A 72,089-nucleotide genomic window follows, 5' to 3' on the forward strand; every position below is an offset into this window, starting at 1 on the left:
TGAACAGGTGCTTAACCAACTGCTGCGGGACTACCGAGGAACGCCCCATAGCACCACAGGGAAGACCCCTGCCGAACTCATGTTTGGCCGCAACCCTCAAACCCGACTTCCCCAAGCAGAGACAAGTGCACCACATCCAGCGATGGATGCGGAAGTCCGAGAGCGGGATGAAGCGGCAAAGGACAGAATGAAAGAATATGCCGACGCCCGCCGAAGAGCCCAGACATCCCAAATAAACATAGGGGATGTGGTGGCCGTTCGACAACCCTCGACCCACAAGCACACGCCTGCCTTTCGGGAAGAGCCCCTTCTCGTTACGCAGAAGAAGGGGTCAATGATCACTGCACAAGGCTCCACGGGAGCTATAACCCGGAACTCGTCCCATTTCAAGGAACTCCCACCGCCCGGAACAAGACGCCTGAGTGGAAGGGTACAGGCTCCACCGGAGGAAGAATACAGTGATCAACAAGGAGAGGATTCGTGGGATGCCGACGAATCGGATCAAGATCCAGATACCGAGACGACCGTGAGTAGATCGTCACCCCGGGCCGAGCTGGCCCGACCACAGCGAGCTCGGACTAGACCTCGCCGGTGGATCGAGGAAATGGAATAGTGACTTGCCAGATCATCGCCTGTTGCGATGAGTGTGGTATGGTTTAAAAAGGGGGGAGATGTCATGTTGACGTATCCTGGACGACGGGGGCGGGAGGGACCCGGGGCGGGAAAAGAGGGGAAGTGACGTGGGAGGGGCGGGGGCAAGTTAGTTACAGTTGAGGCACGAATAAAGAAGGAAGTTGAATAGAGTCTCTCCGTGTCAGCCTTGTTATTGCCGCGACCTGCATGCACGCTTATCCCTAGGCCGGGGACAGGACAATGTGATATCCAAATCTTTCCCCTTCCAAACCTTAGACCCTTCCTTTATCATGAGATGTGATATCCAACTCCTTCCCATTCCAATCCTGAGACCCTTCCGATATCATGAGATTTGTTATCTCAATGCTTCTAATATCAAAATTGAGACCCTCCCTATAGCATGAGATGGGATATCCAACTCCTTCCCATTCCAATCCTGAGACCCTTCCGATAGCAGAGATGTGATATCTCAATGCTTATACCAAATCTGAGACCCTTCCTATAGCATGAGATGTGATATCCAACTCCTTCCCATTCCAATCCTGAGACCCTTCCTATAGCATGAGATGTGATGTCTCAATGCTTCTAATACCAAACCTGAGATCCTTCCTATAACATGAGATGTGATATCCAACTCCTTCCCATTCCAATCCTGAGACCCTTCCTATAGCATGAGATGTGCTATCTCAATGCTTATACCAAACCTGATACCCTTCCTAAAGCTTGAGATGTGATATCCAACTCCTTCCCATTCCAATCCTGAGACCCTTCCTATAGCATGAGATGTGATATCTCAAGGCCTCTAATACCAAACCTGAGATCCTTCCTCTAACATGAAATGTGATATCCAACTCCTTCCCCTTCCAAACCTGAGAGCCTTCCTATAGCATGAGATATGATATCCAAGTCCTTCCCATTCCAATCCTGAGACCCTTCCTATAACATGAAATGTGATATCCAACTCCTTCCCATTCCAACCTGAGACCCTTCCTATAGCATGAGATGTGCTATCTCAATGCTTATACCAAATCTGAGACCCTTCCTATAGCATGAGATGTGATATCCAACTCCTTCCCATTCCAATCCTGAGACCCTTCCTATAGCATGAGATGTGATGTCTCAATGCTTCTAATACCAAACCTGAGATCCTTCCTATAACATGAGATGTGATATCCAACTCCTTCCCATTCCAATCCTGAGACCCTTATGATAGCATGAGATGTGATATCTCAATGCCTCTAATACCAAACCTGAGATACTTCCGATAGCATGAGATGTGATATCTCAATGCTTCTAATACCAAACCTGAGATCCTTCCTATAACATGAGATGTGATTTCCAAATCCTCCCCCTTCCAAACCTGAGACCCTCCCTTTAGCATGAGATGTGATATCCAACTCCTTCCCATTCCAATCCTGAGACCCTTCTGATAGCATGAGATGTGATATCTCAATGCCTCTAATTCCAAACCTGAGATCCTACCTCTAACATGAAATGTGATATCCATCTCCTTCCCTTTCCAAACCTGAGACCCTGCCTATAGCATGAGATGTGATATCCAAGTCCTTCCCATTCCAATCCTGAGACCCTTCCTATAGCATGTGATGTGATATCTCAATGCGTATACCAAACCTGAGACCCTTCCTATGGCATGAGATGTCATATACAACTCCTTCCCATTCCAATCCTGAGACCCTTCCTATAGCATGAGATGTGATATCTCAATGCTTATACCAAACCTGAGACCCTTCCTATAGCATGAGATGTGATATCCAACTTCTTCCCATTCCAATCCTGAGACCCTTCCTATAACATGAGATGTGATGTCTCAATGCTTCTAATACCAAACCTGAGATCTTTCCTATAACATGAGAGGTGATATCCAACTCCTTCCCATTCCAATCCTGAGACCCTTCCTATAGCATGAGATGTGATATCTCAAGGCCTCTAATACCAAACCTGAGATCCTTCCTCTAACATGAAATGTGATATCCAACTCTTTCCCCTTCCAAACCTGAGAGCCTTCCTATAGCATGAGATATGATATCCAAATCCTTCCCATTCCAATCCTGAGACCCTTCCTATAACATGAAATGTGATATCCTACTCCTTCCCATTCCATCCTGGGACCCTTCCTATATCATGAGATGGGATATCTCAATGCTTCTAATACCAAACCCGAGACCCTTCCTATAACATGAGATGGAAATATCCAACTCCTTCCCATTCCAATCCTGAGACCCTTCCGATAGCAGAGATGTGATATCTCAATGCTTATACCAAACCTGAGATCCTTCCTATAACATGAGATGTGATATCCAACTCCTTCCCATTCCAATCCTGAGACACTTCCTATAGCATGAGATGTGATATCTCACTGCTTATACCAAACCTGAGACCCTTCCTATAGAATGAGATGTGATATCCAACTCCTTCCCATTCCAATCCTGAGACCATTCCTATAGCATGAGATGTGATATCTCAATGCTTCTAATATCAAACTTGAGACCCTCCCTATAGCATGAGATGTGATACCCAAGTCCTTCCCATTCCAATCCTGAGACACTTCCTATAGCATGAGATGTGATATCTCAATGCTTCTAATACCAAACCTGAGACTCTTCCTATAACATGAGATGGGATATCCAACTCCTTCCCATTCCAATCCTGAGACCCTTCCAATAGCAGAGATGTGATATCTCGATGCTTATACCAAATCTGAGACCCTTCCTATAGCATGAGATGTGATATCCAACTCCTTCCCATTCCAATCCTAAGGCCCTTCCTATATCATGAGATGTGATGTCTCAATGCTTCTAATACCAAACCTGAGATCCTTCCTATAACATGAGATGTGATATCCAACTCCTTCCCATTCCAATCCTGAGACCCTTCCTATAGCATGAGATGTGATGTCTCAATGCTTCTAATACCAAACCTGAGAACCTTCCTACAGCATGCGATGTGATATCTCAATGCTTCTAATACCAAACCTGAGACAAGTCCTATAATATGAGATTGGATATCCAACTCCTTCCCCTTCCAAACCTGAGACCCTTCCTATAGCATGAGATGTGATATCCAACTTCTTCCCATTCCAATCCTGAGACCCTTCCTATAACATGAGATGTGATGTCTCAATGCTTCTAATACCAAACCTGAGATCTTTCCTATAACATGAGATGTAATATCCAACTCCTTCCCATTCCAATCCTGAGACCCTTCCTATAGCATGAGATGTGCTATCTCAATGCTTATACCAAACCTGAGACCCTTCCTAAAGCTTGAGATGTGATATCCAACTCCTTCCCATTCCAATCCTGAGACCCTTCCTATAGCATGATATGTGATATCTCAATGCCTCTAATACCAAACCTGAGATCCTTCCTATAACATGAAATGTGATATCGAACTCCTTCCCTTTCCAAACCTGAGAGCCTACCTATAGAATGAGATGTGATATCCAAGTCCTTCCCATTCCAATCCTTAGACCCTTCCTACAGCATGCAATATGATATCTCAATGATTCTAATAACAAACCTGAGACCCGTCCTATAACATGAGATGTGATATCCAACTCCTTCCCGTTTCAAACCTGAGACCCTTCCTATAACATGAGATGTGATATCCAACTCCTTCCCGTTTCAAACCTGAGACCCTTCCTATAGCATATGTGATATCCAACTCCTTCCCATTCCAAACATGAGACTCTTCCTATAGCAAGAATGTAATATCCAACTCCTTCCCATTCCAATCCTGAGACCATTCCTATAGCATGAGATGTGATATCTCAATGCTTCTAATACCAAACCTGAGATCCTTCCTATGACATGAGATGTGATATCCAATTCCTCCCCATTCCAAACCTGAGAACCTTCGTACAGCATGCGATGTGATATCTCAATGCTTATAATACCAAACCTGAGACCAGTCCTATAACATGAGATTGGATATCCAACTCCTTCCCCTTCCAAACCTGAGACCCTTCCTATAGCATGAGATGTGATATCCAACTTCTTCCCATTCCAATCCTGAGACCCTTCCTATAACATGAGATGTGATGTCTCAATGCTTCTAATACCAAACCTGAGATCTTTCCTATAACATCAGATGTGATATCCAACTCCTTCCCATTCCAATCCTGAGACCCTTCCTATAGCATGAGATGTGCTATCTCAATGCTTATACCAAACCTGAGACCCTTCCTAAAGCTTGAGATGTGATATCCAACTCCTTCCCATTCCAATCCTGAGACCCTTCCTATAACATGAAATGTGATATCCAACTCCTTCCCATTCCAACCTGAGACCCTTCCCATAGCATGAGATGGGATATCCAACTCCTTCCAAATCCAATACTGATACCCTTCCAATAGCATGAGATGTGATATCCCAATGCTTCTACCAAACCTGAGAACCATACTATGGCATGAGATGTGATATCAAACTCCTTCCCATTCCAATCCTGAGACTCTTCCTATAGCTTGAGATGTGATATCCGAAATCCTTCCCATTCCAATTCTGAGACCCTTCCTATACCATGAGACTTGATATCTCAATGCTTCTAATACCAAACCTGAGACCCGTCCTATAACATGAGATGTGATATCAAACTCCTTCCCATTCCAATCCTGAGACTCTTCCTATAGCTTGAGATGTGATATCCGAAATCCTTCCCATTCCAATTCTGAGACCCTTCCTATACCATGAGACTTGATATCTCAATGCTTCTAATACCAAACCTGAGACCCTTCCTTTATCATGAGATGTGATATCCAACTCCTTCCCATTCCAATCCTGAGACCCTTCCGATATCATGAGATTTGTTATCTCAATGCTTCTAATATCAAAATTGAGACCCGCCTATAACATGAGATGTGATATCAAATCTTTCCCCTTCCAAACCTTAGACCCTTCCTTTATCATGAGATGGGATATCCAACTCCTTCCCATTCCAATCCTGAGACCCTTCCGATAGCAGAGATGTGATATCTCAATGCTTATACCAATCCTGAGACCCTTCCTATGGCCTGAGATGTCATATACAACTCCTTCCCAATCCAATCCTGAGACCCTTCCTATAGCATGAGATGTGATATCTCAATGCTTATACCAAATCTGAGACCCTTCCTATAGCATGAGATGTGATATCCAACTCCTTCCCATTCCAATCCTGAGACCCTTCCTATAGCATGAGATGTGATGTCTCAATGCTTCTAATACCAAACCTGAGATCCTTCCTATAACATGAGATGTGATATCCAACTCCTTCCCATTCCAATCCTGAGACCCTTCCTATAGCATGAGATGTGATGTCTCAATGCTTCTAATACCAAACCTGAGAACCTTCCTACAGCATGCGATGTGATATCTCAATGCTTCTAATACCAAACCTGAGACCAGTCCTATAACATGTGATTGGATATCCAACTCCTTCCCCTTCCAAACCTGAGACCCTTCCTATAGCATGAGATGTGATATCCAACTTCTTCCCATTCCAATCCTGAGACCCTTCCTATAACATGAGATGTGATGTCTCAATGCTTCTAATACCAAACCTGAGATCTTTCCTATAACATGAGATGTAATATCCAACTCCTTCCCATTCCAATCCTGAGACCCTTCCTATAGCATGAGATGTGCTATCTCAATGCTTATACCAAACCTGAGACCCTTCCTAAAGCTTGAGATGTGATATCCAACTCCTTCCCATTCCAATCCTGAGACCCTTCCTATAGCATGAGATGTGATATCTCAATGCTTCTAATATCAAACTTGAGACCCTTCCTATAGCATGAGATGTGATATCCAACTCCTTCCCATTCCAATCCTGAGACCCTTCCTATAGCATGAGATGTGATGTCTCAATGCTTCTAATACCAAACCTGAGATCCTTCCCATAACATGAGATGTGATATCCAACTCCTTCCCATTCTAATCCCGAGACCCTTCCTATAGCATGAGATGTGATATCTCGATGCTTATACCAAACCTGAGACCCTTCCTATAGCATGAGATGTGATATCCAACTCCTTCCCATTCCAATCCTGAGACCCTTCCTATAGCATGAGATGTGATATCTCAATGCCTCTAATACCAAACCTGAGATCCTTCCTCTAACATGAAATGTGATATCCAACTCCTTCCCTTTCCAAACCTGAGAGCCTACCTATAGCATGAGATGTGATATCCAAGTCCTTCCCATTCCAATCCTTAGACCCTTCCTACAGCATGCAATATGATATCTCAATGATTCTAATAACAAACCTGAGACCCATCCTATAACATGAGATGGGATATCCAACTCCTTCCTATTCCAATCCTGAGACACTTCCGATAGCAGAGATGTGATATCTCAATGCTTATACCAAACCTGAGACCCTTCCTATAACATGAGATGTGATATCCAACTCCTTCCCGGTCCAAACCTGAGACCCTTCCTATAGCATATGTGATATCCAACTCCTTCCCATTCCAAACATGAGACCCTTCCTATAGCAAGAATGTAATATCCAACTCCTTCCCATTCCAATCCTGAGACCATTCCTATAGCATGCGATGTGATATCTCAATGCTTCTAATACCAAACCCGAGACCAGTCCTATAACATGAGATTGGATATCCAACTCCTTCCCCTTCCAAACCTGAGACCCTTCCTATAGCATGAGATGTGATATCCAACTTCTTCCCATTCCACTCCTGAGACCCTTCCTATAACATGAGATGTGATGTCTCAATGCTTCTAATACCAAACCTGAGATCTTTCCTATAACATGAGATGTGATATCCAACTCCTTCCCATTCCAATCCTGAGACCCTTCCTATAGCATGAGATGTGATATCTCAATGCTTATACCAAACCTGAGACCCTTCCTATAGCTTGAGATGTGATATCCAACTCCTTCCCATTCCAATCCTGAGACCCTTCCTATAGCATGAGATGTGATATCTCAAGGCCTCTAATACCAAACCTGAGATTCTTCCTCTAACATGAAATGTGATATCCAACTCCTTCCCCTTCCAAACCTGAGAGCCTTCCTATAGCATGAGATATGATATCCAAGTCCTTCCCATCCAATCCTGAGACCCTTCCTATAACATGAAATGTGATATCAAACTCCTTCCCATTCCAATCCTGAGACCCTACCTATAGCTTGAGATGTGATATCCAACTCCTTCCCATTCCAATTCTGAGACCCTTCCTATACCATGAGTCTTGATATCTCAATGCTTCTAATACAAAACCTGAGACCCGTCCTATAACATGAGATGTGATATCCAAATCCTTCCCCTTCCAAACCTTAGACCCTTCCTTTATCATGAGATGTGATATCCAATTCCTTCCCATTCCAATCCTGAGACCCTTCCGATATCATGAGATTTGTTATCTCAATGCTTCTAATATCAAACTTGAGACCCTCCCTATAGCATGAGATGTGACATCCAAGTCCTCCCCATTCCAATCCTGAGACTCTTCCTATAGCATGAGATGTGATATCTCAATGCTTCTAATACCAAACCTGAGACCCTTCCTATAACATGAGATGGGATATCCAACTCCTTCCCATTCCAATCCTGAGACCCTTCCGATAGCAGAGATGTGATATCTCAATGCTTATACCAAACCTGAGACCCTTCCTATGGCCTGATTTGTCATATACAACTCCTTCCCATTCCAATCCTGAGACCCTTCCTATAGCATGAGATGTGATATCTCAATGCTTATACCAAATCCGAGACCCTTCCTATAGCATGAGATGTGATATCCAACTCCTTCCCATTCCAATCCTGAGACCCTTCCTATAGCATGAGATGTGATGTCTCAATGCTTCTAATACCAAACCTGAGATCCTTCTGATAGCATGAGATGTGATATCTCAATGCTTCTAGTACCAAACCTGAGATCCTTCCTATAACATGAGATGTGATTTCCAAATCCTTCCACTTCCAAACCTGAGACACTCCCTTTAGCATGAGATGTGATATCCAACTCCTTCCCATTCCAATCCTGAGACCCTTCTAATAGCATGAGATGTGATATTTCAATGCCTCTAATACCAAACCTGAGATCCTACCTCTAACATGAAATGTGATATCCATCTCCTTCCCTTTCCAAACCTGAGACCCTGCCTATAGCATGAGATGTGATATCAAAAGTCCTTCCCATTCCAATCCTGAGACCCTTCCTATAGCATGTGATGTGATATCTCAATGCTTATACCAAACCTGAGACCCTTCCTATGGCATGAGATGTCATATACAACTCCTTCCCATTCCAATCCTGAGACCCTTCCTATAGCATGAGATGTGATATCTCAATGCTTATACCAAACCTGAGACCCTTCCTATAGCATGAGATGTGATATCCAACTTCTTCCCATTCCAATCCTGAGACCCTTCCTATAACATGAGATGTGATGTCTCAATGCTTCTAATACCAAACCTGAGACCCTTCCTATAACATGAGATGGGATATCCAACTCCTTCCCATTCCAATCCTGAGACCCTTCCGATAGCAGAGATGTGATATCTCAATGCTTATACCAAACCTGAGACCCTTCCTATGGCCTGAGATGTCATATACAACTCCTTCCCATTCCAATCCTGAGACCGTTCCTATAGCATGAGATGTGATATCTCAATGCTTATACCAAATCTGAGACCCTTCCTATAGCATGAGATGTGATATCCAACTCCTTCCCATTCCAATCCTGAGACCCTTCCTATAGCATGAGATGTGATGTCTCAATGCTTCTAATACCAAACCTGAGATCCTTCCTATAACATGAGATGTGATATCCAACTCCTTCCCATTCCAATCCTGAGACCCTTAAGATAGCATGAGATGTGATATCTCAATGCCTCTAATACCAAACCTGAGATACTTCCGATAGCATGAGATGTGATATCTCAATGCTTCTAATACCAAACCTGAGATCCTTCCTATAACATGAGATGTGATTTCCAAATCCTTCCCCTTCCAAACCTGAGACCCTCCCTTTAGCATGAGATGTGATATCCAACTCCTTCCCATTCCAATCCTGAGACCCTTCTGATAGCATGAGATGTGATATTTCAATGCCTCTAATACCAAACCTGAGATCCTACCTCTAACATGAAATGTGATATCCATCTCCTTCCCTTTCCAAATCTGAGACCCTGCCTATAGCATGAGATGTGATATCCAAGTCCTTCCCATTACAATCCTGAGACCCTTCCTATAGCATGTGATGTGATATCTCAATGCTTATACCAAACCTGAGACCCTTCCTATGGCATGAGATGTCATATACAACTCCTTCCCATTCCAATCCTGAGACCCTTCCTATAGCATGAGATGTGATATCTCAATGCTTATACCAAACCTGAGAGCCTTCCTATAGCATGAGATGTGATATCCAACTTCTTCCCATTCCAATCCTGAGACCCTTCCTATAACATGAGATGTGATGTCTCAATGCTTCTAATACCAAACCTGAGATCTTTCCTATAACATGAGATGTGATATCCAACTCCTTCCCATTCCAATCCTGAGACCCTTCCTATAGCATGAGATGTGATATCTCAAGGCCTCTAATACCAAACCTGAGATCGTTCCTCTAACATGAAATGTGATATCCAACTCCTTCCCCTTCCAAACCTGAGAGCCTTCCTATAGCATGAGATATGATAGCCAAGTCCTTCCAATTCCAATCCTGAGACCCTTCCTATAACATGAAATGTGATATCCAACTCCTTCCCATTCCAACCTGAGACCCTTCCTATAGCATGAGATGGGATATCTCAATGCTTCTAATACCAAACCTGAGACTCTTCCTATAACATGAGATGGGATATCCAACTCCTTCCCATTCCAATCCTGAGACCCTTCCGATAGCAGAGATGTGATATCTCAATGCTTATACCAAACCTGAGACCCTTCCTATGGCCTGAGATGTGATATCCAACTGCTTCCCATTCCAATCCTGAGACCCTTCCTATAGCATGAGATGTGATATCTCAAAGCTTATACCAAATCTGAGACCCTTCCTATAGCATGAGATGTGATATCCAACTCCTTCCCATTCCAATCCTGAGACCCTTCCTATAGCATGAGATGTGATGTCTCAATGCTTCTAATACCAAACCTGAGATCCTTCCTATAACATGAGATGTGATATCCAACTCCTTCCGATTCCAATCCTGAGACCCTTATGATAGCATGAGATGTGATATCTCAATGCTTCTAATACCAAACCTGAGATCCTTCCTATAACATGAGATGTGATTTCCAAATCCTTCCCCTTCCAAACCTGAGACCCTCCCTTTAGCATGAGATGTGATATCCAACTCCTTCCCATTCCAATCCTGAGACCCTTCTGATAGCATGAGATGTGATATCTCAATGCCTCTAATTCCAAACCTGAGATCCTACCTCTAACATGAAATGTGATATCCATCTCCTTCCCTTTCCAAACCTGAGACCCTGTCTATAGCATGAGATGTCATATACAACTCCTTCCCATTCCAATCCTGAGACCCTTCCTATAGCACGAGATGTGATATCTCAATGCTTATACCAAACCTGAGACCCTTCCTATAGCATGAGATGTGATATCCAACTCCTTCCCATTCCAATCCTGAGACCCTTCCTTTAGCATGAGATGTGATATCCAACTCCTTCCCATTCCAATCCTGAGACCCTTCCTATAGCATGCGATGTGATATCTCAATGCTTCTAATACCAAACCCGAGACCAGTCCTATAACATGAGATTGGATATCCAACTCCTTCCCCTTCCAAACCTGAGACCCTTCCTATAGCATGAGATGTGATATCCAACTTCTTCCCATTCCACTCCTGAGACCCTTCCTATAACATGAGATGTGATGTCTCAATGCTTCTAATACCAAACCTGAGATCTTTCCTATAACATGAGATGTGATATCCAACTCCTTCCCATTCCAATCCTGAGACCCTTCCTATAGCATGAGATGTGATATCTCAATGCTTATACCAAACCTGAGACCCTTCCTATAGCTTGAGATGTGATATCCAACTCCTTCCCATTCCAATCCTGAGACCCTTCCTATAGCATGAGATGTGATATCTCAAGGCCTCTAATACCAAACCTGAGATTCTTCCTCTAACATGAAATGTGATATCCAACTCCTTCCCCTTCCAAACCTGAGAGCCTTCCTATAGCATGAGATATGATATCCAAGTCCTTCCCATCCAATCCTGAGACCCTTCCTATAACATGAAATGTGATATCAAACTCCTTCCCATTCCAATCCTGAGACCCTACCTATAGCTTGAGATGTGATATCCAACTCCTTCCCATTCCAATTCTGAGACCCTTCCTATACCATGAGTCTTGATATCTCAATGCTTCTAATACAAAACCTGAGACCCGTCCTATAACATGAGATGTGATATCCAAATCCTTCCCCTTCCAAACCTTAGACCCTTCCTTTATCATGAGATGTGATATCCAATTCCTTCCCATTCCAATCCTGAGACCCTTCCGATATCATGAGATTTGTTATCTCAATGCTTCTAATATCAAACTTGAGACCCTCCCTATAGCATGAGATGTGACATCCAAGTCCTCCCCATTCCAATCCTGAGACTCTTCCTATAGCATGAGATGTGATATCTCAATGCTTCTAATACCAAACCTGAGACCCTTCCTATAACATGAGATGGGATATCCAACTCCTTCCCATTCCAATCCTGAGACCCTTCCGATAGCAGAGATGTGATATCTCAATGCTTATACCAAACCTGAGACCCTTCCTATGGCCTGATTTGTCATATACAACTCCTTCCCATTCCAATCCTGAGACCCTTCCTATAGCATGAGATGTGATATCTCAATGCTTATACCAAATCCGAGACCCTTCCTATAGCATGAGATGTGATATCCAACTCCTTCCCATTCCAATCCTGAGACCCTTCCTATAGCATGAGATGTGATGTCTCAATGCTTCTAATACCAAACCTGAGATCCTTCTGATAGCATGAGATGTGATATCTCAATGCTTCTAGTACCAAACCTGAGATCCTTCCTATAACATGAGATGTGATTTCCAAATCCTTCCACTTCCAAACCTGAGACACTCCCTTTAGCATGAGATGTGATATCCAACTCCTTCCCATTCCAATCCTGAGACCCTTCTAATAGCATGAGATGTGATATTTCAATGCCTCTAATACCAAACCTGAGATCCTACCTCTAACATGAAATGTGATATCCATCTCCTTCCCTTTCCAAACCTGAGACCCTGCCTATAGCATGAGATGTGATATCAAAAGTCCTTCCCATTCCAATCCTGAGACCCTTCCTATAGCATGTGATGTGATATCTCAATGCTTATACCAAACCTGAGACCCTTCCTATGGCATGAGATGTCATATACAACTCCTTCCCATTCCAATCCTGAGACCCTTCCTATAGCATGAGATGTGATATCTCAATGCTTATACCAAACCTGAGACCCTTCCTATAGCATGAGATGTGATATCCAACTTCTTCCCATTCCAATCCTGAGACCCTTCCTATAACATGAGATGTGATGTCTCAATGCTTCTAATACCAAACCTGAGACCCTTCCTATAACATGAGATGGGATATCCAACTCCTTCCCATTCCAATCCTGAGACCCTTCCGATAGCAGAGATGTGATATCTCAATGCTTATACCAAACCTGAGACCCTTCCTATGGCCTGAGATGTCATATACAACTCCTTCCCATTCCAATCCTGAGACCGTTCCTATAGCATGAGATGTGATATCTCAATGCTTATACCAAATCTGAGACCCTTCCTATAGCATGAGATGTGATATCCAACTCCTTCCCATTCCAATCCTGAGACCCTTCCTATAGCATGAGATGTGATGTCTCAATGCTTCTAATACCAAACCTGAGATCCTTCCTATAACATGAGATGTGATATCCAACTCCTTCCCATTCCAATCCTGAGACCCTTAAGATAGCATGAGATGTGATATCTCAATGCCTCTAATACCAAACCTGAGATACTTCCGATAGCATGAGATGTGATATCTCAATGCTTCTAATACCAAACCTGAGATCCTTCCTATAACATGAGATGTGATTTCCAAATCCTTCCCCTTCCAAACCTGAGACCCTCCCTTTAGCATGAGATGTGATATCCAACTCCTTCCCATTCCAATCCTGAGACCCTTCTGATAGCATGAGATGTGATATTTCAATGCCTCTAATACCAAACCTGAGATCCTACCTCTAACATGAAATGTGATATCCATCTCCTTCCCTTTCCAAATCTGAGACCCTGCCTATAGCATGAGATGTGATATCCAAGTCCTTCCCATTACAATCCTGAGACCCTTCCTATAGCATGTGATGTGATATCTCAATGCTTATACCAAACCTGAGACCCTTCCTATGGCATGAGATGTCATATACAACTCCTTCCCATTCCAATCCTGAGACCCTTCCTATAGCATGAGATGTGATATCTCAATGCTTATACCAAACCTGAGACCCTTCCTATAGCATGAGATGTGATATCCAACTTCTTCCCATTCCAATCCTGAGACCCTTCCTATAACATGAGATGTGATGTCTCAATGCTTCTAATACCAAACCTGAGATCTTTCCTATAACATGAGATGTGATATCCAACTCCTTCCCATTCCAATCCTGAGACCCTTCCTATAGCATGAGATGTGATATCTCAAGGCCTCTAATACCAAACCTGAGATCGTTCCTCTAACATGAAATGTGATATCCAACTCCTTCCCCTTCCAAACCTGAGAGCCTTCCTATAGCATGAGATATGATAGCCAAGTCCTTCCAATTCCAATCCTGAGACCCTTCCTATAACATGAAATGTGATATCCAACTCCTTCCCATTCCAACCTGAGACCCTTCCTATAGCATGAGATGGGATATCTCAATGCTTCTAATACCAAACCTGAGACTCTTCCTATAACATGAGATGGGATATCCAACTCCTTCCCATTCCAATCCTGAGACCCTTCCGATAGCAGAGATGTGATATCTCAATGCTTATACCAAACCTGAGACCCTTCCTATGGCCTGAGATGTGATATCCAACTGCTTCCCATTCCAATCCTGAGACCCTTCCTATAGCATGAGATGTGATATCTCAAAGCTTATACCAAATCTGAGACCCTTCCTATAGCATGAGATGTGATATCCAACTCCTTCCCATTCCAATCCTGAGACCCTTCCTATAGCATGAGATGTGATGTCTCAATGCTTCTAATACCAAACCTGAGATCCTTCCTATAACATGAGATGTGATATCCAACTCCTTCCGATTCCAATCCTGAGACCCTTATGATAGCATGAGATGTGATATCTCAATGCTTCTAATACCAAACCTGAGATCCTTCCTATAACATGAGATGTGATTTCCAAATCCTTCCCCTTCCAAACCTGAGACCCTCCCTTTAGCATGAGATGTGATATCCAACTCCTTCCCATTCCAATCCTGAGACCCTTCTGATAGCATGAGATGTGATATCTCAATGCCTCTAATTCCAAACCTGAGATCCTACCTCTAACATGAAATGTGATATCCATCTCCTTCCCTTTCCAAACCTGAGACCCTGTCTATAGCATGAGATGTCATATACAACTCCTTCCCATTCCAATCCTGAGACCCTTCCTATAGCACGAGATGTGATATCTCAATGCTTATACCAAACCTGAGACCCTTCCTATAGCATGAGATGTGATATCCAACTCCTTCCCATTCCAATCCTGAGACCCTTCCTTTAGCATGAGATGTGATATCCAACTCCTTCCCATTCCAATCCTGAGACCCTTCCTATAGCCTGAGATGTGATGTCTCAATGCCTCTAATACCAAACCTGAGATCCTTCCTCTAACATGAAATGTGATATCCAACTCCTTCCCTTTCCAAACCTGAGAGCCTATCTATAGCATGAGATGTGATATCCAAGTCCTTCCCATTCCAATCCTGAGACACTTCCGATAGCAGAGATGTGATATCTCAATGCTTATACCAAACCTGAGACCCTTCCTATAACATGAGATGTGATATCCAACTCCTTCCCGTTCCAAACCTGAGACCCTTCCTTTAGCATGAGATGTGATATCCAGCTCCTTCCCATTCCAATCCTGAGACACTTCCGATAGCATGAGATGTGATATCTCAATGCTTCTAATATCAAAACTGAGACCCTCCCTATAGCATGATATGTGATATCTAAGTCCTTCCCATTCCAATCCTGAGACCCTTCCTATAGCATGAGATGTGATATCTCAATGCTTCTACCAAACCTGAGACCCTTCCTTTAGCATGAGATGTGATAACCAACTCCTTCCCATTCCAATCCTGAGACCCTTCCTATAGCATGAGATGTGATATCTCAATACTTCTAATACCAAACCTGAGATCCTTCCGATAACATGAGATGTGATATCCAAATCCTTCCCCTTCCAAACCTGAGACCCTCCCTTTAGCATGAGATGTGATATCCAACTCCTTCCCATTCCAATCCTGAGACCCTTCTGATAGCATGAGATGTGATATCTCAATGCTTCTATACCAAACCTGAGATCCTTCCGATAGCATGAGATGTGATATCTGAATGCTTCTAATACCAAACCTGAGATCCTTCCTATAACATGAGATGTGATATCCAAATCCTTCCCCTTCCAAACCTGAGACCCTCCCTTTAGCATGAGATGTGATATCCAACTCCTTCCCATTCCAATCCTGAGACCCTTCCGATATCATGAGATTTGTTATCTCAATGCTTCTAATATCAAACTTGAGACCCTCCCTATAGCATGAGATGTGACATCCAAGTCCTCCCCATTCCAATCCTGAGACTCTTCCTATAGCATGAGATGTGATATCTCAATGCTTCTAATACCAAACCTGAGACCCTTCCTATAACATGAGATGGGATATCCAACTCCTTCCCATTCCAATCCTGAGACCCTTCCGATAGCAGAGATGTGATATCTCAATGCTTATACCAAACCTGAGACCCTTCCTATGGCCTGATTTGTCATATACAACTCCTTCCCATTCCAATCCTGAGACCCTTCCTATAGCATGAGATGTGATATCTCAGTGCTTATACCAAATCCGAGACCCTTCCTATAGCATGAGATGTGATATCCAACTCCTTCCCATTCCAATCCTGAGACCCTTCCTATAGCATGAGATGTGATGTCTCAATGCTTCTAATACCAAACCTGAGATCCTTATGATAGCATGAGATGTGATATCTCAATGCTTCTAGTACCAAACCTGAGATCCTTCCTATAACATGAGATGTGATTTCCAAATCCTTCCACTTCCAAACCTGAGACACTCCTTTTAGCATGAGATGTGATATCCAACTCCTTCCCATTCCAATCCTGAGACCCTTCTGATAGCATGAGATGTGATATTTCAATGCCTCTAATACCAAACCTGAGATCCTACCTCTAACATGAAATGTGATATCCATCTCCTTCCCTTTCCAAACCTGAGACCCTGCCTATAGCATGAGATGTGATATCAAAAGTCCTTCCCATTCCAATCCTGAGACCCTTCCTATAGCATGAGATGGGATATCTCAATGCTTCTAATACCAAACCTGAGACTCTTCCTATAACATGAGATGGGATATCCAACTCCTTCCCATTCCAATCCTGAGACCCTTCCTATAGCATGTGATGTGATATCTCAATGCTTATACCAAACCTGAGACCCTTCCTATGGCATGAGATGTCATATACAACTCCTTCCCATTCCAATCCTGAGACCCTTCCTATAGCATGAGATGTGATATCTCAATGCTTCTACCAAACCTGAGACCCTTCCTTTAGCATGAGATGTGATAACCAACTCCTTCCCATTCCAATCCTGAGACCCTTCCTATAGCATGAGATGTGATATCTCAATACTTCTAATACCAAACCTGAGATCCTTCCGATAACATGAGATGTGATATCCAAATCCTTCCCCTTCCAAACCTGAGACCCTCCCTTTAGCATGAGATGTGATATCCAACTCCTTCCCATTCCAATCCTGAGACCCTTCTGATAGCATGAGATGTGATATCTCAATGCTTCTATACCAAACCTGAGATCCTTCCGATAGCATGAGATGTGATATCTGAATGCTTCTAATACCAAACCTGAGATCCTTCCTATAACATGAGATGTGATATCCAAATCCTTCCCCTTCCAAACCTGAGACCCTCCCTTTAGCATGAGATGTGATATCCAACTCCTTCCCATTCCAATCCTGAGACCCTTCCGATATCATGAGATTTGTTATCTCAATGCTTCTAATATCAAACTTGAGACCCTCCCTATAGCATGAGATGTGACATCCAAGTCCTCCCCATTCCAATCCTGAGACTCTTCCTATAGCATGAGATGTGATATCTCAATGCTTCTAATACCAAACCTGAGACCCTTCCTATAACATGAGATGGGATATCCAACTCCTTCCCATTCCAATCCTGAGACCCTTCCGATAGCAGAGATGTGATATCTCAATGCTTATACCAAACCTGAGACCCTTCCTATGGCCTGATTTGTCATATACAACTCCTTCCCATTCCAATCCTGAGACCCTTCCTATAGCATGAGATGTGATATCTCAGTGCTTATACCAAATCCGAGACCCTTCCTATAGCATGAGATGTGATATCCAACTCCTTCCCATTCCAATCCTGAGACCCTTCCTATAGCATGAGATGTGATGTCTCAATGCTTCTAATACCAAACCTGAGATCCTTATGATAGCATGAGATGTGATATCTCAATGCTTCTAGTACCAAACCTGAGATCCTTCCTATAACATGAGATGTGATTTCCAAATCCTTCCACTTCCAAACCTGAGACACTCCTTTTAGCATGAGATGTGATATCCAACTCCTTCCCATTCCAATCCTGAGACCCTTCTGATAGCATGAGATGTGATATTTCAATGCCTCTAATACCAAACCTGAGATCCTACCTCTAACATGAAATGTGATATCCATCTCCTTCCCTTTCCAAACCTGAGACCCTGCCTATAGCATGAGATGTGATATCAAAAGTCCTTCCCATTCCAATCCTGAGACCCTTCCTATAGCATGAGATGGGATATCTCAATGCTTCTAATACCAAACCTGAGACTCTTCCTATAACATGAGATGGGATATCCAACTCCTTCCCATTCCAATCCTGAGACCCTTCCTATAGCATGTGATGTGATATCTCAATGCTTATACCAAACCTGAGACCCTTCCTATGGCATGAGATGTCATATACAACTCCTTCCCATTCCAATCCTGAGACCCTTCCTATAGCATGAGATGTGATATCTCAATGCTTATACCAAACCTGAGACCCTTCCTATAGCATGAGATGTGATATCCAACTTCTTCCCATTCCAATCCTGAGACCCTTCCTATAACATGAGATGTGATGTCTCAATGCTTCTAATACCAAACCTGAGACCCTTCCTATAACATGAGATGGGATATCCAACTCCTTCCCATTCCAATCCTGTGACCCTTCCGATAGCAGAGATGTGATATCTCAATGCTTATACCAAACCTGAGACCCTTCCTATGGCCTGAGATGTCATATACAACTCCTTCCCATTCCAATCCTGAGACCGTTCCTATAGCATGAGATGTGATATCTCAATGCTTATACCAAATCTGAGACCCTTCCTATAGCATGAGATGTGATATCCAACTCCTTCCCATTCCAATCCTGAGACCCTTCCTATAGCATGAGATGTGATGTCTCAATGCTTCTAATACCAAACCTGAGATCCTTCCTATAACATGAGATGTGATATCCAACTCCTTCCCATTCCAATCCTGAGACCCTTATGATAGCATGAGATGTGATATCTCAATGCCTCTAATACCAAACCTGAGATACTTCCGATAGCATGAGATGTGATATCTCAATGATTCTAATACCAAACCTGAGATCCTTCCTATAACATGAGATGTGATTTCCAAATCCTTCCCCTTCCAAACCTGAGACCCTCCCTTTAGCATGAGATGTGATATCCAACTCCTTCCCATTCCAATCCTGAGACCCTTCTGATAGCATGAGATGTGATATTTCAATGCCTCTAATACCAAACCTGAGATCCTACCTCTAACATGAAATGTGATATCCATCTCCTTCCCTTTCCAAACCTGAGACCCTGCCTATAGCATGAGATGTGATATCCAAGTCCTTCCCATTACAATCCTGAGACCCTTCCTATAGCATGTGATGTGATATCTCAATGCTTATACCAAACCTGAGACCCTTCCTATGGCATGAGATGTCATATACAACTCCTTCCCATTCCAATCCTGAGACCCTTCCTATAGCATGAGATGTGATATCTCAATGCTTATACCAAACCTGAGACCCTTCCTATAGCATGAGATGTGATATCCAACTTCTTCCCATTCCAATCCTGAGACCCTTCCTATAACATGAGATGTGATGTCTCAATGCTTCTAATACCAAACCTGAGATCTTTCCTATAACATGAGATGTGATATCCAACTCCTTCCCATTCCAATCCTGAGACCCTTCCTATAGCATGAGATGGGATATCTCAGTGCTTCTAATACCAAACCTGAGACTCTTCCTATAACATGAGATGGGATATCCAACTCCTTCCCATTCCAATCCTGAGACCCTTCCGATAGCAGAGATGTGATATCTCAATGCTTATACCAAACCTGAGACCCTTCCTATGGCCTGAGATGTGACATCCAACTGCTTCCCATTCCAATCCTGAGACCCTTCCTATAGCATGAGATGTGATATCTCAATGCTTATACCAAATCTGAGACCCTTCCTATAGCATGAGATGTGATATCCAACTCCTTCCCATTCCAATCCTGAGACCCTTCCTATAGCATGAGATGTGATGTCTCAATGCTTCTAATACCAAACCTGAGATCCTTCCTATAACATGAGATGTGATATCCAACTCCTTCCGATTCCAATCCTGAGACCCTTATGATAGCATGAGATGTGATATCTCAATGATTCTAATACCAAACCTGAGATCCTTCCTATAACATGAGATGTGATTTCCAAATCCTTCCCCTTCCAAACCTGAGACCCTCCCTTTAGCATGAGATGTGATATCCAACTCCTTCCCATTCCAATCCTGAGACCCTTCTGATAGCATGAGATGTGATATCTCAATGCCTCTAATTCCAAACCTGAGATCCTACCTCTAACATGAAATGTGATATCCATCTCCTTCCCTTTCCAAACCTGAGACCCTGTCTATAGCATGAGATGTCATATACAACTCCTTCCCATTCCAATCCTGAGACCCTTCCTATAGCACGAGATGTGATATCTCAATGCTTATACCAAACCTGAGACCCTTCCTATAGCATGAGATGTGATATCCAACTCCTTCCCATTCCAATCCTGAGACCCTTCCTTTAGCATGAGATGTGATATCCAACTCCTTCCCATTCCAATCCTGAGACCCTTCCTATAGCCTGAGATGTGATATCTCAATGCCTCTAATACCAAACCTGAGATCCTTCCTCTAACATGAAATGTGATATCCAACTCCTTCCCTTTCCAAACCTGAGAGCCTATCTATAGCATGAGATGTGATATCCAAGTCCTTCCCATTCTAATCCTGAGACACTTCCGATAGCAGAGATGTGATATCTCAATGCTTATACCAAACCTGAGACCCTTCCTATAACATGAGATGTGATATCCAACTCCTTCCCGTTCCAAACCTGAGACCATTCCTTTAGCATGAGATGTGATATCCAGCTCCTTCCCATTCCAATCCTGAGACACTTCCGATAGCATGAGATGTGATATCTCAATGCTTCTAATATCAAAACTGAGACCCTCCCTATAGCATGATATGTGATATCTAAGTCCTTCCCATTCCAAACCTGAGACCCTTCCTATAGCATGAGATGTGATATCTCAATGCTTATACCAAACCTGAGACCCTTCTTATAGCATGAGAAGTGATATCCAACTTCTTCCCATTCCAATCCTGAGACCCTTCCTATAACATGAGATGTGATGTCGCAATGCTTCTAATACCAAACCTGAGATCTTTCCTATAACATGAGATGTGATATCCAACTCCTTCCCATTCCAATCCTGAGACCCTTCCTATAGCATGAGATGTGATATCACAATGCTTATACCAAACCTGAGACCGTCCCTTTAGCTTGAGATGTGATATCCAACTCCTTCCCATTCCAATCCTGAGACCCTTCCTATAGCATGAGATGTGATATCTCAAGGCCTCTAATACCAAACCTGAGATCGTTCCTCTAACATGAAATGTGATATCCAACTCCTTCCCCTTCCAAACCTGAGAGCCTTCCTATAGCATGAGATATGATAGCCAAGTCCTTCCAATTCCAATCCTGAGACCCTTCCTATAACATGAAATGTGATATCCAACTCCTTCCCATTCCAACCTGAGACCCTTCCTATAGCATGAGATGGGATATCTCAATGCTTCTAATACCAAACCTGAGACTCTTCCTATAACATGAGATGGGATATCCAACTCATTCCCATTCCAATCCTGAGACCCTTCCGATAGCAGAGATGTGATATCTCAATGCTTATACCAAACCTGAGACCCTTCCTATGGCCTGAGATGTCATATACAACTCCTTCCCATTCCAATCCTGAGACCCTTCCTATAGCATGAGATGTGATATCTCAATGCTTATACCAAATCTGAGACCCTTCCTATAGCATGAGATGTGATATCCAACTCCTTCCCATTCCAATCCTGAGACCCTTCCTATAGCATGAGATGTGATGTCTCAATGCTTCTAATACCAAACCTGAGATCCTTCCTATAACATGAGATGTGATATCCAACTCCTTCCCATTCCAATCCTGAGACCCTTATGATAGCATGAGATGTGATATCTCAATGCCTCTAATACCAAACCTGAGATACTTCCGATAGCATGAGATGTGATATCTCAATGCTTCTAATACCAAACCTGAGATCCTTCCTATAACATGAGATGTGATTTCCAAATCCTCCCCCTTCCAAACCTGAGACCCTCCCTTTAGCATGAGATGTGATATCCAACTCCTTCCCATTCCAATCCTGAGACCCTTCTGATAGCATGAGATGTGATATCTCAATGCCTCTAATTCCAAACCTGAGATCCTACCTCTAACATGAAATGTGATATCCATCTCCTTCCCTTTCCAAACCTGAGACCCTGCCTATAGCATGAGATGTGATATCCAAGTCCTTCCCATTCCAATCCTGAGACCCTTCCTATAGCATGTGATGTGATATCTCAATGCTTATACCAAACCTGAGACCCTTCCTATGGCATGAGATGTCATATACAACTCCTTCCCATTCCAATCCTGAGACCCTTCCTATAGCATGAGATGTGATATCTCAATGCTTATACCAAACCTGAGACCCTTCCTATAGCATGAGATGTGATATCCAACTTCTTCCCATTCCAATCCTGAGACCCTTCCTATAACATGAGATGTGATGTCTCAATGCTTCTAATACCAAACCTGAGATCTTTCCTATAACATGAGATGTGATATCCAACTCCTTCCCATTCCAATCCTGAGACCCTTCCTATAGCATGAGATGTGATATCTCAAGGCCTCTAATACCAAACCTGAGATCCTTCCTCTAACATGAAATGTGATATCAAACTCTTTCCCCTTCCAAACCTGAGAGCCTTCCTATAGCATGAGATATGATATCCAAATCCTTCCCATTCCAATCCTGAGACCCTCCCTATAACATGAAATGTGATATCCTACTCCTTCCCATTCCATCCTGGGACCCTTCCTATATCATGAGATGGGATATCTCAATGCTTCTAATACCAAACCTGAGACCCTTCCTATAACATGAGATCGGAATATCCAACCTCTTCCCATTCCAATCCTGAGACACTTCCTATAGCATGAGATGTGATATCTCAATGCTTATACCAAATCTGAGACCCTTCCTATAGCATGAGATGTGATATCCAACTCCTTCCCATTCCAATCCTGAGACCCTTCCTATAGCATGAGATGTGATATCTCAAGGCCTCTAATACCAAACCTGAGATCCTTCCTCTAACATGAAATGTGATATCCAACTCTTTCCCCTTCCAAACCTGAGAGCCTTCCTATAGCATGAGATATTTTATTTATTTATTTTATTTGCATTTGTTAAGCGCACTTGCAGCCCATGAGGCATCGAGGCGCTGTTACAGAGGAAACACAGATTTTTTTTGTCTTAGTTACGTATTTATAACGCGCTTAAACACTCGGAGGTTTCTAAGCGCGGACCCGGGGATCGAACCTGTTGTTGCTTTGTGTCGTCTTGCTTCCAAGACGCGCACGCTGCCGCTGTGCTATCCTCCCGGGACATCCTATAATATGATAGCCAAGTCCTTCCAATTCCAATCCTGAGACCCTTCCGATAGCAGAGATGTGATATCTCAATGCTTATACCAAACCTGAGACCCTTCCTATGGCCTGAGATGTCATATACAACTCCTTCCCATTCCAATCCTGAGACCCTTTCTTTAGCATGAGATGTGATATCTCAATGCTTATACCAAATCTGAGACCCTTCCTATAGCATGAGATGTGATATCCAATTCCTTCCCATTCCAATCCTGAGACCCTTCCTATAGCATGAGATGTGATATCTCAATGCTTATACCAAACCTGAGAGCCTACCTATAGCATGAGATGTGATATCCAAGTCCATCCCATTCCAATCCTTAGACCCTTCCTACAGCATGCGATGTGATATCTCAATGATTCTAATACCAAACCAGAGACTCTTCCTATAACATGAGATGGGATATCCAACTCCTTCCCGTTCCAAACCTGAGACACTAACTATAGCATATGTGATATCCAACTGCTTCCCATTCCAAACATGAGACCCTTCCTATAGCAAGAAAGTAATATCCAACTCCTACCCATTCCAATCCTGAGACCCTTCCTATAGCAAGAGATGTGATATCCAAATCCTTCCCATTCCAATCCTGAGACCCTTCCTATAACATGAGATGTGATATCCAACTCCTTCCCATTCAAATCCTGAGACCCTTCCTATAGCATGAGAAGGGATATCCAACTCCTTCCCAATCCAATCCTGAGACCCTTCCGATAGCAGAAACGTGATATCTCAATGCTTCTACCAAACCTGAGACCCTTCCTTTAGCATGAGATGTGATATCCAAATCCTTCACATTCCAATCCTGAGACCCTTCCTATAGCATGAGATGTGATATCTCAATGCTTCTAATACCAAACCTGAGATTCTTCCTATAACATGAGATGTGATATCCAATTCCTTCCCATTCCAAACCTGGGACCCTTCCTATTGGATGAGATGTGATATCCAACTCCTTCCCATTCCAACCCTGAGACCCTTCCTATAGCATGAGATGTGATGTCTCAATGCATCTAATACCAAACCTGAGATCCTTCCTATAACATGAGATGTGATATCCAACTCCTTCCATTCCAATCCTGAGACCCGTCCTATAGCATGAGATGTGATATCTCAATGCTTATACCAAACCTGAGACCCTTCCTATAGCATGAGATGTGATATCCAACTCCTTCCATTCCAATCCTGAGACCCGTCCTATAGCATGAGATGTGATATCTCAATGCTTCTAATACCAAACCTGAGATCCTTCCTCTAACATGAAATGTGATATCCAACTCCTTCCCTTTCCAAACCTGAGACCCTTCCTTTAGCATGAGATGTGATATCTCAATGCTTATACCAAATCTGAGACCCTTCCTATAGCATGAGATGTGATATCCAAATCCTTCCCATTCCAATCCTGAGACCCTTCCTATAGCATGAGATGTGATACCTCAATGCTTATACCAAACCTGAGAGCCTACCTATAGCATGAGATGTGATATCCAAGTCCATCCCATTCCAATCCTTAGACCCTTCCAACAGCATGCGATGTGATATCTCAATGATTCTAATACCAAACCAGAGACTCTTCCTATAACATGAGATGGGATATCCAACTCCTTCCCATTCCAATCCTGAGCCGCTTCCGATAGCAGAGATGTGATATCTCAATGCTTATACCAAACCTGAGACCCTTCCTATAACATGAGATGTGATATCCAACTCCTTCCCGTTCCAAACCTAAGACACTAACTATAGCATATGTGATATCCAACTCCTTCCCATTCCAAACATGAGACCCTTCCTATAGCAAGAAAGTAATATCCAACTCCTACCCATTCCAATCCTGAGACCCTTCCTATAGCAAGAGATGTGATATCCAAATCCTTCCCATTCCAATCCTGAGACCCTTCCTATAACATGAGATGTGATATCCAACTCCTTACCATTCCAACCTGAGACACTTCCTATAGCATGAGAAGGGATATCCAACTCCTTCCCAATCCAATCCTGAGACCCTTCCGATAGCAGAGATGTGATATCTCAATGCTTATACCAAACCTGAGACCCTTCCTATGGCATGAGATGTGATATCCAACTCCTTGCCATTCAAATCCTGAGACCCTTCCTATAGCATGAGAAGGGATATCCAACTCCTTCCCAATCCAATCCTGAGACCCTTCCGATAGCAGAGACGTGATATCTCAATGCTTCTACCAAACCTGAGACCCTTCCTTTAGCATGAGATGTGATATCCAAATCCTTCACATTCCAATCCTGAGACCCTTCCTATAGCATGAGATGTGATATCTCAATGCTTCTAATACCAAACCTGAGATCCTTCCTATAACATGAGATGTGATATCCAATTCCTTCCCATTCCAAACCTGAGACCCTTCCTATTGGATGAGATGTGATATCCAACTCCTTCCCATTCCAACCCTGAGACCCTTCCTACAGCATGAGATGTGATGTCTCAATGCTTCTAATACCAAACCTGAGATCCTTCCTATAACATGAGATGTGATATCCAACTCCTTCCATTCCAATCCTGAGACCCGTCCTATAGCATGAGATGTGATATCTCAATGCTTATACCAAACCTGAGACCCTTCCTATAGCATGAGATGTGATATCCAACTACTTCCCATTCCAATCCTGAGACCCTTCCTATAGCATGAGATGTGATATCTCAATGCTTCTAATACCAAACCTGAGATCCTTCCTCTAACATGAAATGTGATATCCAACTCCTTCCCTTTCCAAACCTAGGAGCCTATCTATAGCATGAGATGTGATATCCAAGTCCTTCCCATTCCAACCCTTAGACCCTTCCTACAGCATGCAATATGATATCTCAATGATTCTAATAACAAACCTGAGACCCGTCCTATAACATGAGATGGGATATCCAACTCCTTCCCATTCCAATCCTGAGACACTTCCGATAGCAGAGATGTGATATCTCAATGCTTATACCAAACCTGAGAACCTTCCTATAACATGAGATGTGATATCCAAATCCTTCCCGTTCCAAACCTGAGACCCTTCCTTTAGCATGAGATGTGATATCCAGCTCCTTCCCATTCCAATCCTCAGACCCTTCCTATAGCATGAGATGTGATATCTCAATGCTTCTAATACCAAACCTGAGATCCTTCCTCTAACATGAAATGTGATATCCAACTCCTTCCCTTTCCAAACCTAAGAGCCTATCTATAGCATGAGATGTGATATCCAAGTCCATCCCATTCCAATCCTTAGACCCTTCCTACAGCATGCGATGTGATATCTCAATGATTCTAATACCAAACCAGAGACTCGTCCTATAACATGAGATGGGATATCCAACTCCTTCCCATTCCAATCCTGAGCCACTTCCGATAGCAGAGATGTGATATCTCAATGCTTATACCAAACCTGAGACCCTTCCTATAACATGAGATGTGATATCCAACTCCTTCCCGTTCCAAACCTGAGACACTAACTATAGCATATGTGATATCCAACTCCTTCCCATTCCAAACATGAGACCCTTCCTATAGCAAGAGATGTGATATCCAAATCCTTCCCATTCCAATCCTGAGACCCTTCCTATAACATGAGATGTGATATCCAACTCCTTCCCATTCCAACCTGAGACACTTCCTATAGCATGAGAAGGGATATCCAACTCCTTCCCAATCCAATCCTGAGACCCTTCCGATAGCAGAGATGTGATATCTCAATGCTTATACCAAACCTGAGACCCTTCCTATAGCATGAGAAGGGATATCCAACTCCTTCCCAATCCAATCCTGAGACCCTTCCGATAGCAGAGACGTGATATCTCAATGCTTCTACCAAACCTGAGACCCTTCCTTTAGCATGAGATGTGATATCCAAATCCTTCACATTCCAATCCTGAGACCCTTCCTATAGCATGAGAAGGGATATCTCAATGCTTCTAATACCAAACCTGAGATCCTTCCTATAACATGAGATGTGATATCCAATTCCTTCCCATTCCAATCCTGAGACCCTTCCGATAGCAGAGATGTGATATCTCAATGCTTATACCAAACCTGAGACCCTTCCTATGGCCTGAGATGTCATATACAACTCCTTCCCGTTCCAATCCTGAGACCCTTCCTATAGCATGAGATGTGATATCTCAATGCTTATACCAAATCTGAGACCCTTCCTATAGCATGAGATGTGATATCCAACTCCTTCCCATTCCAATCCTGATACCCTTCCTATAGCATGAGATGTGATGTCTCAATGCTTCTAATACCAAAACTGAGATCCTTCCTATAACATCAGATGTGATATCCAACTCCTTCCCATTCCAATCCTGAGACCCTTATGAAAGCATGAGATGTGATATCTCAATGCTTCTAATACCAAACCTGAGATCCTTCCTATAACATGAGATATGATTCCCAAATCCTTCCCCTTCCAAACCTGAGACCCTCCCTTTAGCATGAGATGTGATATCCAACTCCTTCCCATTCCAATCCTGAGACCCTTCTGATAGCATGAGATGTGATATCTCAATGCCTCTAATACCAAACCTGAGATCCTACCTCTAACATGAAATGTGATATCCATCTCATTCCCTTTCCAAACCTGAGACCCTGCCTATAGCATGAGATGTGATATCCAAGTCCTTCCCATTCCAATCCTGAGACCCTTCCTATAGCATGTGATGTGATATCTCAATGCTTATACCAAACCTGAGACCCTTCCTATGGCATGAGATGTCATATACAACTCCTTCCCATTCCAATCCTGAGACCCTTCCTATAGCATGAGATGTAATATCTCAATGCTTATACCAAACCTGAGACCCTTCCTATAGCATGAGATGTGATATCCAACTTCTTCCCATTCCAATCCTGAGACCCTTCCTATAACATGAGATGTGATGTCTCAATGCTTCTAATACCAAACCTGAGATCTTTCCTATAACATGAGATGTGATATCCAACTCCTTCCCATTCCAATCCTGAGACCCTTCCTATAGCATGAGATGTGATATCACAATGCTTATACCAAACCTGAGACCGTTCCTATAGCTTGAGATGTGATATCCAACTCCTTCCCATTCCAATCCTGAGACCCTTCCTATAGCATGAGATGTGATATCTCAAGGCCTCTAATACCAAACCTGAGATCCTTCCTCTAACATGAAATGTGATATCCAACTCCTTCCCCTTCCAAACCTGAGAGCCTTCCTATAGCATGGGATATGATATCCAAGTCCTTCCCATTCCAATCCTGAGACCCTTCCTATAACATGAAATGTGATATCCAACTCCTTCCCATTCCAAACTGAGACCCTTCCTATATCATGAGATGGGATATCTCAATGCTTCTAATACCAAACCTGAGACTCTTCCTTTAACATGAGATGGGATATCCAACTCCTTCCCATTCCAATCCTAAGACCCTTTCGATAGCAGAGATGTGATATCTCAATGCTTATACCAAACCTGAGACCCTTCCTACGGCATGAGATGTCATATACAACTCCTTCCCATTCCAATCCTGAGACCCTTCCTATAGCACGAGATGTGATATCTCAATGCTTATACCAAACCTGAGACCCTTCCTCTAGCATGAGATGTGATATCCAACTCCTTCCCATTCCAATCCTGAGACCCTTCCTATAGCCTGAGATCTGATATCTCAATGCCTCTAATACCAAACCTGAGATCCTTCCTCTAACATGAAATGTGATATCCAACTCCTTCCCTTTCCAAACCTGAGAGCCTATCTATAGCATGAGATGTGATATCCAAGTCCTTCCCATTCCAATCCTGAGACACTTCCGATAGCAGAGATGTGATATCTCAATGCTTATACCAAACCTGAGACCCTTCCTATAACATGAGATGTGATATCCAACTCCTTCCCGTTCCAAACCTGAGATCCTTCCTTTAGCATGAGATGTGATATCCAGCTCCTTCCCATTCCAATCCTGAGACCCTTCTGATAGCATGAGATGTGATATCTCAATGCTTCTAATATCAAAACTGAGACCCTCCCTATAGCATGATATGTGATATCTAAGTCCTTCCATTTCCAATCCTGAGACCCTTCCTATAGCATGAGATGTGATATCTCAATGCTTCTACCAAACCTGAGACCCTTCCTTTAGCATGAGATGTGATAACCAACTCCTTCCCATTCCGATCCTGAGACCCTTCCTATAGCATGAGATGTGATATCTCAATACTTCTAATACCAAACCTGAGATCCTTCTGATAACATGAGATATGATATCCAAATCCTTCCCCTTCCAAACCTGAGACCCTCCCTTTAGCATGAGATGTGATATCCAACTCCTTCCCATTCCAATCCTGAGAACCTTCTGATAGCATGAGATGTGATATCTCAATGCTTCTATACCAAACCTGAGATCCTTCCGATAGCATGAGATGCGATATCTCAATGCTTCTAATACCAAACCTGAGATCCTTCCTATAACATGAGATGTGATATCCAAATCCTTCCCCTTCCAAACCTGAGACCCTCCCTTTAGCATGAGATGTGATATCCAACTCCTTCCCATTCCAATCCTGAGACTCTTCTGGTAGCATGAGATGTCATATCTCAATGCCTCTAATACCAAACCTGAGATCCTACCTCTAACATGAAATGTGATATCCAACTCTTTCCCCTTCCAAACCTGAGAGCCTTCCTATAGCATGAGATGTGATATCCAAGTCCTTCTAATTCCAATCCTGAGACCCTTCCTATAACATGAGATGTGATATCCAACTCCTTCCCATTCCAACCTGAGACCCTTCCTATAGCATGAGATGGGATATCCAACTCCTTCCAAATCCAATCCTGATACCCTTCCGATAGCATGAGATGTGATATCCCAATGCTTCTACCAAACCTGAGACCCATACTATGGCATGAGATGTGATATCAAACTCCTTCCCCTTCCAAACCTTAGACACTTCCTTTATCATGAGATGTGATATCCAACTCCTTCCCATTCCATCCTTGAGACCCTTCCGATATCATGAGATGTGATATCTCAATGCTTCTAATATCAAACTTGAGACCCTCCTTATAGCATGAGATGTGATATCCAAGTCCTTCCCATTCCAATCCTGAGACCCTTCCTATAGCATGAGATGTGATATCTCAATGCTTCTAATACCAAACCTGAGACCCTTCCTATAACATGAGATGGGAATATCCAACTCCTTCCCATTCCAATCCTGAGACCCTTCCGACAGTAGAGATGTGATATCTCAATGCTTATACCAAACCTGAGATCCTTCCTATAACATGAGATGTGATATCCAACTCCTTCCCATTCCAATCCTGAGACACTTCCTATAGCATGAGATGTGATATCTCACTGCTTATACCAAACCTGAGACCCTTCCTATAGCATGAGATGTGATATCCAACTCCTTCCCATTCCAATCCTGAGACCCTTCCTATAGCATGAGATATGATATCTCAATGCTTCTAATATCAAACTTGAGACCCTCCCTATAGCATGAGATGTGATATCCAAGTCCTTCCCATTCCAATCCTGAGACCCTTCCTATAGCATGAGATGTGATATCTCAATGCTTATACCAAACCTGAGACCCTTCCTATAGCATGAGATGTGATATCCAACTCTTTCCCATTCCAATCCTGAGACCCTTCCTATAGCATGAGATGTGATATCTCAATGCCTCTAATACCAAACCTGAGATCCTTCCTCTAACATGAAATGTGATATCCAACTCCTTCCCATTCCAATCCTTAGACCCTTCCTACAGCATGCAATATGATATCTCAATGATTCTAATAACAAACCTGAGACCCGTCCTATAACATGAGATGGGATATCCAACACCTTCCCATTCCAATCCTGAGACACTTCCGATAGCAGAGATGTGATATCTCAATGCTTATACCAAACCTGAGACCCTTCCTATAACATGAGATGTGATATCCAACTCCTTCCAGTTCCAAACCTGAGACCCTTCCTATAGCATATGTGATATCCAACACATTCCCATTCAAAACATGAGACCCTTCCTATAGCAGGAATGCAATATCCAACTCCTTCCCATTCCAATCCTGAGACCATTCCTATAGCATGAGATGTGATATCTCAATGCTTCTAATACCAAACCTGAGATCCTTCCTATGACATGAGATGTGATATCCAATTCCTCCCCATTCCAAACCTGAGAACCTTCCTACAGCATGCGATGTGATATCTCAATGCTTCTAATACCAAACCTGAGACCAGTCCTATAACATGAGATTGGATATCCAACTCCTTCCCCTTCCAAACCTGAGACCCTTCCTATAGCATGAGATGTGATATCCAACTTCTTCCCATTCCAATCCTGAGACCCTTCCTATAACATGAGATGTGATGTCTCAATGCTTCTAATACCAAACCTGAGATCTTTCCTATAACATGAGATGTGATATCCAACTCCTTCCAATTCCAATCCTGAGACCCTTCCTATAGCATGAGATGTGCTATCTCAATGCTTATACCAAACCTGAGACCCTTCCTAAAGCTTGAGATGTGATATCCAACTCCTTCCCATTCCAATCCTGAGACCCTTCCTATAACATGAAATGTGATATCCAACTCCTTCCCATTCCAACCTGAGACCCTTCCTATAGCATGAGATGTGATATCTCAAGGCCTCTAATACCAAACCTGAGATCCTTCCTCTAACATGAAATGTGATATCCAACTCCTTCTCCATCCAAACCTGAGAGCCTTCCTATAGCATGAGATATGATATCCAAGTCCTTCCCATTCCAATCCTGAGACCCTTCCTATAACATGAAATGTGATATCCAACTCCTTCCCATTCCAACCTGAGACCCTTCCTATAGCATGAGATGGGATATCCAACTCCTTCCAAATCCAATACTGATACCCTTCCAATAGCATGAGATGTGATATCCCAATGCTTCTATCAAACCTGAGAACCATACTATGGCATGAGATGTGATATCAAACTCCTTCCCATTCCAATCCTGAGACTCTTCCTATAGCTTGAGATGTGATATCCAACTCCTTCCCATTCCAATTCTGAGACCCTTCCTATACCATGAGACTTGATATCTCAATGCTTCTAATACCAAACCTGAGACCCGTCCTATAACATGAGATGTGATATCCAAATCTTTCCCCTTCCAAATCTTAGACCCTTCCTTTATCATGAGATTTGATATCCAACTCCTTCCCATTCCAATCCTGAGACCCTTCCGATATCATGAGATTTGTTATCTCAATGCTTCTAATATCAAAATTGAGACCCTCCCTATAGCATGAGATGGGATATCCAACTCCTTCCCATTCCAATCCTGAGACCCTTCCGATAGCAGAGATGTGATATCTCAATGCTTATACCAAATCTGAGACCCTTCCTATAGCATGAGATGTGATATCCAACTCCTTCCCATTCCAATCCTGAGACCCTTCCTATAGCATGAGATGTGATGTCTCAATGCTTCTAATACCAAACCTGAGATCCTTCCTATAACATGAGATGTGATATCCAACTCCTTCCCATTCCAATCCTGAGACCCTTCCTATAGCATGAGATGTGCTATCTCAATGCTTATACCAAACCTGAGACCCTTCCTAAAGCTTGAGATGTGATATCCAACTCCTTCCCATTCCAATCCTGAGACCCTTCCTATAGCATGAGATGTGATATCTCAAGGCCTCTAATACCAAACCTGAGATCCTTCCTCTAACATGAAATGTGATATCCAACTCCTTCCCCTTCCAAACCTGAGAGCCTTCCTATAGCATGAGATATGATATCCAAGTCCTTCCCATTCCAATCCTGAGACCCTTCCTATAACATGAAATGTGATATCCAACTCCTTCCCATTCCAACCTGAGACCCTTCCTATAACATGAAATGTGATATCCAACTCCTTCCAAATCCAATACTGATACCCTTCCAATAGCATGAGATGTGATATCCCAATGCTTCTACCAAACCTGAGACCCCTACTATGGCATGAGATGTGATATCAAACTCCTTCCCATTCCAATCCTGAGACTCTTCCTATAGCTTGAGATGTGATATCCAACTCCTTCACATTCCAATTCTGAGACCCTTCCTATGCCATGAGACTTGATATCTCAATGCTTCTAATACCAAACCTAAGACCCGTCCTATAACATGAGATGTGTGTCATGTTGACGTATCCTGGACGACGGGGGCGGGAGGGACCCGGGGCGGGAAAAGAGGGGAAGTGACGTGGGAGGGGCGGGGGCAAGTTAGTTACAGTTGAGGCACGAATAAAGAAGGAAGTTGAATAGAGTCTCTCCGTGTCAGCCTTGTTATTGCCGCGACCTGCATGCGCGCTTATCCCTAGGCCGGGGACAGGACAATGGCGACGAGGATGGGATTCTGAGAGGCAGATCCCCGGAGACGAGCGCCGTGTATCGACACGCAACAGCGACGAGAACGCCCGCTGACCGACGCCCACAGCAACCCAGAAGCGAAGGGTGTCGCCGCAGCGTGGGGGCGTCGCGGAACCGGACAGGAACCACAGGACGGAGAGAAGATCTGGGCCGCGACGGTGAGCACGGAGGAGCAGGCGAGCGCACGTGCGCGTAGTATACGCGGCAGCGACGGTGCCGGCTCAAGCGAAGGGCCAGGCTCACGCCGGAGCGTCTTTTAACAGGCGTGGTGCTCATCGATGGTGCTCGTGCCTTCCAAGGCGGCCATCGCACCACGACAGCGGAAGCCTGCATAAGGAAGCCACGCTCCCGGCGCCATGTCTAATCAGGATGCAAACCAGGGCGCGGGAGCGGCCGGAAATGGGCCCCCAGCACCCGTAGACCAAATGCCAGATCACGTGCCCTACCAACTGCCGGACACACTGGCCGCCCAGATGCCTGGAGCCTTCGACGTGACGGACACGAGCAACATGGGCCTCAGGTGGACCAAATGGATTCGAGACTTTGACTTGTACATGGGGGCCACGGGGCCAGTAGCGGATGCAAGGCAAGTGTGCCTCCTAAAGCTAGCGGTTGGCTCCGCCACCCGAGATATCATAGACGAGATGCCCCAGGACTCCATAGACTCCATACAAAAATTAAAGGACGCTCTAGCAGTATACTTCGCACCTCACACCAATGTTGACTATGAAAGGCACCTGTTCCACATCACAAAGCAGGCAAAAGGGGAGACCATGGACGTATATGTAATGCGACTCCGCACAAAACTCAAACATTGCGACTTCGCAAACTATTCGAACACTGAAGCCCTCAGATCGCAAATAATATCAGGGTGTGAGTCCCAAACATTCCGCAGAAAATTGCTCCAAAGGTCCCGCACGCTCGAGGAAATACTGGCACTGGCCAGGGTCGAAAGAGCCATTGACTGTCAAGTGGAAAGTTTCGGGAGCACGCCGTTGGGCGAAAGCTTGAACAAACTACATCTAGAGAAAAGGACAGAGGAACTGTTCTGCTACAAGTGTGGATTCGAATATCCACACGAAGGGACATGCCCGGCTATAGGACAACGCTGCACCACATGCGGTGAAGAAGGCCATTTCAAAGCGGTGTGCAGACTGTTCAGGAATCGAGGGAGAGAGAGGCCACGAGATAGTACCACTCGCTCGAGGAGTCGATATGGGGGAACACAGAGCACTCACCCGGCCCAAAGTAACACCTCCACCCCTCCAAGTCAACTCGGAAGTGACCAGAGAGAGAAGGACTCCGGCGACGACCGCCAAAAGCGGAGAGAAAGAAGAAGATTTGTGACACGGGACAAACCCGAAAGAAGGTCCAGACGCCATGTTCGCTATCTAGTCGAACAATCCCTCACAGAATCAGACCCTAGCTCTTCCGGGAGTGATCACAAAAAGAAGGCGTACGTCTACGCGCTAGGAAATCCCACAGCCACCGCGCATAGCCCCACCCTCATCATCAAGCTGCAGGAAAGACCAACGGAATTCCTCATCGATACTGGCGCCACCGTCAACGTGGTGAGTGAACGGGTATATGCCGAACTAAACCCGAAACCAAAGCTCCAGCCAGCCACCGTTGACATCTACGCATATGGCGCGAAAACTCCTCTCAAGTGCGCAGGAAGGTTCAGCGGGCTATGCCGATACAAGGGCCAAGAGATGAGGGTCCCAATCCACGTCCTGGCCACCGAAACGGACAGTGGATGTGTCCTGAGTTTCAAGGCCGCTGCAGATATGGGCCTGATACACGTCCTATACAGCATCATGGTTCATAAGTACATCGACCCGAGTGACATGATCAATAACTTGTACCCAAAGATATTCAGAGGGGTTGGAAGACTCAAGAACCGACAAATAAAGTTACACATAGACGACTCCGTACGCCCAGTAGCCCAGCCCTACCGAGGGATCCCTGTCAACATCCAACAAAAGGTGGAGGATGAGCTACAGAAATTGCTGGAACAGGACATTATTGAGAAGGCCTCGGGAGCAACCACCTGGGTTTCTCCCATCGTCCCTGTCCCGAAGAAGGGATCTGAAACCATCAGGTTGTGTGTCGACATGAGACGTCCCAACCAGGCAATCCGCAGGGAAAGATACCCTGCGCCACGCATAACGGACATGATACATCTACTAAATGGAGCCAAGGTCTTCTCGAAACTAGACCTCCAGAAGGGATACCATCAGCTGGTCTTACACCCCGAGAGTCGCAACATAACCACATTTGTCACCCACGTTGGGTTATTCAGATACAAAAGGCTAAGCTTTGGGGTGTCGTCGGCCGCCGAGATTTTCCAAGCTGAGGTGCATAACATCATAAAGCACATCCCCAACTGCCTCAACTACTCGGACGACATTCTGGTGTTTGGGACCGACGTGAAGAACCATGATGAAACCCTCATGAAGGTGTGTAAAGCCCTGCATGATGCAAACCTCACACTCAACAAAGACAAGTGCGAGTTCCGGAAGAGCACACTAAAATTCTTTGGCCACGTGTTCTCGGAGGTGGGGATGACCCCAGATCCGGACAAAGTCTCTGCCCTGAATGACACAGCTGCACCACTCAATGTGTCAGAACTTCGCTCGTTCTTAGGCCTAGCCAGCTACTGCAGCAGGTACATCAAGGATTTTGCCTCGGTCAGTGAACCGTTGCGGAAACTTACGCACCAGAACGAGAAATTCGAGTGGACCAGTGCATGCCAAGTAGCTTTCGAAACCATCAGGGAGACGGTTGCTAAAGCAGAAAACATGGCCTACTACGACCCCAACCGGAGAACTGAACTAACAGTGGACGCGAGTCCAGTGGGATTAGGGGCCATCCTGGCTCAAGTTGATCCCAAAGACCCACAACAGAGACACGTGGTTGCCTATGCCAGCCGCAGTTTATCCGCCACGGAACGAGCCTACTCCCAGGCTGAGAAAGAAGGACTAGCGGTGGTGTGGGCATGTGAACATTTCCACTTATTCCTGTATGGAAAGCCATTTCAGGTGGTCACCGATCACCAGGCGCTCCTGTTTCTCTATGGAAATCCCCAAGCCAAAATGCCCCCGAGGATCGCCCGGTGGGGGCTGCGCCTGCAGGATTACGCCTTCGACATTATTCACAGACCAGGGAAGGGTGAAAACCCGGCTGACTTCCTGTCGAGGAGACCGAGAGACGAGAGCAGACCTGAGCCATCGGTGGCAGACCGCTACCTCAGATACCTGATTCAACAAACCACGCCGGAGGGGGTTAACATAGAAGAACTGGCAAGAGAAACTGAAAACGACCCTGCATGCCGCATCATATGTGAAGGCCTCATGTCCGGACAATGGAGAAGGGCTAAAGAGAGAGGTAAAGCGGAAGGGGGCCAGACATGGGAAGACGTGGAACGGCTTCTCCTTGTGAAAGAAGAGTTGGCAGTATCAGAATACCAACTACTACTCAAAGACTGCAAGCTGGTGATCCCAACAACCCTGCGTGAGAAGGTCATCAACCTGGCTCACGAGACCCATCGAGGCATCGTCTCCACACAGCGCATGCTGCGCCAAAAGGTGTGGTTCCCACGAATGGATGCCCGAGTGGAGGCCGCCTTGAGAACTTGCCCCACCTGCTGCATCATTACCCCAAACCGAAACCCGGAGCCATTGCAAATGTCCGAACTTACGCAGAACATATGGGAAGCGGTGGCCGCCGACTTCTTTGGACCCATCGAAGGGGGGAAGTATGTCCTTGCAGTGATGGATGAATACTCCCGATATCCAGAAGTCCAGATGATCTCGTCCACGGCCGCACATCATGTCGTCCCAGCACTGGACCACATGTTCTCTGCCTATGGAGTGCCCAAGGTACTCAAGACCGACAACGGGGCCCCGTTCTGTGGACATCAGTTTGCCAGGTTTGCGGAATACTTGGGGTTCCGACATCGGAAGGTGACCCCGCTGTGGCCACAAGCAAACGGAATGATCGAACGATTCATGGCAAATCTCAAGCGGGCATTGCAAATTGCCCGCGTCACGGAACAACCATATGAACAGGTGCTTAACCAACTGCTGCGGGACTACCGAGGAACGCCCCATAGCACCACAGGGAAGACCCCTGCCGAACTCATGTTTGGCCGCAACCCTCAAACCCGACTTCCCCAAGCAGAGACAAGTGCACCACATCCAGCGATGGATGCGGAGGTCCGAGAGCGGGATGAAGCGGCAAAGGACAGAATGAAAGAATATGCCGACGCCCGCCGAAGAGCCCAGACATCCCAAATAAACATAGGGGATGTGGTGGCCGTTCGACAACCCTCGACCCACAAGCACACGCCTGCCTTTCGGGAAGAGCCCCTTCTCGTTACGCAGAAGAAGGGGTCAATGATCACTGCACAAGGCTCCACGGGAGCTATAACCCGGAACTCGTCCCATTTCAAGGAACTCCCACCGCCCGGAACAAGACGCCTGAGTGGAAGGGTACAGGCTCCACCGGAGGAAGAATACAGTGATCAACAAGGAGAGGATTCGTGGGATGCCGACGAATCGGATCAAGATCCAGATACCGAGACGACCGTGAGTAGATCGTCACCCCGGGCCGAGCTGGCCCGACCACAGCGAGCTCGGACTAGACCTCGCCGGTGGATCGAGGAAATGGAATAGTGACTTGCCAGATCATCGCCTGTTGCGATGAGTGTGGTATGGTTTAAAAAGGGGGGAGATGTCATGTTGACGTATCCTGGACGACGGGGGCGGGAGGGACCCGGGGCGGGAAAAGAGGGGAAGTGACGTGGGAGGGGCGGGGGCAAGTTAGTTACAGTTGAGGCACGAATAAAGAAGGAAGTTGAATAGAGTCTCTCCGTGTCAGCCTTGTTATTGCCGCGACCTGCATGCGCGCTTATCCCTAGGCCGGGGACAGGACAATGTGATATCCAAATCTTTCCCCTTCCAAACCTTAGACCCTTCCTTTATCATGAGATGTGATATCCAACTCCTTCCCATTCCAATCCTGAGACCCTTCCGATATCATGAGATTTGTTATCTCAATGCTTCTAATATCAAAATTGAGACCCTCCCTATAGCATGAGATGGGATATCCAACTCCTTCCCATTCCAATCCTGAGACCCTTCCGATAGCAGAGATGTGATATCTCAATGCTTATACCAAATCTGAGACCCTTCCTATAGCATGAGATGTGATATCCAACTCCTTCCCATTCCAATCCTGAGACCCTTCCTATAGCATGAGATGTGATGTCTCAATGCTTCTAATACCAAACCTGAGATCCTTCCTATAACATGAGATGTGATATCCAACTCCTTCCCATTCCAATCCTGAGACCCTTCCTATAGCATGAGATGTGCTATCTCAATGCTTATACCAAACCTGATACCCTTCCTAAAGCTTGAGATGTGATATCCAACTCCTTCCCATTCCAATCCTGAGACCCTTCCTATAGCATGAGATGTGATATCTCAAGGCCTCTAATACCAAACCTGAGATCCTTCCTCTAACATGAAATGTGATATCCAACTCCTTCCCCTTCCAAACCTGAGAGCCTTCCTATAGCATGAGATATGATATCCAAGTCCTTCCCATTCCAATCCTGAGACCCTTCCTATAACATGAAATGTGATATCCAACTCCTTCCCATTCCAACCTGAGACCCTTCCTATAACATGAAATGTGATATCCAACTCCTTCCAAATCCAATACTGATACCCTTCCAATAGCATGAGATGTGATATCCCAATGCTTCTACCAAACCTGAGACCCATACTATGGCATGAGATGTGATATCAAACTCCTTCCCATTCCAATCCTGAGACTCTTCCTATAGCTTGAGATGTGATATCCAACTCCTTCACCTTCCAATCCTGAGACCCTTCCGATATCATGAGATTTGTTATCTCAATGCTTCTAATATCAAACTTGAGACACTCCCTATAGCATGAGATGTGACATCCAAGTCCTCCCCATTCCAATCCTGAGACCCTTCCTATAGCATGAGATGTGATATCTCAATGCTTCTAATACCAAACCTGAGACCCTTCCTATAACATGAAATGTGATATCCAACTCCTTCCCATTCCAACCTGAGACCCTTCCTATAACATGAAATGTGATATCCAACTCCTTCCAAATCCAATACTGATACCCTTCCAATAGCATGAGATGTGATATCCCAATGCTTCTACCAAACCTGAGACCCATACTATGGCATGAGATGTGATATCAAACTCCTTCCCATTCCAATCCTGAGACTCTTCCTATAGCTTGAGATGTGATATCCAACTCCTTCACCTTCCAATCCTGAGACCCTTCCGATATCATGAGATTTGTTATCTCAATGCTTCTAATATCAAACTTGAGACACTCCCTATAGCATGAGATGTGACATCCAAGTCCTCCCCATTCCAATCCTGAGACCCTTCCTATGCCATGAGACTTGATATCTCAATGCTTCTAATACCAAACCTGAGACCCGTCCTATAACATGAGATGTGATATCCAAATCTTTCCCCTTCCAAACCTTAGACCCTTCCTTTATCATGAGATGTGATATCCAACTCCTTCCCATTCCAATCCTGAGACCCTTCCGATATCATGAGATTTGTTATCTCAATGCTTCTAATATCAAACTTGAGACACTCCCTATAGCATGAGATGTGACATCCAAGTCCTCCCCATTCCAATCCTGAGACCCTTCCTATAGCATGAGATGTGATATCTCAATGCTTCTAATACCAAACCTGAGACCCTTCCTATAACATGAGATGTCATATACAACTCCTTCCCAATCCAATCCTGAGACCCTTCCTATAGCATGAGATGTGATATCTCAATGCTTATACCAAATCTGAGACCCTTCCTATAGCATGAGATGTGATATCCAACTCCTTCCCATTCCAATCCTGAGACCCTTCCTATAGCATGAGATGTGATGTCTCAATGCTTCTAATACCAAACCCGCGATCCTTCCAATAACATGAGATGTGATATCCAACTCCTTCCCATTCCAATCCTGAGACCCTTATGATAGCATGAGATGTGATATCTCAATGCCTCTAATACCAAACCTGAGATACTTCCGATAGCATGAGATGTGATATCTCAATGCTTCTAATACCAAACCTGAGATCCTTCCTATAACATGAGATGTGATTTCCAAATCCTTCCCCTTCCAAACCTGAGACCCTCCATTTAGCATGAGATGTGATATACAACTCCTTCCCATTCCAATCCTGAGACCCTTCTGATAGCATGAGATGTGATATCTCAATGCCTCTAATACCAAACCTGAGACCCTTCCTATAACATGAGATGGGATATCCAACTCCTTCCCATTCCAATCCTGAGACCCTTCCGATAGCAGAGATGTGATATCTCAATGCTTATACCAATCCTGAGACCCTTCCTATGGCCTGAGATGTCATATACAACTCCTTCCCAATCCAATCCTGAGACCCTTCCTATAGCATGAGATGTGATATCTCAATGCTTATACCAAATGTGAGACCCTTCCTATAGCATGAGATGTGATATCCAACTCCTTCCCATTCCAATCCTGAGACCCTTCCTATAGCATGAGATGTGATGTCTCAATGCTTCTAATACCAAACCTGAGATCCTTCCTATAACATGAGATGTGATATCCAACTCCTTCCCATTCCAATCCTGAGACCCTTCCTATAGCATGAGATGTGATGTCTCAATGCTTCTAATACCAAACCTGAGAACCTTCCTACAGCATGCGATGTGATATCTCAATGCTTCTAATACCAAACCTGAGACCAGTCCTATAACATGAGATTGGATATCCAACTCCTTCCCCTTCCAAACCTGAGACCCTTCCTATAGCATGAGATGTGATATCCAACTTCTTCCCATTCCAATCCTGAGACCCTTCCTATAACATGAGATGTGATGTCTCAATGCTTCTAATACCAAACCTGAGATCTTTCCTATAACATGAGATGTGATATCCAACTCCTTCCCATTCCAATCCTGAGACCCTTCCTATAGCATGAGATGTGCTATCGCAATGCTTATACCAAACCTGAGACCCTTCCTAAAGCTTGAGATGTGATATCCAACTCCTTCCCATTCCAATCCTGACACCCTTCCTATAGCATGAGATGTGATATCTCAAGGCCTCTAATACCAAACCTGAGATCCTTCCTCTAACATGAAATGTGATATCCAACTCCTTCCCCTTCCAAACCTGAGAGCCTTCCTATAGCATGAGATATGATATCCAAGTCCTTCCCATTCCAATCCTGAGACCCTTCCTATAACATGAAATGTGATATCCAACTCCTTCCCATTCCAACCTGAGACCCTTCCTATAGCATGAGATGGGATATCCAACTCCTTCGAAATCCAATACTGATACCCTTCCAATAGCATGAATTGTGATATCCCAATGCTTCTACCAAACCTGAGACCCATACTATGGCATGAGATGTGATATCAAACTCATTCCCATTCCAATCCTGAGACTCTTCCTATAGCTTGAGATGTGATATCCAACTCCTTCCCATTCCAATTCTGAGACCCTTCCTATGCCATGAGACTTGATATCTCAATGCTTCTAATACCAAACCTGAGACCCGTCCTATAACATGAGATGTGATATCCAAATCTTTCCCCTTCCAAACCTTAGACCCTTCCTTTATGATGAGATGTGATATCCAACTCCTTCCCATTCCAATCCTGAGACCCTTCCGATATCATGAGATTTGTTATCTCAATGCTTCTAATATCAAACTTGAGGCCCTCCCTATAGCATGAGATGTGACATCCAAGTCCTCCCCATTCCAATCCTGAGACCCTTCCTATAGCATGAGATGTGATATCTCAATGCTTCTAATACCAAACCTGAGACCCTTCCTATAACATGAGATGTCATATACAACTCTTTCCCAATCCAATCCTGAGACCCTTCCTATAGCATGAGATGTGATATCTCAATGCTTATACCAAATCTGAGACCCTTCCTATAGCATGAGATGTGATATCCAACTCCTTCCCATTCCAATCCTGAGACCCTTCCTATAGCATGAGATGTGATGTCTCAATGCTTCTAATACCAAACCTGCGATCCTTCCAATAACATGAGATGTGATATCCAACTCCTTCCCATTCCAATCCTGAGACCCTTATGATAGCATGAGATGTGATATCTCAATGCCTCTAATACCAAACCTGAGATACTTCCGATAGCATGAGATGTGATATCTCAATGCTTCTAATACCAAACCTGAGATCCTATCTCTAACATGAAATGTGAAATCCATCTCCTTCCCTTTCCAAACCTGAGACCCTTATGATAGCATGAGATGTGATATCTCAATGCCTCTAATACCAAACCTGAGATACTTCCGATAGCATGAGATGTGATATCTCAATGCTTCTAATACCAAACCTGAGATCCTTCCTATAACATGAGATGTGATTTCCAAATCCTTCCCCTTCCAAACCTGAGACCCTCCATTTAGCATGAGATGTGATATACAACTCCTTCCCATTCCAATCCTGAGACCCTTCTGATAGCATGAGATGTGATATCTCAATGCCTCTAATACCAAACCTGAGATCCTATCTCTAACATGAAATGTGAAATCCATCTCCTTCCCTTTCCAAACCTGAGGCCCTGCCTATAGCATGAGATGTGATATCCAAGTCCTTCCCATTCCAATCCTGAGAGGAAGGATCTCAGGTTTGGTATTAGAAGCATTGAGACATCACATCTCATGCTATAGGAAGGGTCTCAGGGTTGGAATGGGAAGGAGTTGGATATCACATCTCATCCAATAGGAAGGGTCTCAGGTTTGGAATGGGAAGGAATTGGATATCACATCTCATGTTATAGGAAGGATCTCAGGTTTGGTATGAGAAGCATTGAGATATCACATCTCATGCTATAGGAAGGGTCTCAGGATTGGAATGTGAAGGATTTGGATATCACATCTCATGCTAAAGGAAGGGTCTCAGGTATGGTAGAAGCATTGAGATATCACGTCTCTGCTATCGGAAGGGTCTCAGGATTGGATTGGGAAGGCGTTGGATATCCCTTCTCATGCTATAGGAAGGGTCTCAGGATTTGAATGGGAAGGAGTTGGATATCACATCTCATGTTATAGGAAGGGTCTCAGGTTTGGTATAAGCATTGAGATATCACATCTCTGCTATCGGAAGCGGCTCAGGATTGGAATGGGAAGGAGTTGGATATCCCATCTCATGTTATAGGAAGAGTCCCTGGTTTGGTATTAGAATCATTGAGATATCACATTGCATGCTGTAGGAAGGGTCTAAGGATTGGAATGGGATGGACTTGGATATCACATCTCATGCTATAGGTAGGCTCTCAGGTTTGGTATAAGCATTGAGATATCACATCTCATGCTATAGGAAGGGTCTCAGGATTGGAATGGGAAGGAATTGGATATCACATCTCATGCTGTAGGAAGGGTCTCAGATTTGGTATAAGCATTGAGATATCACATCTCATGCTAAAGGAAGGGTCTCAGGATTGGAATGGGAAGGAGTTGTATATGACATCTCAGGCCATAGGAAGGGTCTCAGGTTTGGTATAAGCATTGAGATATCACATCTCTGCTATCGGAAGGGTCTCAGGATTGGAATGGGAAGGAGTTGGATATCCCATCTCATGTTATAGGAATGGTCTCAGGTTTGGTATTAGAAGCATAGAGATATCACATCTCATGCTATAGGAAGGGTCTCAGGATTGGAATGGGAAGGACTTGGATGTCACATCTCATGCTGTAGGGAGGGTCTCAAGTTTGATATTAGAAGCATTGAGATAACAAATCTCATGATATCGGAAGGGTCTCAGGATTGGAATGGGAAGGAGTTGGATATCACATCTCATGATAAAGGAAGGGTCTAAGGTTTGGAAGGGGAAGGATTTGGATATCACATCTCATGTTATAGGACGGGTCTCAGGTTTGGTATTAGAAGCATTGAGATATCAAGTCTCATGGTATAAGAAGGGTCTCAGAATTGGAATGGGAAGGAGTTGGATATCACACCTCAAGCTATAGGAAGGGTCTCAGGATTGGAATGGGAAGGAGTTTGATATCACATCTCATGCCATAGTATGGGTCTCAGGTTTGGTAGAAGCATTGGGATATCACATCTCATGCTATCGGAAGGGTATCAGTATTGGATTTGGAAGAAGTTGGATATCCCATCTCATGCTATAGGAAGGGTCTCAGGTTGGAATGGGAAGGAGTTGGATATCACATTTCATGTTATAGGAGGGTCTCAGGATTGGAATGGGAAGGACTTGGATATCATATCTCATGCTATAGGAAGGCTCTCAGGTTTGGAAGGGGAAGGAGTTGGATATCACATTTCATGTTAGAGGAAGGATCTCAGGTTTGGTATAAGCATTGAGATATCACATCTCATGCTATAGGAAGGGTCTCAGGATTGGAATGGGAAGGAGTTGGATATCACATCTCATGTTATAGGAAATATCTCAGGTTTGGTATTAGAAGCATTGAGACATCACATCTCATGTTATAGGAAGGGTCTCAGGATTGGAATGGGAAGAAGTTGGATATCACATCTCATGCTATAGGAAGGGTCTCAGGTTTGGTATAAGCATTGAGATATCACATCTCATGCTATAGGAAGGGTCTCAGGATTGGAATGGGAAGGAGTTGTATATGACATCTCATGCCATAGGAAGGGTCTCAGGTTTGGTATAAGCATTGAGATATCACATCACATGCTATAGGAAGGGTCTCAGGATTGGAATGGGAAGGACTTGGATATCACATCTCATGCTATAGGCAGGGCCTCAGGTTTGGAAAGGGAAGGAGATGGATATCACATTTCATGTTAGAGATAGGATCTCAGGTTTGGTATTAGAGGCATTGAGATATCACATCTCATGCTATCAGAAGGGTCTCAGGATTGGAATGGGAAGGAGTTGTATATCACATCTCATGCTAAATGGAGGGTCTCAGGTTTGGAAGGGGAAGGATTTGGAAATCACATCTCATGTTATAGGAAGGATCTCAGGTTTGGTATTAGAAGCATTGAGATATCACATCTCATGCTATCGGAAGTATCTCAGGTTTGGTATTAGAGGCATTGAGATATCACATCTCATGCTATCATAAGGGTCTCAGGATTGGAATGGGAAGGAGTTGGATATCACATCTCATGTTATTGGAAGGATCGCAGGTTTGGTATTAGAAGCATTGAGATATCACATCTCATGCTATAGGAAGGGTCTCAGCATTGGAATGGGGAGCACTTGTATGTCACATCTCATGCTATAGAGAGGGTCTCAAGTTTGATATTAGAAGCATTGAGATAACAAATCTCATGATATCGGAAGGGTCTCAGGATTGGAATGGGAAGGAGTTGGATATCACATCTCATGATAAAGGAAGGGTCTAAGGTTTGGAAGGGGAAAGATTTGGATATCACATCTCATGTTATAGGACGGGTCTCAGGTTTGGTATTAGAAGCATTGAGATATCAAGTCTCACGGCATAGGAAGGGTCTCAGAATTGGAATGGGAAGGAGTTGGATATCACATCTCAAGCTATAGGAAGAGTCTCAGGATTGGAATGGGAATGAGTTTGATATCACATCTCATGCCATAGTATGGGTCTCAGGTTTGGTAGAAGCATTGGGATATCACAATTCATGCTATTGGAAGGGTATCAGTATTGGATTTCGAAGGAGTTGGATATCCCATCTCATGCTATAGGAAGGGTCTCAGGTTGGAATGGGAAGGAGTTGGATATCACATTTCATGTTATAGGAAGGGTCTCAGGATTGGAATGGGAAGGACTTGGATATCATATCTCATGCTATAGGAAGGCTCTCAGGTTTGGAAGGGGAAGGAGTTGGATATCACATTTCATGTTAGAGGAAGGATCTCAGGTTTGGTATTAGAGGCCTTGAGATATCACATCTCATGCTATAGGAAGGGTCTCAGGATTGGAATGGGAAGGAGTTGGATATCACATCTCAAGCTTTAGGAAGGGTCTCAGGTTTGGTATAAGCATTGAGATAGCACATCTCATGCTATAGGAAGGGTCTCAGGATTGGAATGGGAAGGAGTTGGATATCACATCTCATGTTATAGGAAGGATCTCAGGTTTGGTATTAGAAGCATTGAGACATCACATCTCATGCTATAGGAAGGGTCTCAGGATTGGAATAGGAAGGAGTTGGATATCACATCTCATGCTATAGGAAGGGTCTCAGATTTGGTATAAGCATTGAGATATCACATCTCTGCTATCGGAAGGGTCTCAGGATTGGAATGGGAAGGAGTTGGATATCCCATCTCATGCTATAGGGAGGGTCTCAATTTTGATATTAGAAGCATTGAGATAACAAATCTCATGATATCGGAAGGGTCTCAGGATTGGAATGGGAAGGAGTTGGATATCACATCTCATGATAAAGGAAGGGTCTAAGGTTTGGAAGGGGAAAGATTTGGATATCACATCTCATGTTATAGGACGGGTCTCAGGTTTGGTATTAGAAGCATTGAGATATCAAGTCTCATGGTATAGGAAGGGTCTCAGAATTGGAATGGGAAGGAGTTGGATATCACATCTCAAGCTATAGGAAGAGTCTCAGGATTGGAATGGGAAGGAGTTTGATATCACATCTCATGCCATAGTATGGTTCTCAGGTTTGATAGAAGCATTGGGATATCACATCTCATGCTATTGGAAGGGTATCAGTATTGGATTTGGAAGGGGTTGGATATCCCATCTCATGCTATAGGAAGGGTCTCAGGTTGGAATGGGAAGGAGTTGGATATCACATTTCATGTTATAGGAAGGGTCTCAGGATTGGAATGGGAAGGACTTGGATATCATATCTCATGCTATAGGAAGGCTCTCAGGTTTGGAAGGAGAAGGAGTTGGATATCACATTTCATGTTAGAGGAAGGATCTCAGGTTTGGTATTAGAGGCCTTGAGATATCACATCTCATGCTATAGGAAGGGTCTCAGGTTGGAATGGGAAGGAGTTGGATATCACATTTCATGTTATAGGAAGGGTCTCAGGATTGGAATGGGAAGGAGTTGGATATCACATCTCAAGCTTTAGGAAGGGTCTCAGGTTTGGTATAAGCATTGAGATAGCACATCTCATGCTATAGGAAGGGTCTCAGGATTGGAATGGGAAGGAGTTGGATATCACATCTCATGTTATCGGAAAGATCTCAGGTTTGGGATTAGAAGCATTGAGACATCACATCTCATGTTATAGGAAGGGTCTCAGGATTGGAATGGGAAGAAGTTGGATATCACATCTCATGCTATTGGAAGGGTCTCAGGTTTGGAATGGGGAGGAATTGGATATCACATCTCATGTCATAGGAAGGATCTCAGGTTTGGTATTAGAAGCATTGAGATATCACATCTCATGCTATAGGAATGGTCTCAGGATTGGAATGGGAAGGAGTTGGATATTACATTCCTGCTATAGGAAGGGTCTCATGTTTGGAATGGGAATGTGTTGGATATCACATATGCTATAGGAAGGGTCTCAGGTTTGGAACGGGAAGGAGTTGGATATCACATCTCATGTTATAGGAAGGGTCTCAGGTTTGGTATAAGCATTGAGATATCACATCTCTGCTATCGGAAGTGTCTCAGGATTGGAATGGGAAGGTGTTGGATATCCCATCTCATGTTATAGGACGGGTCTCAGGTTTGTTATTAGAATCATTGAGATATCATATTGCATGCTGTAGGAAGGGTCTAAGGATTGGAATGGGAAGGAGTTGGATATCCCATCTCATGTTATAGGAAGAGTCTCAAGTTTGGTATTAGAAGCATTTAGATATCACATCTCATGCTATAGGAAGGGTCTCAGGATTGGAATGGGAAGGAGTTGGATATCACATCTCATGCTATAGGAAGGGTCTCAGGTTTGGTATAAGCATTGAGATATCACATCTCATGCTATAGGAAGGGTCTCAGGATTGGAATGGGAAGGAGTTGGATATCACATCTCATGTTATAGGAAGGATCTCAGGTTTGGTATTAGAAGCATTGAGACATCACATCTCATGCTATCGGAAGGGTCTCAGGATTGGAATGGGAAGGACTTGGATATCACATCTCATGCTATAGGGATGGTCTCAAGTTTGATATTAGAAGCATTGAGATATCATATCTCATGCTATAGGAAGGGTCTCAGGATTGGAATGGGAAGGACTTGGATATCACATCTCATGCTATAGGGAGGGTCTCAAGTTTGATATTAGAAGCATTGAGATATCACATCTCATGCTATAGGAAGGGTCTCAGGTTTGGTATAAGCAGTGAGATATCACATCTCATGCTATAGGAAGTGTCTCAGGATTGGAATGGGAAGGAGTTGGATATCACATCTCATGTTATAGGAAGGATCTCAGGTTTGGTATAAGCATTGAGATATCACATCTCTACTATCGGAAGGGTCTCAGGATTGGAATGGGAAGGAGTTGGATATTCCCATCTCATGTTATAGGAAGGGTCTCAGGTTTGGTATTAGAAGCATTGAGATATCACATCTCATGCTATAGAAAGGGTCTCAGGATTGGAATGGGAAGGACTTGGATATCACATCTCATGCTATAAGGAGGGTCTCAAGTTTGATATTAGAAGCATTGAGATATCACATCTCATGATATCGGAAGGGTCTCAAGGATGGAATGGGAAGGAGTTGGATATCACATCTCATGATAAAGGAAGTGTCTAAGGTTTGGAAGGGGAAGGAGTTTGATATCACATCTCATGCCATAGTATGGGTCTCAGGTTTGGTAGAAGCATTGGGATATCACATCTCATGCTATCGGAAGGGTATCAGGATTGGATTTGGAAGGAGTTGGATATCCCATCTCATGCTATAGGAAGGGTCTCAGGTTGGAATGGGAAGGAGTTGGATATCACATCTCATGTTATAGGAAGGGTCTCAGGATTGGAATTAGAAGGACTTGGATATCACATCTCATGCTATAGGAAGGCTCTCAGGTTTGGAAGGGGAAAGAGTTGGATATCACATTTCATGTTAGAGGTAGGATCTCAGGTTTGGTATTAGAGGCATTGAGATATCACATCTCATGCTATCAGAAGAGTCTGAGGATTGGAATGGGAAGGAGTTGGATATCACATCTCATGCTAAAGGGAGGGTCTCAGGTTTGGAAGGGGAAGGATTTGGATATCACATCTCATGTTATAGGAAGGATCTCAGGTTTGGTATTAGAAGCATTGAGATATCACATCTCATGCTATCGGAAGGATCTCAGGTTTGGTATAGAAGCATTGAGATATCACATCTCATGCTATCAGAAGGTTCTCAGGATTGGAATGGGAAGGAGTTGGATATCACATCTCATGCTAAAGGGAGGGTCTCAGGTTTGGAAGGGGAAGGATTTGGATATCATATCTCATGTTATCAGAAGGATCTCAGGTTTGGTATTAGAAGTATTGAGATATCACATCTCATGCTATAGGAAGGGTCTCAGGATTGGAATGGGAAGGAGCTGGATATCACATCTCATGCTAAAGGAAGGGTCTCAGGTTTGGAACGGGAAGGAGTTGGATATCACATCTCATGTTATAGGAAGGGTCTCAGGTTTGGTATAAGCATTGAGATATCACATCTCTGCTATCGGAAGTGTCTCAGGATTGGAATGGGAAGGACTTGGATATCACATCTCATGCTATAGATAGGCTCTCAGGTTTGGAAAGGGAAGGAGTTGGATATCACATTTCATGTTAGAGGAAGGATCTCAGGTTTGGTATTAGAGGCATTGAGATATCAGATCTCAGGCTATAGGAAGGGTCTCAGGATTGGAATGGGAAGGAGTTGGATATCACATCTCATGCTAGAGGAAGGGTCTCAGGTTTGGTATAAGCATTGAGATATCACATCTCGTGCTATAGGAAGGGTCTCAGGATTGGAATGGGAAGGAGTTGTATATGACATCTCATGCCGTAGGAAGGGTCTCAGGTTTGGCATAAGCATTGAGATATCACATCTCTGCTATCGAAAGGGTCTTAGGATTGGAATGGGAAGGAGTTGGATATCCCATCTCATGTTATAGGAAGAGTCTCAGGTTTGGTATTAGAAGCATTGAGATATCCCATCTCATGATATAGGAAGGGTCTCAGTTTGGAATGGGAAGGAGTTGGATATCACATTTCATGTTATAGGAAGGGTCTCAGGATTGGAATGGGAAGGACTTGGATATCATATCCCATGCTATAGGAAGGCTCTCAGGTTTGGAAGGGGAAGGAGTTGGATATCACATTTCATGTTAGAGGAAGGATCTCAGGTTTGGTATTAGAGGCCTTGAGATATCACATCTCATGCTATAGGAAGGGTCTCAGGATTGGAATGGGAAGGAGTTGGTTATCACATCTCAAGCTATAGGAACGGTCTCAGGTTTGGTATAAGCATTGTGATATCACATCTCATGCTATAGGAAGGGTCTCAGGATTGGAATGGGAAGGAGTTGGATATCACATCTCATGTTATAGGAAAGATCTCAGGTTTGGTATTAGAAGCATTGAGACATCACATCTCATGTTATAGGAAGGGTCTCAGGATTGGAATGGGAAGAAGTTGGATATCACATCTCATGCTATAGGAAGGGTCTCAGGTTTGGTATAAGCATTGAGATATTACATCTCATGCTATAGGAAGGGTCTCAGGATTGGAATGGGAAGGAGTTGTATATGACATCTCATGCTATAGGAAGGGTCTCAGGTTTGGTATAAGCATTGAGATATCACATCACATGCTATAGGAAGGGTCTCAGGATTGGAATGGGAAGGACTTGGATATCACATCTCATGCTATAGGCAGGGTCTCAGGTTTGGAAAGGGAATGAGATGGATATCACATTTCATGTTAGAGGTAGGATCTCAGGTTTGGTATTAGAGGCATTGAGATATCACATCTCATGCTATCAGAAGGGTCTCAGGATTGGAATGGGAAGGAGTTGGATATCACATCTCATGCTAAAGGGAGGGTCTCAGGTTTGGAAGGGGAAGGATTTGGAAATCACATCTCATGTTATAGGAAGGATCTCAGGTTTGGTATTAGAAGCATTGAGATATCACATCTCATGCTTTCATAAGGGTCTCAGGATTGGAATGGGAAGGAGTTGGATATCACATCTGATGTTATAGGAAGGATCTCAGGTTTGGTATTAGAAGCATTGAGACATCACATCTCATGCTATAGGAAGGGTCTCAGGATTGGAATGGGAAGGAGTTGGATATCACATCTCATGCTATAGGAAGGGTCTCAGATTTGGTATAAGCATTGAGATATCACATCTCATGCTATAGGAAGGGTCTCAGGATTGGAATGGGAAGGAGTTGTATATGACATCTCAGGCCATAGGAAGGGTCTCAGGTTTGGTATAAGCATTGAGATATCACATCTCTGCTATCGGAAGGGTCTCAGGATTGGAATGGGAAGGAATTGGATATCACATCTCATGTTATAGGAAGGATCTCAGGTTTGGTATTAGAAGCATTGAGATATCCCTTCTCATGCTATAGGAAGGGTCTCGGGATTGGAATGTGAAGGATTTGGATATCACATCTCATGCTAAAGGAAGGGTCTCAGGTTTGGTAGAAGCATTGAGATATCACGTCTCTGCTATCGGAAGGGTCTCAGGATTGGATTGGGAAGGAGTTGGATATCCCTTCTCATGCTATAGGAAGGGTCTCAGGTTTGGTATAAGCATTGAGATATCACATCTCTGCTATCGGAAGGGTCTCAGGATTGGATTGGGAAGGAGTTGGATATCCCTTCTCATGCTATAGGAAGTGTCTCAGGTTGGAATGGGAAGGAGTTGGATATCACATCTCATGTTATAGGAAGGGTCTCAGGATTGGAATGGGAAGGATTTGGATATCACATCTCTTGCTATAGGAAGGGTCTCAGGATTGGAATGGGTAGGAGTTGGATATTACTTTCTTGCTATAGGAAGGGTCTCATGTTTGGAATGGGAAGGAGTTGGATATCACATATGCTATAGTTAGTGTCTCAGGTTTGGAACGGGAAGGAGTTGGATATCACATCTCATGTTATAGGAAGGGTCTCAGGTTTGGTATAAGCATTGAGATATCACATCTCTGCTATCGGAAGTGGCTCAGGATTGGAATGGGAAGGAGTTGGATATCCCATCTCATGTTATAGGACGAGTCTCTGGTTTGGTATTAGAATCATTGAGATATCACATCGCATGCTGTAGGAAGGGTCTAAGGATTGGAATGGGATGGACTTGGATATCACATCTCATGCTATAGATAGGCTCTTAGGTTTGGAAAGGGAAGGAGTTGGATATCACATTTCATGTTAGAGGAAGGATCTCAGGTTTGGTATTAGAAGCATTGAGATATCACATCTCATGCTATAGGAAGGGTCTCAGGATTGGAATGGGAAGGAGCTGGATATCACATCTCATGCTAAAGGAAGGGTCTCAGGTTTGGAACGGGAAGGATTTGGATATCACATCTCATGTTATAGGAAGGGTCTCAGGTTTGGTATAAGCATTGAGATATCACATCTCTGCTATCGGAAGTGTCTCAGGATTGGAATGGGAAGGAGTTGGATATCCCATCTCATGTTATAGGACGGGTCTCAGGTTTGTTATTAGAATCATTGAGATATCATATTGCATGCTGTAGGAAGGGTCTAAGGGTTGGAATGGGAAGGACTTGGATATCACATCTCATGCTATAGATAGGCTCCTAGGTTTGGAAAGGGAAGGAGTTGGATATCACATTTCATGTTAGAGGAAGGATCTCAGGTTTGGTATTAGAAGCATTGAGATATCACATCTCATGCTATAGGAAGGGTCTCAGGATTGGAATGGGAAGTAGTTGGATATCACATCTCATGCTATAGGAAGGGTCTCAGGTTTGGTATAAGCATTGAGATATCACATCTCATGCTATAGGACGGGTCTCAGGATTGGAATGGAAGGAGTTGGATATCACATCTCATGTTATAGTAAGGATCTCAGGTTTGGTATTAGAAGCATTGAGACATCACATCTCATGCTGTAGGAAGGGTCTCAGGGTTGGAATGGGAAGGAGTTGGATATCACATCTCATCCAATAGGAAGGGTCTCAGGTTTGGAATGGGAAGGAATTGGATATCACATCTCATGTTATAGGAAGGATCTCAGGTTTGGTATTAGAAGCATTGAGATATCACATCTCATGCTATAGGAAGGGTCTCAGGATTGGAATGTGAAGGATTTGGATATCACATCTCATGCTAAAGGAAGGGTCTCAGGTTTGGTAGAAGCATTGAGATATCACGTCTCTGCTATCGGAAGGGTCTCAGGATTGGATTGGGAAGGAGTTGGATATCCCTTCTCATGCTATAGGAAGGGTCTCAGGATTTGAATTGCAAGGAGTTGGATATCACATCTCATGCCATAGGAAGGGTCTCAGGTTTGGTATAAGCATTGAGATATCACATCTCTGCTATCGGAAGGGTCTCAGGATTGGATTGGGAAGGAGTTGGATATCCCTTCTCATGCTATAGGAAGTGTCTCAGGTTGGAATGGTAAGGAGTTGGATATCACATCTCATGTTATAGGAAGGGTCTGAGGATTGGAATGGGAAGGATTTGGATATCACATCTCTTGCTATAGGAAGGGTCTCAGGATTGGAATGGGTAGTAGTTGGATATTACTTTCTTGCTATAGGAAGGGTCTCATGTTTGGAATGGGAAGGAGTTGGATATCACATATGCTATAGTTAGTGTCTCAGGTTTGGAACGGGAAGGAGTTGGATATCACATCTCATGTTATAGGAAGGGTCTCAGGTTTGGTATAAGCTTTGAGATATCACATCTCTGCTATCGGAAGCGGCTCAGGATTGGAATGGGAAGGAGTTGGATATCCCATCTCATGTTATAGGAAGAGTCTCTGGTTTGGTATTAGAATCATTGAGATATCACATCGCATGCTGTTGGAAGGGTCTAAGGATTGGAATGGGATGGACTTGGATATCACATCTCATGCTATAGGTAGGCTCTCAGGTTTGGTATAAGCATTGAGATATCACATCTCATGCTATAGGAAGGGTCTCAGGATTGGAATGGGAAGGATTTGGATATCACATCTCATGCTATAGGAAGGGTCTCAGATTTGGTATAAGCATTGAGATATCACATCTCATGCTAAAGGAAGGGTCTCAGGTTTGGAAAGGGAAGGGGTTGGATATCACATTTCATGTTAGAGGAAGGATCTCAGGTTTGGTATTAGAATCATTGAGATATCACATCTCATGCTATAGGACGGGTCTCAGGATTGGAATGGAAGGAGTTGGATATCACATCTCATGCTATAGGAAGGGTCTCAGGTTTGGTATAAGCATTGAGATATCACATCTCATGCTATAGGACGGGTCTCAGGATTGGAATGGAAGGAGTTGGATATCACATCTCATGTTATAGGAAGGATCTCAGGTTTGGTATTAGATGCATTGAGACATCACATCTCATGCTATAGGAAGGGTCTCAGGGTTGGAATGGGAAGGAGTTGGATATCACATCTCATCCAATAGGAAGGGTCTCAGGTTTGGAATGGGAAGGAATTGGATATCACATCTCATGTTATAGGAAGAATCTCAGGTTTGGTATTAGAAGCATTGAGATATCACATCTCATGCTATAGGAAGGGTCTCAGGATTGGAATGTGAAGGATTTGGATATCACATCTCATGCTAAAGGAAGGGTCTCAGGTTTGGTAGAAGCATTGAGATATCACGTTTCTGCTATCGGAAGGGTCTCAGGATTGGATTGGGAAGGAGTTGGATATCCCTTCTCATGTTATAGGAAGGGTCTCAGGATTGGAATGGGAAGGATTTGGATATCACATCTCTTGCTATAGGAAGGGTCTCAGGATTGGAATGGGTAGGAGTTGGATATTACTTTCTTGCTATAGGAAGGGTCTCATGTTTGGAATGGGAAGCAGTTGGATATCACATATGCTATAGTTAGTGTCTCAGGTTTGGAACGGGAAGGAGTTGGATATCCGATCTCATGTTATAGGAAGAGTCTCTGGTTTGGTATTAGAATCATTGAGATATCACATCGCATGCTGTAGGAAGGGTCTAAGGATTGGAATGGGATGGACTTGGATATCACATCTCATGCTATAGGTAGGCTCTCAGGTTTGGTATAAGCATTGAGATATCACATCTCATGCTATAGGAAGGGTCTCAGGATTGGAATGGGAAGGAATTGGATATCACATCTCATGCTATAGGAAGGGTCTCAGATTTGGTATAAGCATTGAGATATCACATCTCATGCTAAAGAAAGGGTCTCAGGATTGGAATGGGAAGGAGTTGTATATGACATCTCAGGCCATAGGAAGGGTCTCAGGTTTGGTATAAGCATTGAGATATCACATCTCTGCTATCGGAAGGGTCTCAGGATTGGAATGGGAAGGAGTTGGATATCCCATCTCATGTTATAGGAATGGTCTCAGGTTTGGTATTAGAAGCATAGAGATATCACATCTCATGCTATAGGAAGGGTCTCAGGATTGGAATGGGAAGGACTTGGATGTCACATCTCATGCTATAGGGAGGGTCTCAAGTTTGATATTAGAAGCATTGAGATAACAAATCTCATGATATCGGAAGGGTCTCAGGATTGGAATGGGAAGGAGTTGGATATCACATCTCATGATAAAGGAAGGGTCTAAGGTTTGGAAGGGGAAGGATTTGGATATCACATCTCATGTTATAGGACGGGTCTCAGTTTTGGTATTAGAAGCATTGAGATATCAAGTCTCATGGTATAAGAAGGGTCTCAGAATTGGAATGGGAAGGAGTTGGATATCACACCTCAAGCTATAGGAAGGGTCTCAGGATTGGAATGGGAAGGAGTTTGATATCACATCTCATGCCATAGTATGGGTCTCAGGTTTGGTAGAAGCATTGGGATATCACATCTCATGCTATCGGAAGGGTATCAGTATTGGATTTGGAAGAAGTTGGATATCCCATCTCATGCTATAGGAAGGGTCTCAGGTTGGAATGGGAAGGAGTTGGATATCACATTTCATGTTATAGGAAGGGTCTCAGGATTGGAATGGGAAGGACTTGGATATCATATCTCATGCTATAGGAAGGCTCTCAGGTTTGGAAGGGGAAGGAATTGGATATCACATCTCAAGCTATAGGAAGGGTCTCAGGATTGGAATGGGAAGGAGTTGGATATCACATCTCAAGCTATAGGAAGGGTCTCAGGTTTGGTATAAGCATTGAGATATCACATCTCATGCTATAGGAAGGGTCTCAGTATTGGAATGGGAAGGAGTTGGATATCACATCTCATGTTATAGGAAATATCTCAGGTTTGGTATTAGAAGCATTGAGACATCACATCTCATGTTATAGGAAGGGTCTCAGGATTGGAATGGGAAGAAGTTGGATATCACATCTCATGCTATAGGAAGGGTCTCAGGTTTGGTATAAGCATTGAGATATCACATCTCATGCTATAGGAAGGGTCTCAGGATTGGAACGGGAAGGAGTTGTATATGACATCTCATGCCATAGGAAGGGTCTCAGGTTTGGTATAAGCATTGAGATATCACATCACATGCTATAGGAAGGGTCTCAGGATTGGAATGGGAAGGACTTGGATATCACATCTCATGCTATAGGCAGGGCCTCAGGTTTGGAAAGGGAAGGAGATGGATATCACATTTCATGTTAGAGATAGGATCTCAGGTTTGGTATTAGAGGCATTGAGATATCACATCTCATGCTATCAGAAGGGTCTCAGGATTGGAATGGGAAGGAGTTGTATATCACATCTCATGCTAAATGGAGGGTCTCAGGTTTGGAAGGGGAAGGATTTGGAAATCACATCTCATGTTATAGGAAGGATCTCAGGTTTGGTATTAGAAGCATTGAGATATCACATCTCATGCTATCGGAAGTATCTCAGGTTTGGTATTAGAGGCATTGAGATATCACATCTCATGCTATCATAAGGGTCTCAGGATTGGAATGGGAAGGAGTTGGATATCACATCTCATGTTATTGGAAGGATCTCAGGTTTGGTATTAGAAGCATTGAGACATCACATCTCATGCTATAGGAAGGGTCTCAGGATTGGAATGGGAAGGAGTTGAATATCACATCTCATGCTATAGGAAGGGTCTCAGATTTGGTATAAGCATTGAGATATCACATCTCATGCTATAGGAAGGGTCTCAGGATTGGATTGGGAAGGAGTTGTATATGACATCTCATGTTATAGGAAGGGTCTCAGGTTTGGTATTAGAAGCATTGAGATATCACATCTCATGCTATAGGAAGGGTCTCAGGATTGGAATGGGGAGGACTTGGATGTCACATCTCATGCTATAGGGAGGGTCTCAAGTTTGATATTAGAAGCATTGAGATAACAAATCTCATGATATCGGAAGGGTCTCAGGATTGGAATGGGAAGGAGTTGGATATCACATCTCATGATAAAGGAAGGGTCTAAGGTTTGGAAGGGGAAAGATTTGGATATCACATCTCATGTTATAGGACGGGTCTCAGGTTTGGTATTAGAAGCATTGAGATATCAAGTCTCATGGCATAGGAAGGGTCTCAGAATTGGAATGGGAAGGAGTTGGATATCACATCTCAAGCTATAGGAAGAGTCTCAGGATTGGAATGGGAATGAGTTTGATATCACATCTCATGCCATAGTATGGGTCTCAGGTTTGGTAGAAGCATTGGGATATCACATCTCATGCTATTGGAAGGGTATCAGTATTGGATTCGGAAGGAGTTGGATATCCCATCTCATGCTATAGGAAGGGTCTCAGGTTGGAATGGGAAGGAGTTGGATATCACATTTCATGTTATAGGAAGGGTCTCAGGATTGGAATGGGAAGGACTTGGATATCATATCTCATGCTATAGGAAGGCTCTCAGGTTTGGAAGGGGAAGGAGTTGGATATCACATTTCATGTTAGAGGAAGGATCTCAGGTTTGGTATTAGAGGCCTTGAGATATCACATCTCATGCTATAGGAAGGGTCTCAGGATTGGAATGGGAAGGAGTTGGATATCACATCTCAAGCTTTAGGAAGGGTCTCAGGTTTGGTATAAGCATTGAGATAGCACATCTCATGCTATAGGAAGGGTCTCAGGATTGGAATGGGAAGGAGTTGGATATCACATCTCATGTTATAGGAAAGATCTCAGGTTTGGTATTAGAAGCATTGAGACATCACATCTCATGTTATAGGAAGGGTCTCAGGATTGGAATGGGAAGAAGTTGGATATCACATCTCATGCTATAGGAAGGGTCTCAGGTTTGGAAGGGGAAGGAGTTGGATATCCAATCTCATGTTATAGGACTGGTCTCAGGTTTGGTATTAGAAGCATTGAGATATCACATCGCATGCTGTAGGAAGGTTCTCAGGTTTGGTATTAGAAGCATTGAGACATCACATCTCATGCTATAGGAAGGGTCTCAGGATTGGAATGGGAAGGAGTTGGATATCACATCTCATGTTATAGGAAGGATCTCAGGTTTGGTATTAGAAGCATTGAGACATCACATCTCATGCTATAGGAAGGGTCTCAGGATTGGAATGGGAAGGAGTTGGATATCACATCTCATGCTATAGGAAGGGTCTCACATTTGGTATAAGCATTGAGATATCACATCTCATGCTATAGGAAGAATCTCAGGATTGGATTGGGAAGGAGTTGTATATGACATCTCAGGCCATAGGAAGGGTCTCAGGATTGGTATAAGCATTGAGATATCACATCTCTGCTATCGGAAGGGTCTCAGGATTGGAATGGGAAGGAGTTGGATATCCCATCTCATGTTATAGGAAGGGTCTCAGGTTTGGTATTAGAAGCATTGAGATATCACATCTCATGCTATAGGAAGGGTCTCAGGATTGGAATGGGGAGGACTTGGATGTCACATCTCATGCTATAGGGAGGGTCTCAAGTTTGATATTAGAAGCATTGAGATAACAAATCTCATGATATCGGAAGGGTCTCAGGATTGGAATGGGAAGGAGTTGGATATCACATCTCATGATAAAGGAAGGGTCTAAGGTTTGGAAGGGGAAAGATTTGGATATCACATCTCATGTTATAGGACGGGTCTCAGGTTTGGTATTAGAAGCATTGAGATATCAAGTCTCATGGCATAGGAAGGGTCTCAGAATTGGAATGGGAAGGAGTTCGATATCACATCTCAAGCTATAGGAAGAGTCTCAGGATTGGAATGGGAATGAGTTTGATATCACATCTCATGCCATAGTATGGGTCTCAGGTTTGGTAGAAGCATTGGGATATCACATCTCATGCTATTGGAAGGGTATCAGTATTGGATTTGGAAGGAGTTGGATATCCCATCTCATGCTATAGGAAGGGTCTCAGGTTGGAATGGGAAGGAGTTGGATATCACATTTCATGTTATAGGAAGGGTCTCAGGATTGGAATGGGAAGGACTTGGATATCATATCTCATGCTATAGGAAGGCTCTCAGGTTTGGAAGGGGAAGGAGTTGGATATCACATTTCATGTTAGAGGAAGGATCTCAGGTTTGGTATTAGAGGCCTTGAGATATCACATCTCATGCTATAGGAAGGGTCTCAGGATTGGAATGGGAAGGAGTTGGATATCACATCTCAAGCTTTAGGAAGGGTCTCAGGTTTGGTATAAGCATTGAGATAGCACATCTCATGCTATAGGAAGGGTCTCAGGATTGGAATGGGAAGGAGTTGGATATCACATCTCATGTTATAGGAAAGATCTCAGGTTTGGTATTAGAAGCATTGAGACATCACATCTCATGTTATAGGAAGGGTCTCAGGATTGGAATGGGAAGAAGTTGGATATCACATCTCATGCTATAGGAAGGGTCTCAGGTTTGGAAGGGGAAGGAGTTGGATATCCAATCTCATGTTATAGGACTGGTCTCAGGATTGGTATTAGAAGCATTGAGATATCACATCGCATGCTGTAGGAAGGTTCTCAGGTTTGGTATTAGAAGCATTGAGACATCACATCTCATGCTATAGGAAGGGTCTCAGGATTGGAATGGGAAGGAGTTGGATATCACATCTCATGTTATAGGAAGGATCTCAGGTTTGGTATTAGAAGCATTGAGACATCACATCTCATGCTATAGGAAGGGTCTCAGGATTGGAATGGGAAGGAGTTGGATATCACATCTCATGCTATAGGAAGGGTCTCACATTTGGTATAAGCATTGAGATATCACATCTCATGCTATAGGAAGGGTCTCAGGATTGGATTGGGAAGGAGTTGTATATGACATCTCAGGCCATAGGAAGGGTCTCAGGATTGGTATAAGCATTGAGATATCACATCTCTGCTATCGGAAGGGTCTCAGGATTGGAATGGGAAGGAGTTGGATATCCCATCTCATGTTATAGGAAGGGTCTCAGGTTTGGTATTAGAAGCATTGAGATATCACATCTCATGCTATAGGAAGGGTCTCAGGATTGGAATGGGGAGGACTTGGATGTCACATCTCATGCTATAGGGAGGGTCTCAAGTTTGATATTAGAAGCATTGAGATAACAAATCTCATGATATCGGAAGGGTCTCAGGATTGGAATGGGAAGGAGTTGGATATCACATCTCATGATAAAGGAAGGGTCTAAGGTTTGGAAGGGGAAAGGTTTGGATATCACATCTCATGTTATAGGACGGGTCTCAGGTTTGGTATTAGAAGCATTGAGATATCAAGTCTCATGGCATAGGAAGGGTCTCAGAATTGGAATGTGAAGGAGTTGGATATCACATCTCAAGCTATAGGAAGAGTCTCAGGATTGGAATGGGAAGGAGTTTGATATCACATCTCATGCCATAGTATGGGTCTCAGGTTTGGTAGAAGCATTGGGATATCACATCTCATGCTATTGGAAGGGTATCAGTATTGGATTTGGAAGGAGTTGGATATCCCATCTCATGCTATAGGAAGGGTCTCAGGTTGGAATGGGAAGGAGATGGATATCACATTTCATGTTATAGGAAGGGTCTCAGGATTGGAATGGGAAGGACTTGGATATCATATCTCATGCTATAGGAAGGCTCTCAGGTTTGGAAGGGGAAGGAGTTGGATATCACATTTCATGTTAGAGGAAGGATCTCAGGTTTGGAAGGGGAAGGAATTGGATATCACATCTCAAGCTATAGGAAGGGTCTCAGGATTGGAATGGGAAGGAGTTGGATATCACATCTCAAGCTATAGGAAGGGTCTCGGGTTTGGTATAAGCATTGAGATATCACATCTCATGCTATAGGAAGGGTCTCAGTATTGGAATGGGAAGGAGTTGGATATCACATCTCATGTTATAGGAAATATCTCAGGTTTGGTATTAGAAGCATTGAGACATCACATCTCATGTTATAGGAAGGGTCTCAGGATTGGAATGGGAAGAAGTTGGATATCACATCTCATGCTATAGGAAGGGTCTCAGGTTTGGTATAAGCATTGAGATATCACATCTCATGCTATAGGAAGGGTCTCAGGATTGGAACGGGAAGGAGTTGTATATGACATCTCATGCCATAGGAAGGGTCTCAGGTTTGGTATAAGCATTGAGATATCACATCACATGCTATAGGAAGGGTCTCAGGATTGGAATGGGAAGGACTTGGATATCACATCTCATGCTATAGGCAGGGCCTCAGGTTTGGAAAGGGAAGGAGATGGATATCACATTTCATGTTAGAGATAGGATCTCAGGTTTGGTATTAGAGGCATTGAGATATCACATCTCATGCTATCAGAAGGGTCTCAGGATTGGAATGGGAAGGAGTTGTATATCACATCTCATGCTAAATGGAGGGTCTCAGGTTTGGAAGGGGAAGGATTTGGAAATCACATCTCATGTTATAGGAAGGATCTCAGGTTTGGTATTAGAAGCATTGAGATATCACATCTCATGCTATCGGAAGTATCTCAGGTTTGGTATTAGAGGCATTGAGATATCACATCTCATGCTATCATAAGGGTCTCAGGATTGGAATGGGAAGGAGTTGGATATCACATCTCATGTTATTGGAAGGATCTCAGGTTTGGTATTAGAAGCATTGAGACATCACATCTCATGCTATAGGAAGGGTCTCAGGATTGGAATGGGAAGGAATTGAATATCACATCTCATGCTATAGGAAGGGTCTCAGATTTGGTATAAGCATTGAGATATCACATCTCATGCTATAGGAAGGGTCTCAGGATTGGATTGGGAAGGAGTTGTATATGACATCTCATGTTATAGGAAGGGTCTCAGGTTTGGTATTAGAAGCATTGAGATATCACATCTCATGCTATAGGAAGGGTCTCAGGATTGGAATGGGGAGTACTTGGATGTCACATCTCATGCTATAGGGAGGGTCTCAAGTTTGATATTAGAAGCATTGAGATAACAAATCTCATGATATCGGAAGGGTCTCAGGATTGGAATGGGAAGGAGTTGGATATCACATCTCATGATAAAGGAAGGGTCTAAGGTTTGGAAGGGGAAAGATTTGGATATCACATCTCATGTTATAGGACGGGTCTCAGGTTTGGTATTAGAAGCATTGAGATATCAAGTCTCATGGCATAGGAAGGGTCTCAGAATTGGAATGGGAAGGAGTTGTATATCACATCTCAAGCTATAGGAAGAGTCTCAGGATTGGAATGGGAATGAGTTTGATATCACATCTCATGCCATAGTATGGGTCTCAGGTTTGGTAGAAGCATTGGGATATCACATCTCATGCTATTGGAAGGGTATCAGTATTGGATTTGGAAGGAGTTGGATATCCCATCTCATGCTATAGGAAGGGTCTCAGGTTGGAATGGGAAGGAGTTGGATATCACATTTCATGTTATAGGAAGGGTCTCAGGATTGGAATGGGAAGGACTTGGATATCATATCTCATGATATAGGAAGGCTCTCAGGTTTGGAAGGGGAAGGAGTTGGATATCACATTTCATGTTAGAGGAAGGATCTCAGGTTTGGTATTAGAGGCCTTGAGATATCACATCTCATGCTATAGGAAGGGTCTCAGGATTGGAATGGGAAGGAGTTGGATATCACATCTCAAGCTTTAGGAAGGGTCTCAGGTTTGGTATAAGCATTGAGATAGCACATCTCATGCTATAGGAAGGGTCTCAGGATTGGAATGGGAAGGAGTTGGATATCACATCTCATGTTATAGGAAAGATCTCAGGTTTGGTATTAGAAGCATTGAGACATCACATCTCATGTTATAGGAAGGGTCTCAGGATTGGAATGGGAAGAAGTTGGATATCACATCTCATGCTATAGGAAGGGTCTCAGGTTTGGAAGGGGAAGGAGTTGGATATCCAATCTCATGTTATAGGACTGGTCTCAGGTTTGGTATTAGAAGCATTGAGATATCACATCGCATGCTGTAGGAAGGTTCTCAGGTTTGGTATTAGAAGCATTGAGACATCACATCTCATGCTATAGGAAGGGTCTCAGGATTGGAATGGGAAGGAGTTGGATATCACATCTCATGTTATAGGAAGGATCTCAGGTTTGGTATTAGAAGCATTGAGACATCACATCTCATGCTATAGGAAGGGTCTCAGGATTGGAATGGGAAGGAGTTGGATATCACATCTCATGCTATAGGAAGGGTCTCACATTTGGTATAAGCATTGAGATATCACATCTCATGCTATAGGAAGGGTCTCAGGTTTGGATTGGGAAGGAGTTATATATGACATCTCAGGCCATAGGAAGGGTCTCAGGATTGGTATAAGCATTGAGATATCACATCTCTGCTATCGGAAGGGTCTCAGGATTGGAATGGGAAGGAGTTGGATATCCCATCTCATGTTATAGGAAGGGTCTCAGGTTTGGTATTAGAAGCATTGAGATATCACATCTCATGCTATAGGAAGGGTCTCAGGATTGGAATGGGGAGGACTTGGATGTCACATCTCATGCTATAGGGAGGGTCTCAAGTTTGATATTAGAAGCATTGAGATAACAAATCTCATGATATCGGAAGGGTCTCAGGATTGGAATGGGAAGGAGTTGGATATCACATCTCATGATAAAGGAAGGGTCTAAGGTTTGGAAGGGGAAAGATTTGGATATCACATCTCATGTTATAGGACGGGTCTCAGGTTTGGTATTAGAAGCATTGAGATATCAAGTCTCATGGCATAGGAAGGGTCTCAGAATTGGAATGGGAAGGAGTTCGATATCACATCTCAAGCTATAGGAAGAGTCTCAGGATTGGAATGGGAATGAGTTTGATATCACATCTCATGCCATAGTATGGGTCTCAGGTTTGGTAGAAGCATTGGGATATCACATCTCATGCTATTGGAAGGGTATCAGTATTGGATTTGGAAGGAGTTGGATATCCCATCTCATGCTATAGGAAGGGTCTCAGGTTGGAATGGGAAGGAGTTGGATATCACATTTCATGTTATAGGAAGGGTCTCAGGATTGGAATGGGAAGGACTTGGATATCATATCTCATGCTATAGGAAGGCTCTCAGGTTTGGAAGGGGAAGGAGTTGGATATCACATTTCATGTTAGAGGAAGGATCTCAGGTTTGGTATTAGAGGCCTTGAGATATCACATCTCATGCTATAGGAAGGGTCTCAGGATTGGAATGGGAAGGAGTTGGATATCACATCTCAAGCTTTAGGAAGGGTCTCAGGTTTGGTATAAGCATTGAGATAGCACATCTCATGCTATAGGAAGGGTCTCAGGATTGGAATGGGAAGGAGTTGGATATCACATCTCATGTTATAGGAAAGATCTCAGGTTTGGTATTAGAAGCATTGAGACATCACATCTCATGTTATAGGAAGGGTCTCAGGATTGGAATGGGAAGAAGTTGGGTATCACATCTCATGCTATAGGAAGGGTCTCAGGTTTGGAAGGGGAAGGAGTTGGATATCCAATCTCATGTTATAGGACTGGTCTCAGGATTGGTATTAGAAGCATTGAGATATCACATCGCATGCTGTAGGAAGGTTCTCAGGTTTGGTATTAGAAGCATTGAGACATCACATCTCATGCTATAGGAAGGGTCTCAGGATTGGAATGGGAAGGAGTTGGATATCACATCTCATGTTATAGGAAGGATCTCAGGTTTGGTATTAGAAGCATTGAGACATCACATCTCATGCTATAGGAAGGGTCTCAGGATTGGAATGGGAAGGAGTTGGATATCACATCTCATGCTATAGGAAGGGTCTCACATTTGGTATAAGCATTGAGATATCACATCTCATGCTATAGGAAGGGTCTCAGGATTGGATTGGGAAGGAGTTGTATATGACATCTCAGGCCATAGGAAGGGTCTCAGGATTGGTATAAGCATTGAGATATCACATCTCTGCTATCGGAAGGGTCTCAGGATTGGAATGGGAAGGAGTTGGATATCCCATCTCATGTTATAGGAAGGGTCTCAGGTTTGGTATTAGAAGCATTGAGATATCACATCTCATGCTATAGGAAGGGTCTCAGGATTGGAATGGGGAGGACTTGGATGTCACATCTCATGCTATAGGGAGGGTCTCAAGTTTGATATTAGAAGCATTGAGATAACAAATCTCATGATATCGGAAGGGTCTCAGGATTGGAATGGGAAGGAGTTGGATATCACATCTCATGATAAAGGAAGGGTCTAAGGTTTGGAAGGGGAAAGGTTTGGATATCACATCTCATGTTATAGGACGGGTCTCAGGTTTGGTATTAGAAGCATTGAGATATCAAGTCTCATGGCATAGGAAGGGTCTCAGAATTGGAATGTGAAGGAGTTGGATATCACATCTCAAGCTATAGGAAGAGTCTCAGGATTGGAATGGGAAGGAGTTTGATATCACATCTCATGCCATAGTATGGGTCTCAGGTTTGGTAGAAGCATTGGGATATCACATCTCATGCTATTGGAAGGGTATCAGTATTGGATTTGGAAGGAGTTGGATATCCCATCTCATGCTATAGGAAGGGTCTCAGGTTGGAATGGGAAGGAGTTGGATATCACATTTCATGTTATAGGAAGGGTCTCAGGATTGGAATGGGAAGGACTTGGATATCATATCTCATGCTATAGGAAGGCTCTCAGGTTTGGAAGGGGAAGGAGTTGGATATCACATTTCATGTTAGAGGAAGGATCTCAGGTTTGGAAGGGGAAGGAATTGGATATCACATCTCAAGCTATAGGAAGGGTCTCAGGATTGGAATGGGAAGGAGTTGGATATCACATCTCAAGCTATAGGAAGGGTCTCGGGTTTGGTATAAGCATTGAGATATCACATCTCATGCTATAGGAAGGGTCTCAGTATTGGAATGGGAAGGAGTTGGATATCACATCTCATGTTATAGGAAATATCTCAGGTTTGGTATTAGAAGCATTGAGACATCACATCTCATGTTATAGGAAGGGTCTCAGGATTGGAATGGGAAGAAGTTGGATATCACATCTCATGCTATAGGAAGGGTCTCAGGTTTGGTATAAGCATTGAGATATCACATCTCATGCTATAGGAAGGGTCTCAGGATTGGAACGGGAAGGAGTTGTATATGACATCTCATGCCATAGGAAGGGTCTCAGGTTTGGTATAAGCATTGAGATATCACATCACATGCTATAGGAAGGGTCTCAGGATTGGAATGGGAAGGACTTGGATATCACATCTCATGCTATAGGCAGGGCCTCAGGTTTGGAAAGGGAAGGAGATGGATATCACATTTCATGTTAGAGATAGGATCTCAGGTTTGGTATTAGAGGCATTGAGATATCACATCTCATGCTATCAGAAGGGTCTCAGGATTGGAATGGGAAGGAGTTGTATATCACATCTCATGCTAAATGGAGGGTCTCAGGTTTGGAAGGGGAAGGATTTGGAAATCACATCTCATGTTATAGGAAGGATCTCAGGTTTGGTATTAGAAGCATTGAGATATCACATCTCATGCTATCGGAAGTATCTCAGGTTTGGTATTAGAGGCATTGAGATATCACATCTCATGCTATCATAAGGGTCTCAGGATTGGAATGGGAAGGAGTTGGATATCACATCTCATGTTATTGGAAGGATCTCAGGTTTGGTATTAGAAGCATTGAGACATCACATCTCATGCTATAGGAAGGGTCTCAGGATTGGAATGGGAAGGAGTTGAATATCACATCTCATGCTATAGGAAGGGTCTCAGATTTGGTATAAGCATTGAGATATCACATCTCATGCTCTAGGAAGGGTCTCAGGATTGGATTGGGAAGGAGTTGTATATGACATCTCATGTTATAGGAAGGGTCTCAGGTTTGGTATTAGAAGCATTGAGATATCACATCTCATGCTATAGGAAGGGTCTCAGGATTGGAATGGGGAGTACTTGGATGTCACATCTCATGCTATAGGGAGGGTCTCAAGTTTGATATTAGAAGCATTGAGATAACAAATCTCATGATATCGGAAGGGTCTCAGGATTGGAATGGGAAGGAGTTGGATATCACATCTCATGATAAAGGAAGGGTCTAAGGTTTGGAAGGGGAAAGATTTGGATATCACATCTCATGTTATAGGACGGGTCTCAGGTTTGGTATTAGAAGCATTGAGATATCAAGTCTCATGGCATAGGAAGGGTCTCAGAATTGGAATGGGAAGGAGTTGTATATCACATCTCAAGCTATAGGAAGAGTCTCAGGATTGGAATGGGAATGAGTTTGATATCACATCTCATGCCATAGTATGGGTCTCAGGTTTGGTAGAAGCATTGGGATATCACATCTCATGCTATTGGAAGGGTATCAGTATTGGATTTGGAAGGAGTTGGATATCCCATCTCATGCTATAGGAAGGGTCTCAGGTTGGAATGGGAAGGAGTTGGATATCACATTTCATGTTATAGGAAGGGTCTCAGGATTGGAATGGGAAGGACTTGGATATCATATCTCATGATATAGGAAGGCTCTCAGGTTTGGTATTAGAAGCATTGAGACATCACATCTCATGCTATAGGAAGGGTCTCAGGATTGGAATGGGAAGGAGTTGGATATCACATCTCATGCTATAGGAAGGGTCTCACATTTGGTATAAGCATTGAGATATCACATCTCATGCTATAGGAAGGGTCTCAGGATTGGATTGGGAAGGAGTTATATATGACATCTCAGGCCATAGGAAGGGTCTCAGGATTGGTATAAGCATTGAGATATCACATCTCTGCTATCGGAAGGGTCTCAGGATTGGAATGGGAAGGAGTTGGATATCCCATCTCATGTTATAGGAAGGGTCTCAGGTTTGGTATTAGAAGCATTGAGATATCACATCTCATGCTATAGGAAGGGTCTCAGGATTGGAATGGGGAGGACTTGGATGTCACATCTCATGCTATAGGGAGGGTCTCAAGTTTGATATTAGAAGCATTGAGATAACAAATCTCATGATATCGGAAGGGTCTCAGGATTGGAAGGGGAGAGATTTGGATATCACATCTCATGTTATAGGACGGGTCTCAGGTTTGGTATTAGAAGCATTGAGATATCAAGTCTCATGGCATAGGAAGGGTCTCAGAATTGGAATGGGAAGGAGTTCGATATCACATCTCAAGCTATAGGAAGAGTCTCAGGATTGGAATGGGAATGAGTTTGATATCACATCTCATGCCATAGTATGGGTCTCAGGTTTGGTAGAAGCATTGGGATATCACATCTCATGCTATTGGAAGGGTATCAGTATTGGATTTGGAAGGAGTTGGATATCCCATCTCATGCTATAGGAAGGGTCTCAGGTTGGAATGGGAAGGAGTTGGATATCACATTTCATGTTATAGGAAGGGTCTCAGGATTGGAATGGGAAGGACTTGGATATCATATCTCATGCTATAGGAAGGCTCTCAGGTTTGGAAGGGGAAGGAGTTGGATATCACATTTCATGTTAGAGGAAGGATCTCAGGTTTGGTATTAGAGGCCTTGAGATATCACATCTCATGCTATAGGAAGGGTCTCAGGATTGGAATGGGAAGGAGTTGGATATCACATCTCAAGCTTTAGGAAGGGTCTCAGGTTTGGTATAAGCATTGAGATAGCACATCTCATGCTGTAGGAAGGGTCTCAGGATTGGAATGGGAAGGAGTTGGATATCACATCTCATGTTATAGGAAAGATCTCAGGTTTGGTATTAGAAGCATTGAGACATCACATCTCATGTTATAGGAAGGGTCTCAGGATTGGAATGGGAAGAAGTTGGGTATCACATCTCATGCTATAGGAAGGGTCTCAGGTTTGGAAGGGGAAGGAGTTGGATATCCAATCTCATGTTATAGGACTGGTCTCAGGATTGGTATTAGAAGCATTGAGATATCACATCGCATGCTGTAGGAAGGTTCTCAGGTTTGGTATTAGAAGCATTGAGACATCACATCTCATGCTATAGGAAGGGTCTCAGGATTGGAATGGGAAGGAGTTGGATATCACATCTCATGTTATAGGAAGGATCTCAGGTTTGGTATTAGAAGCATTGAGACATCACATCTCATGCTATAGGAAGGGTCTCAGGATTGGAATGGGAAGGAGTTGGATATCACATCTCATGCTATAGGAAGGGTCTCACATTTGGTATAAGCATTGAGATATCACATCTCATGCTATAGGAAGGGTCTCAGGATTGGATTGGGAAGGAGTTGTATATGACATCTCAGGCCATAGGAAGGGTCTCAGGATTGGTATAAGCATTGAGATATCACATCTCTGCTATCGGAAGGGTCTCAGGATTGGAATGGGAAGGAGTTGGATATCCCATCTCATGTTATAGGAAGGGTCTCAGGTTTGGTATTAGAAGCATTGAGATATCACATCTCATGCTATAGGAAGGGTCTCAGGATTGGAATGGGGAGGACTTGGATGTCACATCTCATGCTATAGGGAGGGTCTCAAGTTTGATATTAGAAGCATTGAGATAACAAATCTCATGATATCGGAAGGGTCTCAGGATTGGAATGGGAAGGAGTTGGATATCACATCTCATGATAAAGGAAGGGTCTAAGGTTTGGAAGGGGAAAGATTTGGATATCACATCTCATGTTATAGGACGGGTCTCAGGTTTGGTATTAGAAGCATTGAGATATCAAGTCTCATGGCATAGGAAGGGTCTCAGAATTGGAATGTGAAGGAGTTGGATATCACATCTCAAGCTATAGGAAGAGTCTCAGGATTGGAATGGGAAGGAGTTTGATATCACATCTCATGCCATAGTATGGGTCTCAGGTTTGGTAGAAGCATTGGGATATCACATCTCATGCTATTGGAAGGGTATCAGTATTGGATTTGGAAGGAGTTGGATATCCCATCTCATGCTATAGGAAGGGTCTCAGGTTGGAATGGGAAGGAGTTGGATATCACATTTCATGTTATAGGAAGGGTCTCAGGATTGGAATGGGAAGGACTTGGATATCATATCTCATGCTATAGGAAGGCTCTCAGGTTTGGAAGGGGAAGGAGTTGGATATCACATTTCATGTTAGAGGAAGGATCTCAGGTTTGGTATTAGAGGCCTT

This window comes from Ambystoma mexicanum, unplaced genomic scaffold (genome assembly GCF_040938575.1).
Source record: "Ambystoma mexicanum isolate Mex_15411 unplaced genomic scaffold, UKY_AmexF1_1 Mex_scaf4, whole genome shotgun sequence".
NCBI lineage: Eukaryota > Metazoa > Chordata > Amphibia > Caudata > Ambystomatidae > Ambystoma > Ambystoma mexicanum.